The 72,089-nt window shown below is 38.9% G+C and overlaps 2 protein-coding genes and 1 long non-coding RNA gene across 3 annotated transcripts; all 3 read right to left on the bottom strand.

The window, feature by feature from the left end:
• Positions 1-35,022: 35,022 nt before the first annotated feature.
• LOC147369185 (olfactory receptor 5V1-like) lies at positions 35,023-38,169 on the bottom strand. Its single transcript, XM_086413610.1, has one exon. The coding sequence runs from the start codon at positions 38,095-38,097 to the stop codon at positions 37,150-37,152; it is 948 nt and encodes a 315-aa protein (XP_086269736.1). The 5' UTR covers positions 38,098-38,169; the 3' UTR covers positions 35,023-37,149.
• Positions 38,170-39,275: 1,106 nt separating this feature from the next.
• LOC147369184 (uncharacterized) lies at positions 39,276-40,981 on the bottom strand. The gene is made up of 2 exons (XR_015168495.1): positions 40,767-40,981; positions 39,276-39,688 (listed from the first exon to the last, which is right to left on the bottom strand). It is a non-coding gene; the product is annotated as an uncharacterized LOC147369184 (long non-coding RNA).
• A 19,190-nt stretch (positions 40,982-60,171) lies between these two features.
• LOC147369183 (olfactory receptor 5V1-like) lies at positions 60,172-66,911 on the bottom strand. Its single transcript, XM_086413609.1, has one exon. It carries the CDS (start codon positions 61,537-61,539, stop codon positions 60,592-60,594), a length of 948 nt encoding a protein of 315 aa, XP_086269735.1. The 5' UTR covers positions 61,540-66,911; the 3' UTR covers positions 60,172-60,591.
• Positions 66,912-72,089: the final 5,178 nt, after the last annotated feature.

Genomic DNA, 72,089 nt, shown 5'->3' with positions numbered 1-72,089 from the left:
TTTTATTCAGAAATGAAAGAAGAAACATTACAACTGACAACACAGAAATACAAAGGCTCATGGGATTATAATGAATAATTAAATGCTTACAAAATGTACAATCCAGAAAAAATGGACAAATTCCTATAAATGCACAATCTCCCAAGACTGAACAAGGAAGAAATAGAAAATATGGCCAGATCAATTATCAGTAATGAAATTGAATCAGCAATAAAAGAACAGATGGCTTCACAGGTGAATTCCACAAACATTTTTTTTTTTTCATCCACCTCATTAGAACTGATTCAAATGTATTCTTTTTAATGGCTGAGTAATACTCCATTGTGTATATGTACCACTGCTTTCTTATCCATTCATCTGCTGATGGACATCTAGGTTGCTTCCATGTCCTGGCTATTATAAACAGTGCTGTGATGAACATTGGGGTACACGTGTCTCTTTCCCTTCTGGTTTCCTCAGTGTGTATGCCCAGCAGTGGGATTGCTGGATCATAAGGCAGTTCTATTTCCAGTTTTTTAAGGAATCTCCACACTGTTCTCCATAGTGGCTGTACTAGTTTGCATTCCCACCAACAGTGTAAGAGGGTTCCCTTTTCTCCACACCCTCTCCAGCATTTATTATTTGTAGACTTTTGGATCGCAGCCATTCCACAAACATTTAAATAAGAGTTAACATCTATCCCTTTCAAACTATTCAAAAAATTGCAGGAAAAAAAAAACACTTTTAAACTAATTTTACAAGGCCAGCATCATGCTGATACAAAAAACAAAGATACCATACACACACACAAGAGACAATTATAGGACAAAATCACTGATAGGCATAGATGCAAAAATCCTAAACAAATGATTGCTAAACCAAATTCAACAATATATTGAAAGGAGAAAACACTATGAACAAGTAATGTTTATCCCAGGGATGCAAAGGGTTACTTGCTCAGTTGTGTCCAACTCTGTGACTCCATGGACTGTAGACCACCAGGCTCCTCTGTCCATGGAATTTTCCAGGCAAGAATACTGAAGTGAACTGCCATTCCCTTCTTCAGAGTATCTTCCCAACCCAGGTATCAAATCCAGGTCTCCTGCATTACAGGCATTTTATTTATCATCTGAGCCACCAGGGAAGTCCAAGGTTGGCTCAATATTCACATATCAATTAAAGTGATGCAGCACATTAACAAACTGAAGAACAAAAATCATATGATCATTACAAATAGATGCAGAAAAAAAAAATGAAAAAATTCAACATCAGTTTATAATGAAAACTTTTAGCTCACTCTCATTTTTATTCAACATCACATTGGAAGTTCTAACCATAGTCATATAATAAACCATAAGTCATATATAAGTCATATATAATCACAGTCATATAATAAAAAGAAATAAAAGGAATCCAAATTTTTGAAGGAGTAAAACAGTGTCTATGTGGAGATAACATGATACTATATAAAGAAAATCATAAATATATCATCAAAAGGAGAGATAACCAAGACGGCAGAGTAGAAAAATCCTGAGCTCACTTCCCCTCATGGGCACACCAAAATTGCAACAAATTATAGAACAACCATCAATAAAAATACCAAAACCTACTGGGAAAGATCATCTACAACTAAAGATATAAATAAAATCAAGGACTCAAGATCAAGATTCTGGAGTAGTAGGAAGCAGAGTTCAACTCCCTTCACAGAAACATTGAAAACACATCTACAAGTGGGACTATTCACATACATGCATCCGAAGTTGCTTCAGTCATGTCTGACTCTGTGCCATCCTATGGATTGCAGCCTGCCAGGGTCCTCTGTCCATGGGATTCTCCAGGAAAGAATACTGGAGCGGGTTGTCATTTCCTCCTCCAGGGGATCTTCCCAACCCAGGGATCCAAACTGCATCTCTTACATCTATCTGCATTGGCAGGTGGGCTCTTTACCACTAGTGCCACCTGGGAACAATTAACACAGAACAGCTATTTTGCCAACAGATGACCTCAGATGTCTTAAAAAAGAGAAAAAAAGAAAGAAAGAAAGAAAGAAAGAAAACCTCCATGTAACTGGGTAGGAAAAAAGGGAAAAGAAAAAAAAAAGGAATCAGAACAGGGCTTGTGCCCCAGGGAGGGGGCTGTGAAGGAGGAACGTTTCCTTCACCTTGGGAAGGCTCCTTACCAGCAGAGAAATTAGACTGGATGGAGGGGGAGTCTCAGAATCTAAAAAGTGATAGCAGCAACCAGCCTGTGAAAGGTAAAGTAGAAAGTAACCCTCACCAGGTGTTGATACCACCAACCTGCACTCTCCAACCTGAGACACTTTTCAGTCATTAAGGGTGGGAGTGCAGTGCTGAAGCTCACTCTGAAGCCTAGTCCCAGGGAGAGTACCAGGGTTAGCTGTAGAAACAGCCTGAAGGGGTTGGACCATTCCAGCTGAAAGTGTACTAGGAAGAAACCTGGGCCCACCAGACGGATAAGGCACCACTACCGAGAGGTGCACGAGGAGAGGGGTTGGACCAGCATAAGAACTCTTTATGGGTGAGGGCTCCCAGGCAACAGGACATCATCTACAGAAGCTCTGAGGGTGGGCACAACACACCACTGCCATCTTTGGCTCCAGAGGCAGGCACTGGCCACCTCTTCCAGGCCTGAGACAGATGCCAGACCCCACCCTTGTGGACCCAGAAGGGCACAGACAGATCCAGCCACTAGCAATTCTTTCAGTGGGACCCAGGCTCTGCTCTGTTGACCCAGAGAGACATGAATAGATCTAGCTACTGGGAATTATGCCAGGGAGCCCCAGGACCTGCCCATGCTATCCTGGAATGGTGTGGATAGCTTCCGTGACTAGGAACTCCTTCAGAGAATGTTACAATATGCCCTACATTCCTGGGAGAACACACATAGCTCTCACTACTTGGAAACCCACCAGTAGATGATGGGACCCACCCTGCTGTCCCAGAAGGGCACAGAAAGCTTCTGCAGCTGGAAAACCCATCAGTGAGTGCCAGAACCTGCCCTAGTGCCCAGGAGGGTGTGGATAGCTCTCACTACTACAAAACCTGTCACTGGGTGCTAGGACCTGCCCCACTGTTCAGGAGGGCTGGAAAAACTTGTGCAAATAGGAAATCTGCCAGTGGGTACCAGGACCCACCCTACTGTCCTGGGAGAGTACAGATAGCTCCCCCAAGTAGGAATTCAGCCAGAGGAGGGTCTGAAACCACAGATGAGCCCCAGCAGCTATGTGACTAAGAAATAAGAGCTGAAATCATTCCTCACAGCTGCATGAACTGTGGAGTTATACCTCCACTGGTGGCATCCTAAATTCAGCACCTGCAAAATATCCAGAAAGACAAGTGTTCTTGCAGTTGGGGCAGATCTGGTGTTAGCAGCTATGCGCTCTGTGAGCACATTCGCATGGGAGTAGGGCCAGACCAGAGTTTAAGCTGCCTCCATAGTTCCCACAGCAAGTTCAGATGCATGACTACTGCACTACTGGGACCTAACCTCAGTGGGCCTGCACCCGTGGTCAGGGGGAAACAATACTCGAAAGACTGTGACACGACTGTGATGGAGCATGTGCATTGCTGTTCAAAAGCTTGTAACTTAGGTCTCATTTACTTATTTTTGTTTTTATTTCTTTTGCCCTGGGAGACTGACCTAAGAAAATATTACTATCATTTATATCAGGGAATATTTTGCCAAAATACTCTTTTAGAAGCTTTATGGTAGCATGTCTTAAATTTAAACTTTTGAGCTATTTTTAGTTTATTTTTATGTGGTATGAGGGACTGTTTAACTTCATTCATTTACACACAAACTGTCCAGCTTTCCAAATACCACTCTCTGTATAAACTATGTTTTCTCCACTGTAATTTCTTGCATCATTGGATGAAGATTAATTGACTGTAAGTGTGTGGATTTATTTCTGAGCTCTCTATTCCATTCCTTTGATCCATATGCCTGTTTTTGTGCCAATACCACAACGTTTTGATTACTATAGCCTTGTAGTGTTGTCTGAAATCTGGAAGAGGTTTGTTTCCAGCGTTGTTGTTTTTCCCTCAAGATTGCTTTCCCCTCAAGATTTTAATCTGTAGACAGAAATAGCAGCGCTGCTTTAACTATAGTAGTCCTTCCAATTCAAGAGAATGGGATATCTTTTCATTTCCTTGAATCATTTTCAGTCACCTTTACTAATGTTTTATATTTCTCGGTGTATACATGCTTCACCTCCTTAATTAAGTATATTCCTAATTATATTATTTGATGTGATTTTAATTTTTTTGACTTTCTCTTTCTGATACCTCATTGTTAGTGTAAAGAACTAACAATATACAACAGATATCTATATATTAATCTTACATCTACTACATTGCTGAATTCATTTATCAATTCTGATAATCTTTGTGTGGAGTCTAAGGTTTTCTACATATAGACAGTCGGACATGACTTATCAATAAAACAACAACAAATATGTCATACAATAACAATTTTACCTCTTCTTTTCGATTTATAAACCTTTCACTTCTTATTCTTGTCTGATTGATATCTCTAGGACCTCTAGTACTTTGTTGAATAAAAGTTATGAAATACATTGTAAAATCAGATGTCAAAATTGTGAGTAAAGTACAAATGTTGAGTTGTTAAAATGTGTTTGTTTGAAATTAAGAAATAAGCCAGAGAAGAACAAGATGGCGGAGGAGTAGGTGGACATGGGTTACATCTCTCTCCATAGATACATCAGGAATACACCTTCAGACACAGAAGTGCGTGCAGAACACCAGCTGAGAGCGTACAGGAGTACCTGACCAGTGGAAAAGAATATATAGAACCATGCAAAACTTGGTAGAATGAAGGAACTAGGGGGAAAAACAGAAGTGTTAGTAGGCCTAGACCTGCCTTCAGCAGGTGGGGAAACTGAAGCAGGGGTCTGAACCCCACATCAGGGCAACTGAGTCAGAGGAGAAACATTTAAGGCTGAGAGTGAAACAGCTGATCTATGGCAGCCTAAATAGAATGAGAATCAGACAATCTTCGCCGCAGTCATACATATTCTGGACAGGAATGATGGTCCACTGGAAGGCGCAGCAGCTGGGAGCTGGAGTTTAGGGATTGTAGAGCAATCCCATGGCAAGGGCTGCTGTTGACTGCAGAGAGACGGAACAGGGGAGATGAGAGAGGAGATTGTGGTGGGAAATGCCAGTGGAGGAAAGGTAGGCAGCCATGGAAGCAAGATGATACTGCTGAGTCACACATAAGGGGTGGAACCATCACCACAGCCTCTATCTCCACACACGCCAGCATCAGTAGCTGAACAATAGAGAGGCTGGCCCATCAAATGCCTGATGCACTGAACTACAGAGTAGGACCCCAGCCATGGTGCTCCTTTAAGTGACTGATGCACTGAACTACAGAGTAGGACCCCAGCCAAGGGGCCCCTCTAAGTGCTGACATGCCAAACAACAGAGAAGGACCCCAGGCAAGGGAACCCCCTAAGTGCCTAAATGGGTGGAGCTATGGAGAAAGACTGGCCAAAGAAACCTTCTGATTGCCAGCTACAAGAGGCTCAACAAAAGACTCTGATAGGGCCATAACTCCTGCGGTAGAGGCAGTCTGTGTCTCTGCACACTTGGTGCCACCAGAGTGCCAATAGGCCAAGCAGCTGTGTCACCTTCACGCTCAACTCTCACTGGGGCAGAGCTGCCACAGGCAAAAAAAGCCTTGCGTCTATGCGCACAGGGTCTTTTTGGTAGTGTCTGACTCTTTCTGACCCTGTAGACTGTGGCCTGCCAGGCTTCTCTGTCAGGGAGGGGGTTCTCCAGGCAAGAATACTGGAGCGTATTGGTCAGTATTGGTTGCCATACCCTTCTGTTGCTGCTGCTGCTGCTAAGTCGCTTCAGTCATGTCCGACTCTGTGCGACCCCATAGATTGCAGCTCACCAGGCTCCCCCATCCCTGGGATTCTCCAGGAAAGAACACTGGAGTGGGTTGCCATTGCCTTCTCCAGCCATACCCTTCTAGAGCACTGCATTTCTTGTTGCCCTAGCTGCCAACTCCCCTGAGTACCTGGTGCTGCCAGAACCCCTGCAACCCAAGCAGCTGCACAACCTCCACACCTGGCCCTCACAGGGGCAAACTCAAGTCCTCCAGGGCAGCCTCAGGAGCAAACTCCAGTGGACAACCCACATGTAGAGGTAGGAATAAAACCACAATTGAAACCCAGGAGCAGTGTGGCTAAGGAAGAAGACCCAAAACCTTCCACAAGCTATACAAGATGCAGATTAAATCCACACGATCAACTAGGCAGACTCTGTGTCTATGAAATATATAAAAGGTCATTGAGAGTTCCCACAAAAGAAAATGCAGTAGTCCTGATAACTGTGGACACTGGAGGCAAGAACACACAGGAGTAGAACCAGATTAGAATGAGTTGCCCCCACAGCAGCTCCAGGGATCAGCACAGTGTTGGAGGGCATCCTAGGCAGGTAAGGTGAACTGTGACTCCCAGCGAGGGAAAGGATTCTGACAGCAGTGACTCAAGAAAAACATTTATTATTCTTATTTTTTAACTTGTTCTGCAGAATCTTTTGGATTCTTTTTTCTCCCCCCCCGCCTCCCTTTTGTAGTTGTTGATTTTAGGGCATTATGAAATCCAATTAAACTTTTGAGATTTTTTTTCCCTCAGTCACATTTTTAAACTGTGGTTATAAACCTCTGCCTCTGTGTTGGACTTTTGCAGTTCTGGAGAGTTTTCTTTCTTTTTTTTTTTTTTCTTTTCTTTTCTCTCTTTTTTAATTTTAATTTTTAATTTTTTAAACCTATTATTACTTTTCTACATTTATTCCTTTGTTTGTTTTTCCTACTGTTCTTTTCCCCTTGCATTAAACTTTAACATATATATAAATCTTCTTTAGCATATAACATATATAGCATATATAAATCTACATATAACATATATAAATCTCCTTTATCTACCTGTATTTAACTTTGCATATCTATTCTTTCTTTTCTTTCTGTCCTTTCCTTTCTACATATTTGTTAGTTTTATTTTCACTACTTTATTCCCCAATTGGTACCTTGCTTTTGTTTTGTTTTCCAGTTTGTGCTTTAGTTTTATTCTGGTAGATTTAATTTTTGGTTTCCTTTGTTTGCTGGGTCAATCTATTGTACTTTATTTTTGTTGGACTGTTTTGATTTTTCTTATGGGTATATATGCATATCTGTATATTCAGTCACATTTTTTATTGTTGTTATAAATCTCTGCCTCTACACTGGGCTTTTACACTTCTGTGGAGTTTTCCTTTTTTTTTTTTTTCCCTTCTTCCATTTTTTTCTTTTTATAATCTCAATTTTTAAATTTTTTTACCTATTATATTTTTTCTGCATTTATTTCTTTGTTTGCCTTTCGTAATGTTCTTTTCCACTTGAGCTTAGTCTTTAATGTATAAAAATCATCTACCCTCTATTTAACTTTGCATATCTATTCTTTCTTTCCTTTCCTCTCAACATATTTGTTAGTCTTGATTGCTTTATTCCCCACTTGGCACCTTGCTTTAGTTTTGTTTTCTGGTTTGTGCTTTAGTTAGTTTTGTTCTTAACTGGTAAACATAACTTTTTATTTCCTTTGTTCACCAGGTCAAACTACTGCACTTTATTTTTGTTGGACTATTTTCATTTTGCTCATGGGTGTATATTCCATTAATTTAGTTATTATTTGCCTGACTTTGTAACTGCCATTTGTCTAGGGTTCATCTTTGGTTTCCCATTTTTGGATATTTATTTTAATCTCACTTAATGCCATAACAAACCACTTGTGGAATCTTCATTCCTGACCAGAGATCAAGCTCTGAGCCTTTGGAATGGAAGCTCTGACTCCAAGACCCTAGACTACCAGAGAACTAACCCTCAGTTCAGTAGCTCAGTCGTATCCAACTCTTTGTGACCCCATGAATCACAGCATGCCAGGCCTCCCTGTCTAACACCAACTCCCGAAGTTCACTCAAACTCATGTCCACCGAGTCAGTGATGCCATCCAGCCATCTCATCCTCAGTCGTCCCCTTCTCCTCCTGCCCTCAGTCCCTCCCAGCATCAGGGTCTTTTCCAATGAGTCAACTCTTGGCATGAGGAGGCCAAAGTATTGGAGTTTCAGCTTTAGCATCATTCCTTCCAAAGAACACCCAGGACTGATCTCCTTTAGGATGGACCGGTTGGATCTCCTTGCAGACCAAGGGACTCTCAAGAGTCTTCTCCAACACCACAGTTCAAAAGCATCAATTCTTTGGCGTTCAGCTTTGTTCATAGTCCAACTTTCACATCCATACATGACCACTGGAAAAACCATAGCCTTGACTAGACAGACCTTTGTTGGCAAAGTAATGTCTCTGCTTTTGAATATGCTATCTAGGTTGGTCATAAATTTCCTTCCAAGGAGTAAGCGTCTTTTAATTTCATGGCTGCAATCACTATCTGCAGTGATTTTGGAGCCCCAAAAAATAAAGTCTGACACTGTTTCCACTGTTTCCCCATCTATTTCCCATGAAGTGATGGGACCAGATGCCATGATCTTCGTTTTCTGAATGTTGAGCTTTAAGCCAACACATTCACTCTCCTTTTTCACTTTCATCAAGAGGCTCTTTAGTTCCTGTTCACTTTCTGCCATAAGGGTGGTATCATTTGCATATCTGAGGTTACTGATATTTCTCCTGGCAATCTTAATTCCAGCTTGTGCTTCTCACACACTAGTAAAGTAATGCTCAAAATTCTCCAAGCCAGGTTTCAGCAATATGTGAACTGTGAACTTCCAGATGTACAAGCTGGTTTTAGAAAAGGCAGAGGATCCAGAGATCAAATTGCCAACATCTGCTGGATCATTGAAAAAGCAAGAGAATTCCAGAAAAACATCTATTTCTGCTTTATTGATTATGCCAAAGCCTTTGACTGTGTGGATCACAATAAACTGTGGAAAATTCTGAAAGAGATGGGAATACCACACCACCTGACCTGCCTCTTGAGAAACCTATATGCAGGTCAAGAAGCAACAGTTAGAACTGGACATGGAACAACAGACTGGTTCCAAATAGGAAAAGGAGTATGTCAAGGCTGTATATTGTCAGCCTGCTTATTTAACTTCTATGCAGAGTACATCATGAGAAACGCTGGGCTGGAAGAAGCACAAGCTGGAACTAACCCTGGGGAGTATCAAATAGTGAGAACTCACACAAAGGAAACCACTTGAATACAAGACCCAGCATCATCCAAACACCAGTAGCACCCTGTGCATGAGGCCTCATCTAAACAACAACAACAAAATACAAACCCAATCATCAGCAGACAGGATTACCAACTCACTCAGCCTTGCCTATCAGAGGAAAAACAAGCAAACAAAAACTCAGTACAATTGTCACCCTATACGAAGCTTACACAACCAATGGACCAACCTTAGGAGGGTATAAACCAAAAGGAAGAAAGAATTCAACCTTGAAGCCTGGGGAAAGGAGACTTCAAACCCAATCAGTTAAAAAAAATAATAATGAAAAGGCATAGAAGTGGTACACAAATGAAGGAACAAATTAGAAACACAGAAGTCAAAATAAATGAAGAGGAAATAGGCAAACTACCTGGAAAAGAATTCAGAATAATGATAGTACAGATGACGAAAAACCTTGAAAACAAAATGGAGAAAATGCAAGAATCAATTAAGAAACACATAGAAGAATTAAAGAATAAACATACAGAGACAAACAACACAATTACTGAAATTAAAAATACTCTAGAAGGAATCAAGAGCAGAATATCTGAAGCAGAACAAATCAGTAAGTTGGAAGATAAAATGGTGGAAATAACTTCTGAAGAGCAGAATAAAGTAAAAAGAATGAAAAGAACTGAGGATAGTCTCAGAGATCTCTGGGACAATATCAAACACACCAACATTTGAATTTTAGGAGTCCCAGAAGAAGAAGAAGAGGAAAAGGGTATGAGAAAATTTTTGAAGAGATTATAGTTGAAAATTTCTCCAACATGGGAAAGGAAATAGTCAATCAAGTCCAAGAGGCACTAAGAGTCCCATACAGGATAAACCCAAGAAGAAACATGCTGAGACACATACTGATCAAACTAACAAAGACTAAACACAAAGAAAGAATATTAAAAGCAGCAAGGGAGAAGCAACAAGGGAAACCCCATATGCTTAACAGCTGATCTTTCAGCAAAAAACCTTTAGCCAGACTTATCAAGAAAAAAATATAGAAGAATCAAATCAACAAAATTAGAAATGAAAAAGGAGCTGTTACAACAGACAATGCAGAAATACAAAGGATTATAAGAGATTACTATGAACAACTATATGGAAATAAAATAGCCTGAAAGAAATGGACAGGTTCTTAGAAAAGTTCAATCTTCCAAGACTGAACCAGGAAGAAATAGAAATTATGAACAACCCAATTACAAGCACTTAAATTGAAGCTGTGATCAAAAATCTCCCAAAAAAACAAAAGCCCAGGACCAGATGGCTTCACAGGAGAATTCTTTCAAACATTTAGAGAAGACCTAATACCTAAACATCTAAAACTCTTTCAAAAAATTGCAGAGGAAGGAATACTTCCAAACTCATTCTACAAGTCCACTGTCACCCTGATACCAAAACCAGAAAAAGACAACACACAAAAAAGAAAACTACAGGTCAACATCACTGATGAACATGGATGCAAAAATCCTCAACAAAATTTTAGCAAACAGAATTCAGCAACATATCAAAAGCTCATACAACATGATCACATCGGGTTTAGTCCAGGAATGCAAAGATTCTTCAATATACGCAAATTAGTCAATGTGATAAACCATATTAACAAATTAAAAGATAAAAACCATATGATAATTTCAATAGATGCAGAAAAAGCCTTTGACAACATTCAGCACCCATTTGTGATTAAAACTCTTCAAAAAATGGGCAGGGAAGGAACCTACCTCAACGTAGTAAAGGCTATAGATGATAAGCCTACAGCAAACATTATTCTCCATGATGAAAAACTGAAAGCAGTTCCCCTAGGATCAGGAATAAGACAAGGGTGTCCACTTCCACCACTATAACTCAACATAGTTCTGAAAGTCCTAGCTACAGGAATCAGGGAAGAAAAAGAAATAAAATGAATCCAGATCGGAAAAAAAGAAGTAAAGCTCTCACTGTTTGCAGATGACATGAGGCTGTATATCAGATCAGATCAGATCAGTATATAGAAAACCCTAAAGAAAGTATCATAAAATTACTAGAGCTAATCAGTGAATTTAGCAAAGTTTCAGGACGCAAAATAAATATGCAGAAATCCCTTGCATTTCTATATAATAACAATGAAAAATCAGAAAGAGAAATTAAGGAATCAATCTCATTCACCTTGCAACAAAAAGAATTAAATATCTAGGAATAAACCTACCTAAGGAGATAAAAGAACTGTACACAAAAAAACTATAAGACACTAATGAAAGAAATCAAAGACATATGCCTTATGATCCAGTAATCCCACTGCTGGGCATACACACTGAGGAAACAAGAATTGAAAGAGACACGTGTACCCCAATGTTCATCGCAGCACTGTTTATAATAGCCAGGACATGGAAGCAACCTAGATGCCCATCAGCAGATGAATGGATAAGAAAGCTGTGGTACATATACACAATGGAATATTACTCAGCCATTAAAAAGAATACATTTGAATCAGTTCTAATGAGGTGGATGAAACTGGAACCTATTATACAGAGTGAAGTAAGCCAGAAAGAAAAACACCAATACAGTATACTAACGCATATATATGGAATTTAGAAAGATGGTAACAATAACTCTGTGTATGAGACAGCAAAAGAGACACTGATGTATAGAACAGTCTTATGAACTCTGTTGGAGAGGGAGAGGGTGGGAAGATTTGGGAGAATGGCATTGAAACATGTAAAATATCACATATGAAACGAGTCGCCAGTCCAGGTTCAATGCACGATACTGGATGCTTGGGGCTGGTGCACTGGGACGACCCAGAGGGAGGGTATGGGGAGGGAGGAGGGAGGAGGGTTCAGGATGGGGAACACATGTATACCTGTGGCGGATTCATTTTGATATATGGCAAAACCAATACAATATTGTAAAGTTTAAAAATAAAATAAAATAAAAAGAAATTAGCCAGAAGACAAAGTCTGCCATGGCAGAAGATCATCAATCCTCAAACAATCTGTAAACCTTAGATCTGTTCAAAGAAAATCTGACAAACGTTCTTAACAATTATCTCAGAAATTAATGTAGTAAGATTTTGAACCTAAGGAAAACAGCCTAACATAATATTTCATAAAGAAATGCATTCCTCACAGGCAGATTAAATTACTTCATAAGTGCACAGCAGGCATTCTTAGGAGAGCATAAATCATTTTTCAATTAGTGTCCTACTTGTTGTCATTGCCACTATAGTAGTAATGCTAATCCGCAATCTGAGAGCTTAAAGAAACATGCCCACACCTATTTCAAGAAGTTATGTAACTGATCTGATTAATAAGGAAATAGTTACTGGATAAATAGATCAATGGCAGAATTGCAAAAAAAAAAAAAATTTGTCTTACACAATTTACTTTTTAAAAAATTTAAATATATAAAATGTCATCTAAAAATTTACATAACATTATTTTTAGAAGGCGAATGTCCTTGTCTTAATCTTACTTCATCAATTTTATACACAATGAATAAAATCTTAAATTTGAAATGTGAAAGAAAAAAAAAGAAATCAAAGACATAAACAGATGGAGAGATATTCCATGTTCGTGGGTGGGAAGAATCAATATTGTGAAAATGACTATACTACCAAATGCAATCTACAGACTCAATGCAATCCCTATCAGATTACCAATGGCATTTTTTATAGAAATAGAACAAAAAATTTCACAATTCATAGGGAAACACAAAAGACACCTAATGGCTGAAGTAGTCTTGAGAAAGAAGAATGGAGCTGGAGGAATCATCCTTCCTGACTTCAGATTATACTACAAAACTACAGTCATCAAGACAGTACAGTACTGGCACAAAAACAAAAATATAGACCAATGGAACAATATAGAAAGCCCAGAAATAAACCCATGCACCTATGAATACCTTATTTGGGACAAAGGAGGCAAGAATATACAATGGGGCAAAGACAGCCTCTTCAATAAATGGTGCTTGGAAAATTGGACAGCTACATGTAAAAGAATGAAATTAGAACACTTCCTAACATCATAAACAAAGATAAACTCAAAAAGGATTAAAGATCTAAATGTAAGTCCAGAAACTACAAAACTCTCAGAGGAAAACATAAGCAGATCTTTCGATGACATAAATCAAAGCAAGATCCTCTGTGACCTACCTCCTAGACTAATGAAAATTTTAAAAAAAAGTAAACAAGTGGGACCTGATTAAACTTGAAAGCTTTTGCACAGAAAGAAGAGTAAAAGCAAGGTGAAAAGACTACCCTCAGAATGCGAGAAAATAATAGCAAATGAAACAACTGACAAAGGATTAATTTCCAAAATACACAAGCAGCTCATACAACTCAATACCAGAAAAACAAACAACCGAATTAAAAAGTGGGAAAGAGACTAAAGAGACATTTGTCCAAAGAAGACATACAGATGGCTGACAAACACATGAAAAGATGCTCAACATTGTTTATTATTCAGTTCAGTTCAGTTCAGTTGCTCAGTTGTGTTCAGTTGCAACCACATGAATTGCAGCACGCCAAGCCTCCCTGTCCATCACCAACTCCCAGAGTTCACCCAAACTCATGTCCATCGAGTCGGTGATGCCATCCAGCCATTTTATCCTCTGTTGTCCCCTTCTCCTCCTGTCCCCAATCCCTCACAGCATCAGAGTCTTTTCCAATGAGTCAACACTTTGCATGAGGTGGCCAAAGTACTGGAGTTTCAGCTTTAGCATCATTGCTTCTAAAGAACACCCAGGGCTGATCTCCTTTAGAATGGACTGGTTGGATCTCCTTGCAGTCCAAGGGACTCTCAAGAGTCTTCTCCAACACCACACTTCCAAAGCATCAATTCTTCGGCGCTCAGCTTTCTTTGCAGCCCAACTTTCATATCCATACATGATCACTGGAAAAACCATAGCCTTGACTAGACAGACCTTTGTTGGCAAAGTAATGTCTCTGCTTTTCAATATGCTACCGAGGTTGGTCATAACTTTTCTTCCAAGGAGTAAGAGTCTTTTAATTTCATGGCTGAAGTCACCATCTGCAGTGATTTTGGAGCCCCAAAAAATAAAGTCTGACACTGTTTCCACTGTTTCCCCATCTATTTCCCATGAAGTGATGGGACCGGATGCCATGATCTTCGTTTTCTGAATGTTGAGCTTTAAGCCAACTTTTTCACTCTCCACTTTCACTTTCATCAAGAGGCTTTTGAGTTCCTGTTCACTTTCTGCCATAAGGGTGGTGTCATCTGCATATCTGAGGTTATTGATATTTCCCCTGGAAATCTTGATTCCAGCTTGTGCTTCTTCCAGCCCAGCGTTTCTCATGATGTACTCTGCCTATAAGTTAAATAAGCAGGGTGACAATATACAGCCTTGACGTACTCCTTTTCCTATTTGGAACCAGTCTGCTGTTCCATGTCCAGTTCTAGCTGTTGCTTCCTGACCTGCATATAGGTTTCTCAAGAGGCAGGTCAGGTGGTGTGGTATTCCCATCTCTTTCAGAATTTTCCATGGTTTATTGTGATCCACACAGCCAAAGGCTTTGGCATAGTCAATAAAGCAGAAATAGATGTTTTTCTGGAACTCTCTTGCTTTTTCAATGATCCAGCAGATGTTGGCAACTTGATCTCTGGTTCTTCTGCCTTTTCTAAAACCAGCTTGAACATCTGGAAGTTCACGGTTCACGTATTGTTGAAGCCTGGCTTGGAGAATTTTGAGCATTACTTTACTAGCGTGTGAGATGAGTGCAATTGTGCGGTCATTTGAGCATTCTTTGGCATTGCCTTTCATTGGGATTGGAATGAAAACTGACCTTTTCCAGTCCCGTGGACACTGCTGAGTTTTCCAAATTTGCTGGCATATTGAGTGCAGCACTTGCACAGCATCATCTTTCAGGATTTGAAATAGCTCAACTGGAATTCCATCACCTCCACTAGCTTTGTTTGTAGTGATGCTTCCTAAGGCCCAATTGACTTCACATTCCAGGATGTCTGGCTCTAGGTCAGTGATCACACCATTGTAATTATCTGGGTCTGAAGATCTCTTTTGTGCAGTTCTCTGTGTCTTCCTGCCACCTCTTAATATCTTCTGCTTCTGTTAGGTCCAACCGTTTCTGTCCTTTATCGAGCCCATCTTTGCATGACATGTTCCCTTGGTATCTCTAATTTTCTTGAAGAGATATCTAGTCTTTCCCATTCTCTTGTTTTCCTCTATTTCATTGCATTGATTGCTGAGGAAGGCTTTCTTATCTCTTCTTGCTATTCTTTGGAACTCTGCATTCAGATGCTTATATTTTTCCTTTTCTCCCTTGCTTTTAACTTCTCTTCTTTTCACAGCTATTTGTAAGACCTCAGACAGCCATTTTGCTTTTTTGCATTTCTTTTCCATGGCGATGGTCTTGATCCCTGTCTCCTGTACAATGTCACCAACCTCAGTCCATAGTTCATCAGGCACTCTATCTATCAGATCTAGTCCCTTAAATCTATTTCTCACTTCCACTGTATAATCATAAGGGATTTGATTTAGGTCATACCTGTATGGTCTAGTGGTTTTCCCTACTTTCTTCAATTTAAGTCTGAATTCGGCAATAAGGAGTTCATGATGTGAGCCACAGTCAGCTCCTGATCTTGTTTTTGCTGACTGTATAGAGCTTCTCCATCTTTGGCTGCAAAGAATATAATCAATCTGATTTCAGTGTTGACCGTCTGGTGATGTCCATGTATAGAGTCTTCTCTCATGTTGTTGGAAGAGGGCGTTTGCTATGACCAGTGCATTTTCTTGGCAAAACTCTATTAGTCTTTGCCCTGCTTCATTCCGTATTCCAAGGCCAAATTTGCCTGTTACTCCAGGTGTTTCTTGACTTCCTACTTTTGCATTCCAGTCCCCTATAATGAAAAGGACATTTTTTGGGGTGTTAGTTCTAAAAGGTCTTGTAGGTCTTCATAGAACCGTTCACCTTCAGCTTCTTCAGCATTACTGGTTGGGGCATAGACTTGGATTACTGTGATATTGAATGGTTTGCCTTGGAAACGAACAAAGATCTTTCTGTTGTTTTTGAGATTGCATCCAAGTACAGCATTTCAGACTCTTTTGTTGACCATGAAGATTACTCCATTTCTTCTAAGGGATTCCTGCCTGCAGTAGTAGTTATAATGGTCATCTGAGTTAAATTCACCGATTCAAGTCCATTTCAGTTCGCTGATTCCTAGAATGTTGACGTTCACTCTTGCCATCTCCTGTTTGATCACTTCCAATTTGCCTTGATTCATGGACCTGACATTCCAGGTTCCTATGAAATATTGCTTATATTAGAGAAATGCAAATCAAAACCACAATGAGGTATCAACTCACACTGGTCAGAATTGGCATCATCAAAAAGTCTACAAATATTAAGTGCCAGAGAGGGTGTGGAAAAATGGAAACACTCCAGCACTGTTGGTAGGAATGTAAATTTATACAGCCACTATGCAAGACAATATGGATATTCCTTAAAAAACTAGGAATAAAACCACCATATGACCCAGCAATCCCACTCCTAGGCATATATTCTGAGGAAACCAAAACTGAAAAAGACACATGTATCCCAATGTTCATTGCAGCACTATTTACAATAGCCAGAACATGGAAGCAACCTAGATGTCCATAAACAGATGAATGGATACAGAAGTTGGGGTACATACATACAATGGACTATTATTCAGCCTTAAAAAGGAACGCGTTTGAATCAGTTCTGATGAACCTAGAACCTGTTATATACAGTGATGAAAGTCAGAAAGAGAAAGATAAATATCATATTCTGGTGCATATACACAGAATATTTAAAAAATGGTACTGAAGAATTTATTTATAGGGAACAATGGAGAAACAGAAAATAGACTTATAGACATAGTTAAAGGGGGTAAAGGGTGAGATGTATGGAAAGAGTAACATGGAAACTTACATTACCATATGTAAAATAGACACCCAATGGGAATTTGCCGTATGGCTCAGAACAGAGGCTTTGTATCAACCTAGAGGGGTGGGATGGTGAAGGAGATGGGAGGGAGTTTCAAAAGAGAGGGGATATATGTATACCTATGGCTGATTTATGTTGAGGTTTGACAGAAAACAAGAAAATTCTGTAAAGCAATTATCCTTCAATAAAAAATAAAATTTAAAAAATGTAACAAATTTAAAGTACCTAAAAAAATAAAAAGAAGAAGCCACATATACTGTGCTGTGCTTAGTCGCTCAGCCATGTCTGACTCTTTGCAATGCCGTGGACTGTAGCCCGCCAGGCTCCTCTGTCCTTGGGGATTCTTCAGGCAAGAATATTGGAGTCCGTTGCCATGCCCTCTTCCGGGGCATCTTCCCAACCCAGGGATCGAACCTAGGTCTCCTGCATTGCAGGTGGATTCTTTGCCATCTGAGCCTCCAAGGAAGCCCAAGAATACTGGGGTTGGTAGCCTGTCCCTTCTCTAGGGGATCTTGGAGTACTGAGGTCTCCTGCATTGCAGGTGGATTTTTTACCAGCTGAGCTACCAGGGAAGCCCTAAGCAACTAAACAACCATATAAAAATGCCTTTATATATCCTGATACAAAACTCATGATAATCACAACTCAAAGATTGTAATTGTTGTTGTTTTTCACTTGCTAAGTCAAATCTGACTCTTTGCAACCCCATGGACTGCAGGGTGTCAGGCTTCCCTGTCCTTCACTATTTTCTGAAGTTTGCTAAAACTCATGTCCATTGAATCAGTGATGCAATCCAACCATCTCATCCTCTGTCACCTCTTCTCTTGCCTTCAGTCTTTGGAAGCATCATAGTCTTTTCCAACAAGTTTCAGCTCTTCACATCAGGTGGCCAAAGTATTGGAATTTTAGTTTCAGCATCAGTTCTTCCATTGAATACACAGGGTTAATTTCCACTTAGATTAATGGTTTGATCTCTTTGCTGCACAAGGGACTCTCAAGTCTTCTCTGGCCCCACAATACAAAAAATTAATTCTTTGGAAGTCAGTCTTCTTTATGGTCCAACCCTCATATCCATACATGACTAGTGGAAAAATCATAGTTTTGAAAGACCATTGTCAATAAAGTGATGCCTCTGCTTTTTAGTATGATGTCTAGATTTGTCATAGCTTTTCTTCCAAGGAGCAAGCACGAAATTTTAATTTCATGGCTATAGTCACCATTCACAGTGATTTTGGAGCCCAAGTAGTTTTTGCTTTGGAAGCACCTATTTTAAAATTGGAGCCCCCCAAAATAGAGTGTATCACTGTTTTCAGTTTCACTTCTATTTGCCATAAAGTGATGGGACTGGATGCCATGATCTTGGTTTTTTGGTTCACTCTCCTCTTTCACCCTCATCAAGAGGCTCTTTAGTTTCTCTTTGCTTTCTGCCATTATAGTGGTATCATTTGCATATCTGAGGTTGCTGTGTCTCCTGGCAATCTTGATTCCAGCTTGTGATTCATATAGCCCAGCATTTTGCATGATGTACTCTGCATAGAAGTTAAATAAGCTGGTGACAATATACAGCCTCAATGTACTCCTTTCCCAGTTTTGAACCAGCCCATTATTCCATGTCTGGTTGTAGTAGGAAGGCACAAAGAAAATGAATTGAAATATAACACTAAAGATATCTGTCAAATTACAAGAGAAAGGAACAAAAGATGAAGAAAGGAACAAAAAAGAATTACAGACACAACTGCAAAACCGTTAGTAATGGCAATAAGAACACACATATCAATAATTACTTTAAATATAATTGGAATAAATGATCTAATCAAAAAACATAAAGTGGCTGAATGAATACAAAAACAAGACCCATTTCTATTCTGCCTCAGAGACACACTTATAATCCAAAGACACACACAGAGTGAGAGCAAGGGAATGGAAAAAGCTGTGCTATGAAAGTAGAAATCAAAAAAACAGGGGGCCGCAATAGTTGTATCAGACAAATTATGCTTTAAAATAAAGATGATTACAAGTTGAAAAAAGGATATTACACAATTATTAATCAAATAAGAAGATTAAAAAATATAATATTTACACAGCCATAATATAGGAATACCTAAATGCATAATACAAATATTTGTGGACATAAAGGTAGAAATTGAGAGTGACACAAATATAACAAGACATTTTAACACCTCTCATACATCAGTGGACATATCATCCAGACAGAAAATCAATAAGGAAACACTGGTCTTAAATGACACTTAGAAAGACTTTTAAAATATATGTACAACACTCCATCTGGTAGCAGCAGAATACACATTCTTTTGAAGTGCACAGGGTAGGCCACATGCTAAGCCACAAATTAAGTCTCTGTAAATTTAAGAAAATTGAAATAATATTAAGAATCTTTTCTGAAACCAACACTATGATACTAGAAATCAGTTACAAAAAAAAAAAAAAAGCTTCAGAAAACACAAACACATGAAGGCAAACGATATACTGCTAAACAACAAATGGGTCACTGAGGACATCAAAGAAGAAATTAAAAAAAAAAAAAAAAACCTGGAGGGAAATACAGACACAAACACAATGATCTAGAATGTGTGGAACGTAGCAAAAGCAGTTCTAAGAGGGAAATATATAGCAATATATGCTTACTTCAGGAAACAAGAAAAATCTCAAATAACCTAACTTTACACCTAAAGAAACTAGAAAAAAAATTTAGTAGAAGTTTCAGAAGAACTCATAAAGATCAGAGAGAAATAAATGAAATAGAGATGAAAGTACAATAGAAAATAATTGGGGTTTTCCCTGCCATCAGCACCAGGAAGTCCTGGGATGGCAAGTACGGTGAGCTTCCTATGGAAGAAAATATTGATCTGAGTGATGTGGATCTGAACAACCTGGAGAAAAATGAGTTGTGAGAGGCTCTGCACAGACTAGTGTTCTTTTCTTGGGAGTTGACTTTCCTGCAGTGAAGGAACATCCTTTCCAATCCAAGGAATCTACCAGTGGCCTTTTTACCTGAGAAGTAACACTTGATTGGTCATTTGAAAACACTGCAACACATTGCAGCACTATTTACAATAGCCAGGACATGGAAGCAACCTAGATGTCCATAGACAGATGAATGGATAAAGAAGTCATGGTACATTTATACAATGGAATACTACTTAGCCACAAAAAGGAACACATTTGAGTCAGTTCTAATGAGGTGGATGAACCTAGAGCCTATTATACAGAGTGAACTAAGTCACAAAGAAAAAAACAAATATTGTATATTAATGCATCCCTGGTGGTTCATATGGTAAAGAGTCTGCCTGCAATGCTGGAGGTCTGGGTTCAATCCCCGGGTCATGAAGATCCCCTAGAGAAGGAAATGGCAACCCACTCCAGTATTCTTGCCTGGAAAATTCCATGGATGGAGGAGCCTGGTGGGCTACAGTTCATGGGGGTCACAAAGAGTCGGACACAACTGAGCAACTGACTTATTTTATCTTATATGAAATCCAGAAGGATGGTACTGATGAATCTATTCACAGAGAAGCAATGGAGATGCAGACATAGAGAACAGACATGGATAAGGATGCGGGAGAACAGGGAGAGGGTGAAATGAATGAAGACATAGATGCATATACACAAACATATGTAAATAGACAGCCAATGGGAATTTGCTGTATGACTCAAGGAAATCAAACTGGGGCTCTGTAATAACCTAGAGGGGTGGGAAAGGGTGGCAGGTGGGAAGGAGATTCAAGAGGGAGGGGACATAGGTACATTGCAGGTTAATTCATATTGATGTATGACAGAAGTCAAACCAATATTGTAAACCAATCATCAATTAATTAAAAATAAATACAAAAAAAAAAAACACTGTAACGGCGAACTTTTGTGTCTCAAGAAAATTGAAAAATTATATGAACTGTCATAGTCACTGAACTGAATTGTATTCTCTCAAGTAATATTTTGAAGAAAATTGATGGACTATTGAAGCATTTTTCTCTCCCTCTCACTGCTACTTGAATGTCCTTGGATGCCGTTTCTTACATAAGTTTTTAATGTGATCATTTTCATTCGAATATTAATGGCTTTTTTTCATTAAAGAATAAAACAATCTTTTGGATTTAAAAAAAAAAAAGAAAGTAAGAACTACTTCTTTGAAAAGATAAACAAAATTGATAAAACTTTAGCCAGACTCGTCAGGCAAAAAAGAGAAAGGAAAATCAATTAAATTAGAAAAAAGGAGAAATTACAAACAAAACCCCTGATATACAAAAAGTTGTGTGACTAATAAAGACAACTATACACCAATGCAATGGACAATCTATAGCAAATAGACAAAGTCTTAGAAATGTTTAACCTTCCAAAAATGAACCAGGAAGAAATAGAATATATAAACAGGCCAATCACAAGCACAGAAATCAAAATTATTGTCAAAAATCTTCCAATAAACAAAAGCCCTGGGCCAGATGGCTTCATAGGCAAATTCTACTGAAAGTTTAGAGAAGAGCTAACACCTATCCTGCTCAAACTCCTCCAGAAAATTGCACAGAAAAGAAAACTCCCAAACTCATTCTACGAGGCTACTATCACCTTGATACCAGAACCAGACAAAGAAAATTACAGGCCAATATCGCTGATGAACATAGATGCAAAAATCCTCAATAAAGTTCTAGCAAACAGAATCCAACAGCACAGTAAAAGGATTATACAGCATGATCAAGTGGGCTTTATTTCAGGAATGCAAGAATCCTTCAATATACACAATGTTGATATACCATACTAAAAAGCTGAATGACAAAAAATATATGAAAACGTCAGTAGTTACAGAGAAAGTTTTTGACAAAATTCAACACTAATTTATGATTAAAAAAAAAAAACTTTCCAGAAAGTTTGCATAGAAGAAATATACCTCAACATAATAAAGGCCATATACAACAAACCCACAGAAAACATTAACCTCAGTGGTGAAAGACTGAAAGAGTTTCCTCTAAGATCAAGAGCAGGACAAGGGTGCCCATTTTCTCCAATATTATTCACTATAATTTTGGAATCCTAATCACAGCAATCAGAGAAGAAAAAGAAATAAAAAGAATCCAGATTGGAAAAGAATAAGCAAAATTCTTACTATGGACACCATGATACTATACACAGAAAACCTTAAAGATGCCACCAGAAAATTACTAATCAATAAATATAGGAAAATCTCAGTTTATACAATTAATACACAGAAATCTCTTTCACTCTTATACACTAACAATGAAACAACAGAAAGAGAAATTAAGGAAGCAATCCCATTCACCATTGCAAGAATATAATACCCAGGGCTAAACCTGCCTAAAGAGACAAAGATCTATATGCAGAAAACTATAAGGCACTGATGAAAGAAATCAGAGATGACACAAACAGATGGAGAGATAAACCATGTTCTTGGATTGGAAGAATCAATACTGTGAAAATGACTATACTACTCAAAGCAACCTACAGACTCAATGAAACCTTATCAAACTATAAATAGTATTTTTCACAGAACTAGAACAAAAAATTTCACAATTCATATGGAAACACAAAAGACCCTGAATAGCCAAAGCACTCTTAAAAAAGAATGGAGCTGGAGGAATCAAACTTCTTGACTTCAGACTATACTACAAAGCTACAGTCATCAAGACAGTATGGTACAGGCACACACAGCAATAAAAACCAAGGAAACAAGATAGAAAGCCCAGAGATAAACCCACACACCTATGAGCACCTTATCTTTGACAAAGGAGGAAAGAATATGCAATGGAGAAAAGGCAATATCTTCAATAAGTAATGTTGAGGAAAAAATGAATTTTTTTTCAATTTCAGTTCAGTTCAGATCAGTCGCTCAGTCATGTTCAACTCTTTGCGACCCCATGAATTGCAGCTTGCCAGCCCTCCTCATCCAACACAAACTACCGGAGTTCACTCAAACTCATGTCCATCGAGGCAGTGATGCCATCCAGCCATCTCATCTTCTGTCGTCCCCTCTTCTCCTGCCCCCAATCCCTCCCAGCATCAGGGTCTTTTCCAGTGAGTCAACACTTTGCATGATGTGGCCAAAGTATTGGAGTTTCAGCTTCCAAAGAACATCTAGCGGGAGGCAGTCCTAAGATGGTGGAGGAATAGCACGGGGAGATCACTTTCTCCCCCACAAATTCATCAAAAGAACATTTAAATGCTGAGTAAAATCCATTGACATCTCATAACTCATTACAAGACACTTCATTGCACTCCAGAGAGAAGAAATACAGCTCTACCCACCAGAACACTGACACAAGCTTCCCTAACCAAGAAACCTTGACAAGCCACCAATATAACCCCACCCACAGCGAGGAAACTCCATAATAAAGAGAACTCCACAAACTGCCAGAATACAGAAAGGCCACCCCAAACTTAGCAATATAAACAAGATGAAGAGACAGAGGAATACCCAACAGGTAAAGGAACAGGATAAATGCCCACCAAACCAAACAAAAGAGGAAGAGATAGGGAATCTATCTGATAAAGAACTCCGAATAATAATAGTGAAAATGATCCAAAATCTTGAAATAAAAATGGAATCACAGATAAATAGCCTGGAGGCAAGGATTGAGAAAATGCAAGAAAGGTTTAACAAGGACCTAGAATAAATAAAAAAGAGTCAATATATAATGAATAACGCAATAAATGAGATCAAAAACACTCTGGAGGTAACAAATAGTAGACTAACGGAGGCAGAAGATACGTTTAGTGAAATAGAAGATAGAATGGTAGAAATAAATGAATCAGAGAGGAAAAAAGAAAAACGAATTAAAAGAAATGAGGACAATCTCAGAGACCTCCAGGACAATATTAAATGCAACATTCGAATCATAGGAGTCCCAGAAGAAGACAAAAAGAAAGACCATGAGGAAATACTTGAGGAGATAATAGTTGAAAACTTCCCTAAAATGGGGAAGGAAATAATCACCCAAGTCCAATAAGCCCAGAGAGTCCCAAACAGGATAAACCCAAGGCGAAACACCCCAAGACACATAATAATCAAATTAACAAAGATCAAACACAAAGAACAAATATTAAAAGCAGGAAGGGAAAACAACAAATAACACACAAGGGGATTCCCATAAGGATAACAGCTGAACTTTCAATAGAAACTCTTCAGGCCAGGAGGGAATGGCAAGACATACTTAAAGTGATGAAAGAAAATAACCTACAGCCCAGATTACTGTACCCAGCAAGGATCTCATTCAAATATGAAAGAGAAATCAAAAGCTTTACAGACAAGCAAAAGCTGAGAGAATTCAGCACCACCAAACCAGCTCTCCAACAAATGCTAAAGGATATTCTCTAGACAGGAAACACAAAAACGATGTATAAACTCGAACCCCAAACAATAAAGTAAATGGCAACAGGATCATACTTATCAATAATTACCTTAAATGTAAATGGGTTGAATGCCCCAACCAAAAGACAAAGACTGGCTGAATGGATACAAAAACAAGACCTCTATATATGTTGTCTACAAGAGACCCACCTCAAAGCAGGGGACACATACAGACTGAAAGTGAAGGGCTGGAAAAAGATATTCCATGCAGATAGAGATCAAAATAAAGCAGGAGTAGCAATACTCATATCAGATAAAATAGAACTTAAAACAAAGGCTTATAAAGAGACAAAGAAGGACACTACATAATGATCAAAGGATCAATCCAAAAAGAAGAGATAACAAATATATATGCACCCAACATAGAAGCACTGCAATATGTAAGACAAATGCTAACAAGAATGAAGGGGAAATTAACAATAACACAATAATAGTGGGAGACTTTAATACCTCGCTCACACCTATGGATAGATCGACCAAACAGAAAATTAACAAAGAAACACAAACTTTAAATGATACAATAGACCAGTTAGACCTAATTGATATCTATAGGACACTTCACCCCAAAACAATGAATTTCACCTTTTTCTCAAGCACACATGGAATCTTCTTCAGGATAGATCACATCCTGGGCCATAAATCTAGCCTTGGCAAATTCAAAAAAAATTGAAATCATTCCAAGCATCTTTTCTGACCACAATGCAGTAAGATTAGATCTAAATTACAGGAGAGAAAATATTAAAAATTCCAACATATGGAGGCTGAACAACACGCTGCTGAATAACCAACAAATTACAGAAGAAATCAAAAAAGAAATCAAAATATGCATAGAAACGAATGAAAATGAAAACACAACAACCCGAAACCTATGGGACACTGTAAAAGCAGTGCTAAGGACAAAGTTCATAGCAATACAGGCATACCTCAAGAAACAAGAAAAAAGTCAAATAAATAACCTAACCCTACACCTAAAGCAACTAGAAAAGGAAGAAATGATAACCCCAGGGTTAGTAGAAGGAAAGAAATCTTAAAAATTAGGGCAGAAGTAAATGCAAAAGAAACAAAGGAGACCATAGCAAAAATCAACAAATCCAAAAGCTTGTTCTTTGAAAGGATAAATAAAATTGACAAACCATTAGCCAGACTCATCAAGAAACAAAGGGAGAAAAATCAAATCAATAAAATTAAAAATAAAAATGGAGAGATCACAACAGACAACACACAAATACAAAGGATCATAAGAGACTACTATCAGCAATTATATGCCAATAAAATGGACAACGTGGAAGAAATGGACAAATTCTTAGAAACGTATAACTTTCCAAAACTGAACCAGGAAGAAATAGAAAATCTTAACAGACCCATCACAAGCATGGAAATTGAAACTGTAATCAGAAATCTTCCAGCAAATAAAAGCCCAGGTCCAAACGGCTTCACAGCTGAATTCTACCAAAAATTTAGAGAAGAGCTAACACCTATCCTGCTCAAACTCTTCCAGAAAATTGCAGAGGAAGGTAAACTTCCAAACTCATTCTACGAGGCCACCATCACCTTAATACCAAAACCTGACAAAGATGCCACAAAAAAAAGAAAACTACAGGCCAATATCACTGATGAACATAGATGCAAAAATCTTTAATAAAATTCTAGCAATCAGAATCCAACAACACATTTAAAAGATCATACACCATGACCAAGTGGGCTTTATCCCAGGAATGCAAGGATTCTTCAATATCCGCAAATCAATCAATATAATACACCACATTAACAGATTGAAAAATAAAAGCCATATGATAATCTCAATAGATGCAGAGAAAGCCTTTGATAAAATTCAACATCCATTTATGATAAAAAAAAAAAACTCTCCAGAAATCAGGAATAGAAGGAACATACCTCAACATAATAAAAGCTATATATGACAAACCCACAGCAAACATTATCCTCAATGGTGAAAAATTGGAAGCAAGCTTTTCCCCTAAAGTCAGGAACAAGACAAGGGTGCCCACTATCACCACTACTATTCAACATAGTTTTGGAAGTTTTAGCCACAGCAATCAGAGAATAAAAAGAAATAAAGGGAATCCAGATTGGAAAAGAAGAAGTAAAACTCTCACTATTTGCAGATGACATGATCCTCTACATAGAAAACCCTAAAGACTCCACCAGAAAATTACTAGAGCTAATCCATGAATATAGTAAAGTCGAAGGATATAAAATCAACACACAGAAGTCCCTTGCATTCCTATACACTAATAATGAGAAAATAGAAAGAGAAATTAAGGAAACAATTCCGTTCACCATTGCAACGGAAAGAATAAAATACTTAGCAATATATCTACCTAAAGAAACTAAAGACCTATATATAGAAAACTATAAAACACTGATGAAAGAAATCAAAAAGGACACTAATAGATGGAGAAATATACCATGTTCAAGGACTGGAAGAATCAATATAGTGAAAATGAGTATACTACCCAAAGCAATCTATAGATTCAATGCAATCCCTATCAAGCTACCAACGGTATTTTTCACAGAGCTAGAACAAATAATTTCACAATTTGTATGGAAATACAAAAATAAACTCGAATAGCCAAAGCAATCTTGAGAAAGAAGAATGGAACTGGAGGAATCAACATGCCTGACTTCAAGCTCTACTACAAAGCCACAGTCATCAAGATAGTATGGTACTGGCACAAAGACAGAAATATAGATCAATGGAACAAAATAGAAAGCCCAGAGATAAACCCACGCACCATGGACACCTTATCTTTGACAAAGGAGGCAAGAATATATAGTGGATTAAAGAAAAACTCTTTAACAAGTGGTGCTAGGAAAACTGGTCAACCGCTTGTAAAAGAATGAAACTAGAACACTTTCTAACACCATACACAAAAATAAACTCAAAACGGATTAAAGATCTAAACATAAGACCAGAAACTATAAAAATCTTAGAGGAGAACATACACAAAACACTCTCCTACATACATCACAGCAGGATCCTCTATGATCCACCGCCCAGAATATTAGAAATAAAAGCAAAAATAAATAAATGGGATCTAATTAAAATTAAAAGCTTCTGCACAACAAAAGAAACTATAAGCAAGGTGATAAGACAGCCTTCAGAATGGGAGAAAATCATAGCAAATGAAGCAACTGACAAAAAACTAATCTCAAAAATATACAAGCAACTCCTGTAGCTCAATTCCAGAAAAATAAACGACCCAATCAAAAAATGGGCCAAAGAACTAGACACTTCTCCAAAGAAGACATACAGATGACTACCAAACACGTGAAAAAATGGTCAACATCACTCATTATCAGAGAAATGCAACTCAAAACCACAGTGAGGTACCATTTAACGCCAGTCAGAATGGCTGTGATCCAAAAGTCTACAAGCAATAAATGCTGAAGAGAGTGTGGAGAAAAGGGAACCCTCTGACACTGTTGGTGGGAATGCAAACTAGTACAGCCACTATGGAGAACAGTGTGGAGATTCCTTAAAAACCTGGAAATAGAACTGCCATACGATGCAGCAATCTCACTGCTGGGCATACACACTGAGGAAACCAGAATTGAAAGAGACACGTGTACCCCAATGTTCATCACAGCACTGTTTATAATAGCCAGGACATGGAAGCAACCTAGATGTCCATCAGCAGATGAATGGATAAGAAAGCTATGGTACATATACACAATGGAGTATTACTCAGCCATTAAAAAGAATACATTTGAATCAGTTCTAATGAGGTGGATGAAACTGGAGCCTATTATAGAGAGTGAAGTAAGCCAGAAAGAAAAACACCAATGCAGTATACTAACGCATATATATGGAATTTAGAAGGATGGTAATGACAACCCTGTATGCGAGACAACAAAAGAGACACAGATGTATAGAACAGTCTTTTGGACTCGATAATTTGGGAGAATGGCGTTAAAACATGTATAATATCATATAAGAAACAAATCACCAGTCCAGGTTTGATGCAGGATACAGGAAGCTTGGGGCTGGTGCACTGGGATGACCCAGAGGGATGGTATGGAGAGGAAGATGGGAGGGGGGTTCAGGTGGGGAATACATGTACACCCGTGGCAGATGCATATTGATGTATGGCAAAACCAATACAATATTGTAAAGTAAAAAAAAAATTAAAAAAAAAAAGAACACCCAGGATTGATCTCCTTTAGAATGAACTGGTTGGAGCTCCTTGCAGTCCAAGGGACTCTCATTAGTCTTCTCCAACACCACAGTTCAAAAGCATCAATTCTTTGGCACTCAGCTTTCTTCACATTCCAACTTTCACATCCATACATCACCACTTGAAAAACCATGTAAAAAATGAAATTAGAACGCTTCCTAACATCATACACAAAAATAAATTCAAAATGGATTAATGACCTAAATGTAATACTAGAAACTTTTAAACAATTAGATGAAAACATAGGCAGAACACTCTTTGATATAAATCACAGATAGATCCTCTATGGCCCACCTCATAGAGTAATGGATATTTTTTAAAAATAGACTGATGGGACCTAATTAAATTTAAAAGCTTTTGCACAAAGAAGAAAGCTACAAACAAGGTGAAAAGAAAATCCTCAGAATAGGAGAAAAGAATAGCAAATGAAATAACTGACAAAGGATTAATCTCCAAAATATACATGCAGCACATGCATCTTAATACTGGAAAAACAAACAACCAATCAGAAAGTGGTCAGAAGACCTAAACAAACATTTCTCCAAAAAAGACATACAGATGGCTAATAAACACATGAAAAGATGCTCAACATCATTCATTATTCAGTTCAGTTCAGTCACTCAGTCATGTCCAACTCTTTGCAACCCTATAAATTGCAGCACACCAGGCCTCGCTGTCCATCACCAACTCCCAGAGTTCACCCAAACTCATGTCCATCGAGTCGTTGATGCCATCCAGCCATCTCATCCTCGGTCGTCCCCTTATCCTCCTGCCCCCAATCCCTCCCAGCATCAGAGTCTTTTCCAATGGGTCAACTCTTTGCATGAGGTGGCCAAAGTATTGGAGTTTCAGCTTTAGCACAGTCCTTCCAATGAACACCCAGGACAGATCTCCTTTAGGATGGCCTGGTTGGATCTCCTTGCAGTCCAAGGGACTCTCAAGAGTCTTCTCCAACACCACAGTTCAAAAGCATCAATTCTTTGGCACTCAGCCTTCTTCACAGTCCAACTCACATCTGTACATGACCACTGGAAAAACCATAGCCTTGACTAGACGGACCTTTGTTGGCAAAGTAATGTCTCTGCTTTTCAATATGCTATCTAGGTTGGTCATAACTTTCCTTCCAAGGAGTAAGCATCTTTTAATTTCATGGCTGCAATCACCATCTGCAGTGATTTTGGAGCCCCCCAAAATAAAGTCTGACACTGCTTCCACTGTTTCCCCATTTATTTCCCATGAAATGATGTGACCAGATGCCATGATCTTAGTTCTGAATGTTGAGCTTTAAACCAACTTTTTCACTCTTCTTTCACTTTCATCAAGAGGCTTTTGAGTTCCTCTTCACTTTCTGCCATAAGGGTGGTGTCATCTGCATATCTGAGGTTATTGATATTTCTCCCGGCAATCTTGATTCCAGCTTGTGTTTCTTCCAGCCCAGCGTTTCTCACGATGTACTCTGCATAGAAGTTAAATAAGCAGGGTGAAAATATAGAGCCTTAACGTACTCCTTTTCCTATTTGGAACCAGTCTGTTGTTCCATGTCTAGTTCTAACTGTTGCTTCTTGACCTGCATATAGGTTTCTCAAGAGGCAGGTCTGGTGGTCTTGTATTCCCATCACTTTCAGAATTTTCCACAGTTTATTGTGATCCACACAGTCAAAGGCTTTGGCATAGTCAACAAAGCAGAAATAGATGTTTTTCTGGAACTCTCTTGCTTTTTTGATGATCCAGCGGATGTTGGCAATTTGATCTCTGGTTCCTCTGCCTTTTCTAAAACCAGCTTGAACATCTGGAAGTTCACGGTTCCCATATTGCTGAAGCCTGGCTTAGAAAATTTTGAGCATTACTTTACTAGCGTGTGAGATGAGTGCAATTGTGCATAGTTTGAGCTTTATTAGAGAAATGCAAAATAAAACCACAATTAGGTAACACTTCACACTGGTCAAAATGGCCATCATTTAAATGTCTACAAACAATAAATGCTAGAGAGGGTGTGGAGCAAAGGGAACCATATTGCACTGTTGGTAGGAATGCAAATTGCAACAGCCACTATGGAGAACAGTATGGAGATTCTTTTTGAAAAACTAATAATGAAATTACCATATGACCAAGTAATCCACTACTGGGCATATACCCTCAAGAAATCATAATTGAAAAAGATATATGTACCCCAGTGTTCACTGAAGCACTATTTAAAATAGCTAGGACATAGAAACAACCTAGATGTTCATCAGCAGATGAATGGATAAAGAAGTTGTGGTACATATGCAACAATGGAATAATACTCAGCTGTAAAAAGGAAGAGCTTTAAGTCAATTCTAGTGAGGTGTATGAATCTAGAGCCTATTATACAGAGTGAAGTAAATCAGAAAGAGAAAAACAAGTATTATATGTTTGTTAGTTGTTTAGTTGTGTCCAACTCTTTGTGGACCCATGAACCTGCTAGGCTCTTCTGTCCATGGAATTCTCCTGGCAAGAATACTGAGTGGGTTGCCATTCCCTTCTCCAGAAGATCTTCCTGATCCAGGGATCAAACTCAGGTATCTTGCATTGCAGGCAAATTCTTTACCATCTGAATGACCAGGGAAGTCTGGCAAATATTATATATTAATGTACATATATGAAATCTAAAAAGATGATACTGATGATCTTCCCTGCAGGGCAGCAAAGGAGACACAGATGTGAAGAACAGAGTTTTGGTAACAGTGGGGGACAAAGAGGGTGGGATGACTTGAGAGAGTAGTATTGAAACATATACATTACCATATGTAAAATAGATACAACATTAGGAATTTAGTGTATGATATAGGGAACCCAAAGCCCATGCTCTGGGACAACCTAAAGGTATGGGATGGGGAGGGATGTGGGAGGAAAGTTTAAGACAAAGGGAACATACGTGTGCCTGTTGTTGACTCATGTTGGTGTATGATAGAAACCATCACAATATTGAAAAGTAACTATCTTCCAATTAAAAATAAAAGAAAATTTAAAAGAAAATTAATGCCAACAAAACAGTATTGAGAAAACTAGACAGCAACATGCAAAAGAATTAAACTGGGCTCTCGTGCTGCATACAAAAATAAACTCAAAATTTAATAATACATAAATGGAAGGCCTGAAATCATAAAATTTCTAGAAGGAAACATTGGACTTAGTAATTTTTTTTAGATGTATCTCCTGAGGCCAGGGTAACAAAGTTCAAAAAAAATTTTCATATGCTTTCATCAAACTAAACCTGGAGAAGGGAAAGATTACCCACTCCAGTATTCTGACCTGGAGAATTGCATGGACTGTATAGTCCATGGGGTCATGAAGAGTTAGACACAACTGAGTGATTTTCACTTCACATCAAACTAAAAACTTTTTGCATGGTAAAAAGGAAAACCATCAAGAAGCTGGAAAGGACACTTATTGAACTGGAGATGTTAACAATGTATCTGACAAGGACTCAATATTCAAAATATACAAAAATCTCATACAATTCAACATCAAACCAAAAGAAAAAAAAACAAACAATTCAATTAAAATTGAACAAAGGAACCTCATAGATATTTTTATGAATACATATTGGCGGCCAATACACAAATAAAAAGATGCTTACATCTTTAATCATCAGGTAAATGTAAACCAAAAAATGATGAGATATCACCTAACACCTGTTAGATTGTCTATTATCAAAAAGACAACAAATAACAAATAATGATAAGCATGTGGAAAAAAGGAAACCCTGTGAACCATTGAAGGGAATGTAAATTGTACAGTCACTGTTTAAAAGAGTATAGAGGCATCTCACAAAATTAAAAAAAGAACTACCATATGTTGTGTCTCAGTCATGTCTAAATTTTGTGACCATAGTTCACCAGGCTCCTCTATCCATGGGATTTTCCAGGCAACAATATTGGAGTGGGTTGCAATTTCCTATCCAAGGGTATCTTCCCCATCCTCCTGGCTTCCCAGGAGGTGCTAGTGAATATGCCTACCAATGCAGGAGATGCAAGAGATGAGAATTTGATCCCTGGGTCAAGAAGATCCCGTGGAGGAGGGCATGGCAGCCCACTCCAGTATTCTTGCCTGGAAAATACCATGGACAGAGGACCCTGCAGGGCTACAGTCCATGGAGTTGCAAAGAACTGGACACGATTGAGCACACACACATACAATTTGAAAATATATATAAACCCCATTTGCAGCATTTTTTACTATAGACAAGCTATAGAAGCAACTTAAGTACCTGTTGATAAACATCTGGATAAAGAAGATCTATATGGTGGAGTGTTATTCAACTGCAAAAAAGAAAAAAACTTTGTCATCTGTGAAAATATGGTTGGACCTAGAGGGTGTTACTCCAGGTGAAATAAATCAGACAAAAAAAAGGAAAATATACAATTTCACTTATATGTGGACTCTAAAGAACATAAATGAACAAGTGTAACAGAAACAAAGTCATAGATATAAAAAATAAATAGCTGATTGTCAGAGAGGAGGAGGTGGGATACATCTGTAAACAGATGAAGTAGATTAAGAGGTACAAACCTTCAGTTACAAAATAAGTGAGTTACATGTATAAGCTGTGAGTAATATAGTCAATAATGAAATTATATCTTTATATGGTGACAAATGATAATTAGAATTACTGTGGTGGTCATTTTGAAATGTGTAGTAATACTGTATCACTATGTGTGCACCATGAAGTAACATAGATCTTCAAAAACAAGCAAGTAGACTCATAGAAAAAGATGCCAAAAGCAGGAAATGGAGAGAGGGTAAATTGAATGAAGATAGTCAAAAGTTACAATGCTCAGTAATAAGATAAATAAATACCAGAGCTGTAATGTACAGTGTGATAAATATAATTAATTACCACTGCTCTATGTTATGTATGAAAGTTGTTGAGAGTAAATCTTAAGTTCTCATCACAAATAACAAGATTCTTTTATTTATTTAATTTTGCATCTATATGGCATGATAGATATTTACTGAAAGTATTGTTGTAACCATTTAATGATACATGAGAGTCAAATCATTATGCTGTACACCTTAAATTTGTGCAGAACAGTGTCTCAATTAATCTGAAAATATTTGAGGAAAAAAAGAAGACTCTGTCATTGGCCTGAGAGTAGATTTATAGGTCAATGAAATAGAATTGCAACTGATATAAACCTGTAAATATATGTTCAACTGATTTTCTACAAAGATGGTAAGACAATTTAAATAAGCATGGGAGATATTTTTGGAGTAATAAAAGAAACCAAAAAGAAACAATCTACAAAATGAAAAATCAACCTACAGAATGAGAGAAAATATTTGCAAATTATATATTTGATAAAGGGTTAATATCCAAAATAAATAAAGAAAACATATAGTTTGATAGCCATAAGACCAATCTAATATTTTTAAAGGGCAGAATAACTAAATACCCTTTTTTTTCAAAGATGTTATATTAATGACAACAGGTACCTGAAAAGGTGATCAACATCACTGAACATCAAATATTTAATAAATGCAAAACATAAACACATTCAATATGAACTTGATAGAATGATTCCCTGAAAAGACAAGCATAACAGTAATTGGCAAAGACATGGAGAAAAAGAAAGCTGAGCACTGAAGAATTGATGCTTTTGAACTGTGGTGTTGGAGAAGACTCTTGAGAGTCCCTTGGACTGCAAGGAGATCCAACCAGTCCATCTTAAAGGAGATCTGTCCTGGGTGTTCATTGGAAGGACTGATGTTGAAGCTGAAGCACCAATACTTTGGCCATCTGATGCGAATAGCTGACTCATTTGAAATGACCCTGATGCTGGGAAAGATTGAGGGCAGGAGGAGAAGGGGACGACAGAGGATGAGATGATTGGATGGCATCACCGACTCAATGGACATGAGTTTGGGTGAACTCTGGGAGTTGGTGGTGGACAGGGAAGCCTGGTGTGCTGTGACTCATGGGGTCGCAAAGAGTCGGACACTGTGCACTGTTGGTGAGAATGCAAATTGGTTAGAGATAGTGGAAAAATGAATGAAAGTTCCTTAAAAGTTACAAATAGAACTACCATATGATTCAGCCATTCCACTTTGGGGATATATCTAAAGGAAATGAAAACAGAATCTTGTAGAATATCTGCACCCCCAAGTTCATTTTTCATTGTAGTTCAGTTCAGTTCATTCCCTCAGTCATTGTCCAACTCTTATATGGTGTTACATTAACATATCCCATGTATTCTGTCTTTATATGATGAAGACTTGATTCTTTCATACCACATGCAAACTTTGGAAAAAATGGAATAAAAACAACAAATCTCAAGTCTGTAATAGTAATGCTATTATTTCATTTTATTCTTCAGGTATGCATAAGTTTTCCCACTCTTTTGAAAATTAAGTGACATATAAATGACTCATCACAATTATGAATAGCCCTGTATGTTGTGGAAGATGTATATTAGGCCTTTTCTGAATTTTGTAAAATGCAATTAATACAAAAACATCATGTCTCAATACATTTTTACTCTAGCTCATGTAACAAAAAGTACATATGATCAGCCTATAATTTGATAGCCTGAAATATAATTTAAAGGATAATTTTGAAAATTACTAAGAGACCAATGACAATCCAGAGGAAGTATTGATAGATGTTTTGAGTAATATAAGACTACCTCACATAGTGATAATGGAAAGGTAGACTACAGATAAGAGAAAGAGAGAAGATACTGAATGTCAGTGAATGGAGAATCAGAAATGCAGAGAATGGGGATATACTAATTGTGATCACCAGACTGAAGATTATATTTTTAGCTATTGAGATGTCCAGGATAGGGATAATTTTTTTATGTATTTTATTTATTTATATTAGCTGTGCTGGGTATTCATTGCTACTGCAGGCTTTCCCTAGTTGCAGTGTGAGGGCTTCTCATTGAGGTGATATCTCTTGCTGCAGAGCACAAGCTCTAGGGCACTTGGTTTTCAGTAGTTGTGGCACATCTCTGTAGCTGTGACTCCTGGGCTCCAGAGCACAGGCTCAGTAGTAGAGGTGCATGGGCTTAGTTGCTCCACAGCATGTAGGATCTTCCTAGACCAGTGATTGAACCAATGTCCCCTGCATTTCAAGAATCTGCATTTCAAGGCAGATTCTTAGCCACTGGACCATTGGGGAAGCCCAGAAGATTATTAAGAAAAATTATGCATGACTTAACTTTGAAGTATTAAGACATAGAGAAAATAATTTTACCTCTACATGTGACAAGGAGAGGGAATGGAGTGGTGTCCCATCCACAGTCAGAGACTATCACTCTCTAGGCAAACTGAATGGAAGTGCTGCACTTTAAGGCAAAGCAGAGTCTAGTTTCATGAATTTTAGTTTGAGGAGTGAGGGAAAACTGATAATAAAAATATGAGGTAGACGATAAGAAGATGTGTTTGTGTGTGCATGTGTGTATTAAATGATGTTTCTTTCAGTTTTGACCATGTTGAGGCTATGATGATAGTAATATAGTGAGCTGAAATAGAGATCTAAATCTGTTCAGTTCAGTCACTCAGTCATGTCTGACACAGAACTAAATGCACTCATGTGACCAAGGACAAGCAGAACTGAGAATGGATAAGGTTATCAGAAAAGGGAGAAACAGAAATATAGAGTAAGTAGAAGAAAAAGTTGAAGAATGAACTGAAAACAAAAGGGAGTAAGAGCATAAGCAGTCAATCAAATAAAGGAAAGAAGTGTAAGGATGATCTATAGATGATATCATTTACAAACATGCAAACATACAGATAATATAAGTATGTGGATATGGATAAGACCATATATCCAAGTTAATTTAAGACTGCTTCAATTTATATCCCTTATACTAGTGAAATTACTAACAGTTCTCTGCTTCCTTTCAAAAATGTCAAATTTTGGAAGATGAACTTAAAGATCCTGTGAATAAAGGAAGAGATATCCATATATAGAGAAGCATAGTGGTGGTAGGTTAAGTCACTGACTTTTGGGACCCCATGGACTCTAGCCCATCAGGCTCCTCTGTCTATGGGATTTCCCAAGCAAGAATATTGGAGTGGGTTGCCATTTCCTTCTGCAGAGGATCTTCCCAACCCAGGGATCAAACCAAGGTCTCTTGCATTGCAGGCGGATTCTTTACCAACTGAGCCACCAGAGAAGCCCCATGCTACTGCTGCTAAGTCACTTCAGTCGTGTCCGACTCTGTGCAACCCTATAGATGGAAGCCAACCAAGCTCCCCCATCCCTGGGATTCTCCAGGCAAGAACACTGGAGTGGGCTGCCATTTCCTTCTCCAGAGAAGCCGCATAGAGAAGTATAATTAAGATTATATGCATTTGCACCTGTGTGAAATTTTCTAACTGTATGTAAGTATGCATTTCATATGTAACAATTAAAAATTATTCTATGTATTCATTCTAAAGTAAACATTGAATCATTCCCTTTTAACATTAGACTTGCTGTAAACATGCTTTCTGATATAAGAGCCTTCTGATTGCTCCTTTCACCTCTGTGTTTCTCATGCTATAAATCATGGGGTTTAACATTGGTGTAATAATTCCATATAACATGGAGATGAGTCTATCTCTTGCTGGGGAGTGTTGACTGGAAAAGGGACGTACATAGGTAAATATTGTCGTGCCACCAAATAAACAGACCACCAGGAGGTGGGAAGCACATGTGGAAAAGGCTTTACGCTTCCCTTCTGCTGACTGGATCTTTAGGATGGTAGATATGATGTAGAAATAAGAGATAAAGATGACCAGGAAGGCACTGCTCCCCAGGATACCTGCTTCCACCAAAATAAGCATTTCTGCCACATAGGTGGATGAGCATGAGAGAGCGACCACTGGTGGGATGTCACAGTAGTACTGGTTAACTTGGTTGGACTTGCAGAAAGAAAGGCGGAATGTGGACACTGTATGAAGGAGGGAATTGAGAAACCCTGCTACCCAAGTCCCAGCCGTCAGCTGAACACAACGAACCTTGGTAATGATGAGGGTGTAACGAAGAGGGAAACAGATGGCCACATACCTGTCATAAGCCATGACAGAGAGAAGGAAGACTTCAGTCCCCACAAGTGCCACCAGAAAATAAAGCTGCAAAGCACACCCAATGTAGGAAATGCTGTGCTTCTCAGTCAAGAGGTTCTCCAGCATCTTGGGGACAGTAACTGATGGGCATAAGATGTCTAAGAGGGACAGATTTGCCAAAAAGTAATACATGGGTGTGTGCAGTTTTTTCTCAGTTCCAATGGCCAAGAGAATAATTCCATTTCCCACCAAGGTGACCTGATAGATGATGGTAAAGACCACAAAGAGAGGGTAGCGCACCTCGGGGCGATCAGAAAGCCCTATGAGGATAAATTGAGTCACCGTGGTTTGATTGCAGATGCCCATCTCTTCAATTCACATCAGTCTTTCTGGAAGTAATGTAACAAACAAAGATGAATTACAGCAAAAAGCCAAAGAGCCAATGAGAAATTCTTGCAGAACAGATGGTGTGTGGTTGATCATGAATTATGTAAAATAATATTTTATTAGAGATTTTCATTATTATAACTACTGTTAAATACATCTCCTGTGTTCATAATTCTTGAAAGATTTATCCACAGTGGATCCTTGTCAAGAGGAATCCCTCTGAGAAAGTAAGAATGCTCTTAAAAATTTGCCTTCAGTAATACCATTGTAGATTCTTCAGGAATGCTTGAGATTTCACAATTCAGTGACACTAACATTCCGTTTCTCACATCTGCTTGGACATTTACCTTATTTTGCCTTGTATTATCTCAATGTGTATTATTTTATACACTATCTCAATACAAACAGTTTGAAGGTAGAAGCTATATATTATTCCTTGGTACTTTAATATCTGCTACCAACCTCAAATATATCATATAAAAATGTTTATCTAAATGATTTGGTGAAAAAAGAATAAATGTTTTACTTGTATAGAATTTTTATTTAAATGATTCTTAAATAAAAGAATGAGTGAGGTTTTACCTGCTCTGACAAAATGTTTATATTAGTAAGAAATAAATATGGAAACACTTTTTTAACTTCAAAGTCATAGTTGTTTAAATATCAGCGACTATGTATTTTCCAGAAACAGTATAACCTATTATGATTAAGTTAGCCTATAAAATATAAATATGACTTGGTTGACAGTGTCTGAATGTCACCCAAAAAAGAAACAAATGTATTCATTATATTCAATTTCTTTTCCTTTTAAAGTTTAAATATTTTACCATGTGTCTGAGTATTTAAAGAATTATGAAATTGAAAAGTTAAATAAGCTTGAACATACCGCTAATACTGAGTCTCCTGCATTGCAGGCAGATTCTTTACCGTCTGAGCCACAGGGAAGCCCATTGGTCGTACCAACTCTTATTTAATTTTCTAATTTCATTTCTATGTATCTTAATAGTCCACATAATCATCCAGTTTATGATATTTACAAAAATTGTTTTAATTGAAAATCTATAATATCTCTGTGGATTTTGTCACTTTGCAAACTTTTTAAATATCACATGCATATATTATAGAAAAATGTGAATAGAAAATAAAATAAAAAGCCATTTTCAATGCCCCCCTTCACATTTATTGTGCCAACTGAAAACTGTTAATTGATTTCTGAAATAAAATATATTAATATAAATAGCACTATTATACACAATGATTTATTTATATGCATTAAATGAAATTAATGGATATTATTTTGGATTTCAGCCAACTTTTCCCCATGCAACATTTAAACAAAAATCTTTGAGACACTTTGGGAAATGTTTTTACTCTTTCTACAAGCAGCGCCTGAGCGACTTCACTTTCACGCAATGGAGAAGGAAATAGCAACCCACTCCAGTGTTCTTGCCTGGAGAATCCCAGGGACGGCAGAGCCTGATGGGCTGCTGTCTATGGGGTCGCACAGAGTCAGACACGACTGAAGTGACTTAGCAGCAGCAGCAGCACAAGCAGCACCAGAACTATAATGCTTGGGGAAAAAAAAAAAAAAACTTTTATCAATAATTCTCAAATCATGACATTTAGGAAATAATATTACTGTGATAATCACAAAGTATAATTTTCAATCTATAGAAGGCATTTAATGAATGAGTTAAAATGTCAAAACAAAAACATCTAATGTGTCACTTCTCAAATTCTCAAATTTTCAAGTCTATTGTGCTGTTCAATTTCAGTCTACAGTTAATATTTTAAAAATAATATAATCACTTAAATAAGTTTTTGAAGGCACTTTATAAGAAAATATTTTGAGATAGTAAATATTAATTTCTATACTAAGTACTCATTTTTCTTTATACCCACACTTACTAATTTGTTTCATTTTTTGCAAGGATTATGAAAAATAAGTCAAAATCGTCCTGACAAACACATAAGGTAGCTCTACATAAGGATACATAATCAACATACGTCTTTTAAAACATAATGAAGTGAAATGAAGTGAAGTCGCTCAGTCGTGTCTGACTCTTTGCGACTCCATGGACTGTAGCCTACCAGGCTCCTCCATCCATGAGATTTTCCAGCAAGAGTACTGGAGTGGGTTGTCATTTCTTTCTCCATTAAAACATAATTGATTTTTGCTGAACTTTGCACTTTATCATTTAAGTATGTTAAGTTAAGCTTAGGGTCTTGGCATATAGAATGTAGAATTTGTTCATTTGGGAAGGAAACTTATTCATTTTAACAATACACTCCTTTTAAATCAAACATATTTAAAGTTTAGGTGTTTGATATCTAAATAGAAAAATAAGTGAGTTTTTTAGTTTAAATAATATATTGCTGAGGATGAAGTTCTGTAATATTTTTTTATTAATCTAGGAGATTGGGTTAAAAAAGAAATTCTCATGAAGTGTGATCTGTCACCTGGTTTGTAAAGTTAATTGGTGTAAATATGTGCATATGAGTATATGAAGAGAATACAGGTTGAAATTACTTTTTTATCATAAGCAGCCAAACATAATGAGAACAGGAACTAAGATGTATGTCATAAGATTAGCCTTCTTTGGAAATTTCCCAGAAAACAAACTTTCTTATTATTGTATATGGCTTACCCTTTTGCATATGGTGAAACCAGCTGTATCATATATGAAGCTCTTTTCTTTAGCAAGTAATCACTTCAAGGTTCAACTAAACAGAGAAAAAAAATTAGTTAATTATTCACTGGAAAATGCTAGCTCTTAAGAAAATTCGAAATTTATAAATTATTTAGCACATCAATTACAAAGAAAATATATTTATTAAAGCTATATTGCTAAATAATAAGTTCTATAGCTCATTTTTAATGCATGAAGTAATAGCCAAAATAATAAAGAAAAAAATATTCTTGTTATATATATCTCCACATGCTTTATGACATCTTTGTTCCTTATGGTTTTATGGACCCAGTTCTAGAGAATGTGCTTCCAGGTCTATGGGTCAGAAACACTGATTAGATACAGCAGCATTTCACATATAGACAATTTGGATGCACACTTCTGTGGGTATGCACAACTTTTATGACTTCAGGTATTTATAGAGACATTCATTCTATTATATTTGAAATTTTACTCTTAATCTTACTCATATGGTATTCAGTTTTAACTAATTTCTTAAATGTATACATTTTCTCAACATCCAATTATTAACCTTAGCTTTAAAAGTCTAGGATTTAATGTAGAATTCAGAGGGCTCATTACAAACCCAAACATTCACTAAAAAGAAAGTAAAATGAACTAGCTGAAAAAAAGCTCAGTAAATATAAGCAAAGTACTCACTCCTACATAGGTGCATACTGCAATTTCCTTTATTAGTTTATATGATGCCCACTTTTTCCTTAGGGAGAAAAAACAATAATAAGGACTATAGAGAGTATATACTTCTCTTACTCATAATCTGAATTACCACAACCTAACAATGGACACCTGGAGGACACAAACAAAACCTTGGAGACCCAGGAGAAAGGAGTAGTGACCCCACAAGAGACTGAGCCAAACTTGCTTGTGAGTGTTTGGGAGTCTCTGGCAGAGGCATGGGTTGATAGTGGCATGGGGTTGATAGTGGTGGGGGCACTGACAGTAGTGGTCCTGGGAGGTGTGGCATGCTGGCATAAGTCCTTTTGAATGAGGTTACCATTACTCCTACTATAGTTAGCCCTTAGGCCAAACTATAGGGATAGAACACAGTCCCACCTGTCAAAAAAAAAAAAAAAAAAAAGATTTATTGGATTAAAGATTTACTGGGCACAATTTACTTGCCCACCAGAGCAAGAACCAGTTTTCCCCAGTCAGTCCCTCTCATCAGGTAGCTTGCACAAGCCTCTTATCCTCATCCATCAGAGGGCAGACAGAATGAAAACCATAATCTCAGAAAACTAACCAAAATGATTACATGGATCACAACATTGTATAAGTTAATGAAATTATGGCCCATGCCATGTATGGCCACCCATATGGAGATGGAGAGTATTGTCAAAACGTGATCTGCTGGAGAAGGGAATGGCAAACCACATTCTTGCTTTGAGAACTCCATAAACAGCATGAAAAGGTAAAAAGATATGACACTGAAAGATGAACTCCACAGGTCAGGAGGTGTCCAATATACCACTGGAGAAGAACAGAGAAATAGCTCCTGAAGGAATGAACAAGCTGAGCCAAAGCAGAAACGACTCCCAGTTCTGGAGGAGTCTGGTGGTGAAAGTAAGGTATGATGCTATAAAAAACAATATTCCATAGGAACCTGGAATGCTAGGTCCATGAACCAAGGGAAACTGGCAATGGTCAAATAGGACATGGCAAGAGTGAACACTGACATTTTAGGAATCAATAAACTAAAATGGATGGCAATGAGTTAATTTAATTCAGACGGGCATTATATCTACTACTGTGGGCAAGAATACCTTAGAAGAAATGAAGTAACCCTCATAATCAACAAGAGTCTGTAATGCAGTACTTGGGTTCAATCTCAAAAAAGACAGAACGATCTCTGTTCATTTCCAAGGCAAACCATTAAATATCATAGTAATCCAAGTCTATGCCCCAGCCACTAAAGTCGAAGAAGCTGAAGTTGAATGGTTCTATTAGAACTTACAAGACCTTCTAGAATTAAACCCCCAAAAGACGTCCTTTACATTATAAGGGACTGGAAGGCAAGAGTAGGAAGTCAAGAAATACCTTGAGTAATAGGCAAGTATGGCCTTGGGGTACAAAATGAAGCAGGGCAAACGCTAACAGAGTTTTGCCAAGAGAACACAATGGTCATTGCAAACACCCTCTTCCAAAACCACAAGAGATGACATCACCAGATGGTCAATACCAAAATCAGATGGATTATACTCTTTGTAGCCAAAGATGGAGAAGCTCTATACAGTCAGCAAAGAAAAGACTGGGAGCTGACTGTGGTTCAGATCATGAACTCATTGTTGAAAAATTAAGACTTAAATTGAAGAAAGTAGAGGAAACCACTAGACTGTTCAGTTCAGCTCAGTTCACTTGCTCAGTCGTGTCCAACTCTTTGTGACCCCATGGACTGCAGTATACCAGGCCTCCTGGTCCATCACCAACTCCTGGAGTTTACCCAAACTCGTGTCCATTGATGGAGAAGGCGATGGCACCCCACTCCAGTAATCTTGGCTGGAAAATCCCAAGGACAGAGGAGCCTGGTAGGCTGCAATCCATGGGGTCGCAAAGAGTCAGACACGATTGAGCGACTTCACTTTCACTTTTCATTTTCATGCATTGGACAAGGAAATGGCAACACACTCCAGTGTTCTTACCTGGAGAATCCCAGGAATGGGGGAGCCTGGTGGGCTGCCGTCTATGGGTTGAACAGAGTAGGACACGATTGAAGCGACTTAGCAGCAGCATGTCCATTGAGTCGGTGATGCCATCCAACCATCTCATCCTCTATCATCCCCTTCTCCTCCTGCCCTCAACCTTTCTCAGAATCAGGGTCTTTTCAAATCAGTCAGCTCTTTGCATCAGGTGGCCAAAGTATTGGAGTTTCAGCTTCATCATCAGTCCTACCAATGAATATTTAGGACCGATTTCCTTTAGGATGGACTGGTTGGATTTCCATGTAGTCCAAGAGAATCTCAAGAGTCTTTCCAACATCACAGTTCAAAACCATCAATTCTTCGCACTCAGCTTTCTTCACATTCCAACCCTCACATACATACATGACCACTGGAAAAACCATAGCCTTGACTAGACGGACCTTTGTTGGCAAAGTAATGTCTCTGATTTTGAATATCCTATCTAGGTTGGTCATAAATTTCCTTCCAAGGAGTAAGTGTCTTTTAATTTCATGGCTGAAATCAGCATCTGCAGTGATTTTGGAGGCCCAAAAAAATAAAGTCTGACATTGTTTCCACTGTTTCTACATCTATTTTCCATGAAGTGATGGGACCGGATGTCATAGTCTTTGTTTTCTGAATGTTGAGTTTTAAGCCAACTTTTTCACTCTCCTCTTTCACTTTCATCAAGAGGCTTTTTAGTTCTCCTTCACTTTCTGCCATAAGCATATCTGAGGTTATTGATATTTCTCTCGGCAATCTTGATTTCAGCTTGTGCTTGTTCCAGCCCCGCATTCCTCATGACGTACTCTGCGTATAAGTTAAATAAGCAGGGAGACATATACACCCTTGATGTACTCCTTTTCCCATTTGGAACCAGTCTGTTGTTCCATGTCCAGTACTAACTGTTGCTTCCTGACCTGCATACAGCTTTCTCAAGAGGCAAGTCAGGTGGTCTGGTATTCCCATCTCTTGAAGAATTTTCCACAGTTTATTGTGATCCACACAGTCAAAGGCTTTGGCATAGTCAATAAAGCAGAAATAGATGTTTTTCTGGAACTCTCTTGCTTTTTCCATGATCCAGCAGAAGTTGGTGATTTGATCTCTTGTTCTGCCTTTTCTTTTTTTTTTTTTAATTTTTTAAATTAATTTTATTTTATTTTTAAACTTTACATAATTGTATTAGTTTTGCCAAATATCAAAATGAATCCACCACAGGTATACATGTTCTGCCTTTTCTAACACCAGCTTGAACATCTAGAAGTTCACAGTTCATGTATTGCTGAAACCTGGCTTGGAGAAATTTTGAGCATTACTTTACTAGTGTGTGAGATGAGTGCAATTGTGCAGTAGTTTGAGCATTCTTTGGCATTGCCTTTCTTTGGGATTCAAATGAAAACTGACCTTTTCCAGTCCTGTGGCCACTGCTGAGATTTCCAAAATGCTGGCATATTGAGTGCAGCACTTTCACAGCATCATCTTTCAGGATTTGAAATAGCTTAACTGGAATTCAATTACCTCCACTAGCTTTGTTCATAGTGATGCTTTCTAAGGCCCACTTGACTTCACATTCCAGGATGTCTGGCTCTAGGTGAGTGATCACATCATTGTGATTATCTGGGTCCTGAAGATCTTTTCTGTACAGTTCTTCTGTGTATTCTTGCCATCTCTTCTTAATATCTTCTGCTTCTGTTAGGTTCCTACCATTTCTGTCCTTTAATGTGCCCATCTTCACATGAAATTTCCCCTTGGTATCTCTAGTTTTCTTGAAGAGATCTCTAGTCTTTCCCATTCTATTGTTTTCCTCTATTTCTTTGCATTGATCACTGAGGAAAGCTTTCTTTTTTTATTTTATTTTATTTTATTTTATTTAACTTTACAATATTGTATTGGTTTTGCCATATAATTCTTATCTCTCCTTGCTATTCTTTGGAACTCTGTATCAAAGGTATATATTTTCCTTTTTTCCTTTGCTTTTTGCTTTTCTTCTTTTCACAGCTATTTGTAAGACCTCCTCGGACAGCCATTTTGCTTTTTTGCATTTCTTTTTCTTGGGGATGGTCTTGATCCCTGCCTCCTGTACAATGTCATGAATTTCCATCCATAGTTCATCACTCTATCAGGTATAGTCCCTCAAATCTATTTCTCACTTTCACTGTATAATCGTTAGGGATTTGATTTAGGTCATAGCTGAATGGTGTAGTGGTTTTCCCTACTTTCTTCAATTTAAGTCTGAATTTGCCAATAAGGAGTTCATGATCTGAGCCACAGTCAACTCCCAGTCTTGTTTTTGCTGACTGTATAGAGTTTCTCCTTCTTTGGCTGCAAAGAATATAATCAATCTGATTTCAATATTGACCATCTGGTGATGTCCATGTGTAGAGTCTTCTCTTGTGTTGTTGGAAGAGGATGTCTGCTATGACCAGTGCAGTCTCTGGTGGCCTGCTGCAGGGTTGGGGGCACTGAATGTAGCAGTACATGCATGGGATCTTTTGAGGGAGGTCACCATTATCTTCATTACCTCCACCTTGGTTGGCCCCAGGTAAATAGCAGGGAGGGAACACAGCTCCACTCAACAGAAAATTGGATTAAAGATTTACTGAGCATGGCCCTGGCCATCAGATCAAGACCCAGTTTCCCCCCTCAGTCAGTCTATCCCATCAGGAAGCTTCCATAATCCTCTTTATCCTTCTCCATCAGATGGGCAGATAGTCTGAAAACCACAATCACAGGAAACTAACCTATCTAAATCACATGAACCACAGCCTTGTCTAACTCAATGAAACTATGAGCCATGTCATGTAGGGCCACCCAAGATGGACAGGTCATGGTGGAGAGTTCTGACAAAATGTGGTCCACTGGAGAAGGGAATGGCAAACCACTTCAGTATTTCTGCCTTGAGAACCCCATGAACAGTATGAAAAAACAAAAAGATAGGACACTGAAAGATGAACTCCCCAGGTAGGTAGGTGCCCAATATGCTACTGGAAATCAGTGGAGAAACAACTCCAGAAAGGATGAAGACCACTCAGGTATGACCTAAATCAAATCCTTTATGATTATACAGTGGAAGTAAAAAATATATTCAAGAGATTAGGTCTGGTAGAATTCCTGAAGAACTATGGAGGAAGTTCATAATATTGTACAGGATGCGGTGATCAAAACCATCCCCAAGAAAAGAAATGCAATAAGGCAAAATGGTTGAGAAAAGAAGAGAAGCGAAAGGCAAAGGAGAAAAGGAAAGATATACCCATCTGAATGCAGAATTCCAGAGAATAGCAAGGAGAGATAAGAAAGCCTTCTTAAGTGAACAATGTGAAGAAATAGAGGAAAACAATAGAATGGCAAAGACTAGAGATCTCTACAAGGAAATTCACGGTTCCAAAGGAACATTTCATGCAAAGATGGGAACAATATAGGACAGAAACGTTATGGACCTAACAGAAGCAGAAGATATTAAGAAGAGGTAGCAAGAATACACAGAAGAACTGTACCAAAAAGTTCTTAATGACCTGGAAAACCACAGTCTAGAGACAAACATGGTGGTGTGTGAAGTTAAGTGGACCTTAGGAAGCATTACCATAAACAAAGCTAGTGGAGGTGATGGAATTACAGCTGAGCCAAAAGATGGAATTTTAGCATCCTAAAAGAATTTGCTGTTAAAGTACCACACTCAATATGCCATCAAATTTGGAAAACACAGTGGTGGACACAGGACACAGGACACAGGAAAAGGTCAGTTTTACATTCCAATCCCAACGAAGGGCAATGCCAAAGAATGTTCAAACAATTGCACAGTTACACTTATTTCACATGCTAGCAAGATAATATTCAAAATACTTCAAATTAGGCTTCAATATTATGAGAACTTACAGATGTACAAGCTGGATTTAGAAAAGACAGAGGAACAAGAAATCAAATTGCCTATATCCATTGGATCATTGAAAATGTAAGAGAATTCCAGAAAAACATCTACTTCTATTTCATTGACCTCGCTAAGGCCTTTGACTGTGTGGATCACAATAAAGTGTGGAAAATTCTTAGATGGGAATATTAGACCACCTTACCTGCCTTCTGAGAAACGTGTATGCAGGTCAAAAAACAACCATTAGAATGAGTCATGGAACAACAAACTGGTTCAAAATTGGGAAAAGAGTATGTCAAGGCTGTATATTGTCAACCTACTTATTTAACTTATATGCAGAGTATATCATGCGAAATGCTTGGCTGGATGAGGCACAAGCTGAAATCAAGCTTGTCAGGAGAAATATCAATAATCTCATATATGCAGATGACACCACTCTAATGTAGAAAGTGCACAGGAACTAAAGAGCTTCTTGATGAAGGTGAAAGACGAGAGTGAAAAAGCTGGTTTGAAACTCAACATTCAAAAAATGAAGACCATGGCATCCAGTCCCATGACTTCATGGCAAATAGATGGGGAAACAATTGAAACCGTGACAGACTTTATTTTCTTGGGCCCCAAAATCACTGTGAATGGCAACTGCAGCCATAAAACTATAAGATCCTTGCTTTTTGGAATGAAAGCTATGACAAATCTAGACAACATATTAAAAAGCATAGACATCATTTTGCTAACAAAGATCCATATAGAAAAAGTCATGGTTTTTCCAAGAGTCATGTATGGATGTGAGAATTGGACTATAAAGAAGGCTGAGCACTTCCGAATTGATGCCTTCAAACTGTGGTGCTGGAGAAGACTCTTGAGAGTCCCTTGGACTGCAAGGAAATCAGACCAGTCAATCTTAAAGGAAATCAACCTTGAATATTCATTGGAAGGACTGACACTGAAGCTGAAGCTCCAATACTTTGGCCACATGATGTGAAAGATCAATTGATTGGAAATGATCCTGATGCCTGAAAAGATTGAGAGCAGGAGGAAAAGAGGGCAACAGAGGATGAGATGTTTGAATGGCATGATTGACTCAATGGACATGGGTTTGAGCAAACTCCAGGAGATGATAAAGGACAGGGAAGCCTAGCAAGATGAGCATGTAGGATCCTTCTGTGTTGTGGCTATTATAAATAGCGCTGCTGTGAATATCGAGGTGCCTTGGTCTTTTAGAACTATGTTTTACTATGGATATATGCCCAGAATTGCTGAATCATATGGTGGACTGATTTTTTTTTTTTTTTTTTTTAGGGAACGTCCCTACTGTTCCCCATAGTGACTGAACCAATTTACATTCTTACCAAGAGTGTAGGAGGGTTCTTTTTTCTCCGCACTCTATGCAACATTTATCATTTGTATACTTTTGATGTTGGCCATTCTTATCACTATGAGGTGATACTTCATGTAGTTTTGATCTGAGTTTCTCTCAGTAGTTAGGGGTTGAGCATTTTTTTCATGTGCATTTGGCCATCTGTATGTCTTTTTGAAGAAATGCCTTTTTAGACTTTCTGACCATTTTTTGCTTGGTGTGTTTTCATATGTATGTATGAAATAACTGCATGAGATATTTGTATCTTCTGGAGATTAATTTATTGAGAGTCTCATCATTTGCAAACTTTTTCTCTCCTTCTAAAGGACATTTTGTTGTTGTTGTTGTTTGCTTATGGCTTCCTTTGCTGTGAAAAAGCTTTCAAGTTCAGTTACATCTTATTTGTTTACTGTTATTCTTATTTCTATTACTCCAGGAGATGAAGCCATAAAAATTTTGCCACAGATCAGATCTCAGTTCAAGATGGTGGAGCAGAAGTGCATGTACTCATCTCTTCTGCAAGAGCTCCAAAATTTCAACTAGCTGTTGAATAACCATTGACAGGAGAATGCTGCAACTCACTAAAAAAAAAAAAAAAAAAAAAGATAATCCATGTTCAAAGACAAAGAATAAACTGCAATGGGAATGTAGGAGGGGCACAAACATGATAAAATCAAATCCTGTATACACTGGGTGAGCAATGAACAAACTGGAGAACAATAATACCAAAGAAGTTTTCCCACTGTTGTGAAGATTCTGAGCCCCATATCAGCGTTCCCAGGTTGGGGATCTGGAAAAGAGACTAGGAATTCCCAGAGAATATGACTTTGAAGGTCAATGGAATTTGATTATAGGATTTCCACAGGACTGGGGGAAAGAGACTCCACTCTAGGAGAGCACAAACAAAATCTTGCATGCATCAGGACCCAAAAGAAAAGAGCAGTAACCCCAAGGAGACTAAACCAGACATACACGCTAGTGTTGGAGGGTCTCCTGTGGAGGTATGGGTCAAGAATGGCCTGCCACAGGCATGGGGGCACTGGTAGCAGCAGTCCTGGAAGCAGCCCCTTGGTATAAATCCTCTTGGTGGTCACCACTAACCCTACCATAGATCCCATAGACCCCGGAGCTGGGTAGCATCAGGTTAAACAAGCTCAACCCCACCTACCACCAGACAATTGGATTAAAGTTTTACTGAGTGTGGCCCTTACCACTGGGGCCTAAGGAAGACCTAGTTTTTCCTGCCACAGATCCCTTCCATCAGGAAGCTTGCACAAGCCCCTTAGCTTCATCCACCCGAGGGCAGACAGAAGAAGTAAAAAGAACCACAATCCCACAGCTGCTAGAATGAAAACCACTACACAGAATGTTAGTCAAAACGAAAATGTAGAAGGTCATGTTCCAGATGAAGAGACAGGATAAACCCCCAAAAAAACAACTAAATGAAGAGGAGATAGGCAATTTTCCAGAAAAAGATTTCAGAATAATGATAGAGAAGATGATCCAAGATCTCAGAAAAGAAATAGAGAAGATGCAGGAAATGCTTACCGAAGCTCTGGAAGAACAAAGGAACAAATAAATAGAGATGAACAATACACTAGAAAAAATCAATAGCAGAATAATTGATGCAGAAGAATGGACAAGTGACCTGAAAGTCAGAATGGTGAAAATTACTGCCAATAAATAGAATAGAGGGAAAAAAGAATGAAAAAAATTCTGGCTTGGATGAAGCACAAACTGGAATCAAGATTGCTGGGAGAAATATCAACAACCTCAGTTATGCAGATGACACCCCTTATGGCAGAAAGTGAAGAGGAACCAAACAGCCTCTTGATGTAGGTGAAAGAGGAGAGTGAAAAAAACTGGCTTAAAACTCAACATTCAAAAAATGAAGATCATGGCATCTGGTCCCATCACTTCATGGCAAATAGATGGGGAAACAGTGGGAAACAGTGACAGACTTTATTTTCTTGGGCTCCAAAATCACTGCAGGTGGTGACTGCAGCCATGTACTCAAAAGATGCTTGCTCCAAGATCATAGCTTGTAGGAAAAGCTATGATCAACCTAGAAAGAAAAGAAAGAAAGAAAAATCACTCAATCATGTCCGACTCTTTGCAACCCCATGGACTATAGCCTACCAGGCTCCTCCCTCCATGGGATTTTCCAGGAAAGAGTATTGGAGTGGGTTGCCATTTCCTTCTCCAACAGCATATTAAAAAGCAGAGACGTTACTTTGCCAACAAAGGTCTGTCTAGTCAAAGCTATGGTTTTTCCAGTAGTCATGTATGAATGTGAGAGTTGGGCCATAAAGAAGGCTGAGTGCTCGAAGAACTGATGCTTTCAAACTGTGCTGTTGGAGAAGACTCTTAAGACTGAGTCCCTTGGACTGCAAGATCAAACAAGTCAATACTAAAGGAAATCAGTCCTGAATATTCATTAAAAGGACCGATGCTGAGGTTGAGGCTCCAGTACTTTGGCTGCTTGATGTGAAGAGCCAACTCACTGGAAAAGACCCTGATGTTGGGAAAGACTGAAGGAAGGAGGTGAAAGGGATGATAAGAGGACGAGATGGTTGGATGTCATTACTTATTCAATGGACATGAGTTTTAGCAAGCTCCAGGAGATGGTGAAGGTCAGGGAAACCTGGCGTGCTGCAGTCCATGGGGTTGCAAAGAGTAGGACACGACTGACTGACTAAACAACAACAAAAACGTATATCATGTCATCTGTAAATAGTGACAGTTTTACTTCTTCTTTACCAATTTGTCCTGTTTTTTTTTTTTTTTTCTCTCTCTAATTACCATGGCTAGGATTTCCAAAACTATGTTGAATAAAAGTAAGAGTGGACCTCCTTGCTTTATTCGTTATCTGAGATTATATGCTTTCAGCCTTTCACCATTGAGTATTAAGTTAGCTGTGAGGTGCTGTCATGTTCCTGCATGCATGTTAAGTCACTTCAGTCATGTCTGACTCTGTGCAACCCTATGGACTGTAACCTGCCAGGCTCCTCTGTCTATGAGATTCTCAAGGCAAGAATTCTGGAGTGAATTGCTATGCCTTCTTTCAGGGGATCTTCCAGATCCAGGGATTGAACCCACTTCTCCTATGTCTCCTGCACTGGCAGGCAGTTTCTTTCCTGCTAGTACCACCTGGGAAGCCTGTACCCACTTTATTATGTTGAAGTATGTTCCCTCTGTGCTTCTCAAGTGGTGCAGTGGTAAAGGTGGTAAAGTTCTTGCCAATGCAAGAACTGCAGAAGACAATCACTGGCTCAGGAAGATCCTTTGGAGTAGGAAATGGAAACCCACTCCAATATTTTTGTCTGGAAAATTCTATGGAAAACGAAGCCTGGCAGACTGCAGTCCATAGGGTGCACAGAGTCAGGCACGACTGAGCAGTTGATTGTGAGCATGTTCCCTCTACACTCACTTTTTGGAGGGTTTTTATCATAAATGAATGTTGAATTTTACAAAAGCTTATTTTGCATCAGTTGAGATGATTTTTTTTATTCTTTAGTGTGTTAACATGGTGTGTCACACTTAATGATTTGTGCATTTGATTATGGTGATCTTTTTATGAATTTAGTTTGCTAGTACTTTTTGAGTAGTTTTACATCTATATTCATTATGAGATTGGCCTGATTTTTTGTGTGTGTGTCTTTATCTGATTTTGGCATCAGGGTGATGGTGGCCTCACAGTATGAAGTTGGGAATGTTGCTTCTGCAATTTTTCAGGAGAGTTTCAGAATTATGGGTGTTAACTCTTTTCTAAACTTTTATTAGAATTCACCTGTGAAAACATCGGTCCTAGACTTGTTTGTTGAAAGTTTTAAAATCAGTTTCAGTACTTGTAATTTGTCAGTTCATATTTTCTCTTTCTTCCTGGTTCAGTCTTAAAAGTTTCTACCTTTCTAAGAATTTCTTGGTTTTTTGTTTTTTTTTTTTTTAGGTTATCCATTTTATTGGCATGTGGCTGTTTGCAGTAGTCTCTTGTGGTCTTTTGTATTTCTGCTGTGTCAGTTGTAACTTTTCCTTCTTCATTTTTAATTTTATTTGAGTCCTTTCCCATTTTTTCTTGATCAATTTGGCTGTAGGTTTGTCAATTTTGTTTATCTTTTCAAAGAACCAGATTTTAGTTTTAGTGATCTTTTCCATCTCTATTTCATTTATTCCTGCTCTGATCTTAATGATCTCTTTACTTCTACTACCTTTGGATTTTGTTTGTTCTTTCTTTGTTTGCTTTAGGTGTAACATTTGATTGCTTATTTGGTATTTTTCTTGTATTGCTATAAACTTCCCTCTTAGAACACATTTGATGTATCCCATAAGTTTTGGTTCATCATGTTTTCGTTTTGTCTCTAGATATTTTTTGACTTCCTCTTTGACTATATCGGTAATCCATTGGTTGTTTAATAGTATATTGCTTAGCTTTTGTGGTTTTGTGGAGTTGTTTGGTTTCTTTTTTCTTTTTGCATTTTTTTCTTATAGTTGATTTATAATCTCAATGGTTTTTGGTCAGAAAAGATGCTTGATACAATTTCAATTTTTTAAATTTACTTTTAGAGAGTAGAGGGAATAAAAAAAGATATATCCATCCCTTACTTTTATTCAAGGACTGTGATATATGTTCAAGAGAAAAGATATGCCTTCATCAAAGTATTGCCAGCCATAAATTTAAACAGTCCAATACTTCCAAGCAGGGGAGAGCATGTCATCCAGTAACTTCATCCAGTTTCAATATTTTTAAAATTCATTTATTCTTTATGGAAGGATAATTGCTTTACAGAATTTTGTTGTTTTCTGTCGAACCTCAACATGAATCAGCCATAGATATAGATATATCTCCTCCCTTTTGAAACTCCCTCCCATCTCCCTCCCCATCCCACCCCTCTAGGTTGATACAGAGGCCCTGTTTGAGTTTACTGAGCCATACAGCAAATTCCCGTTGGCCATCTATTTCACATATGGTAATGTAAGTTTCCACATTTCTGTTTCCATACATCTCACCCTCCCCTCCCCTCTCCCCATGTCCATAAGTCTATTCTCTATGTCTGTTTCTCCATTGTTGCCCTATAAATAAATTCTTCAATACCATTTTTCTAGATTCTGTATATATGTGTTAGAATATGGTATTTATCTTTCTCTTTCTGACTCACTTCACTCTGTATAATAGGTTCTACGTTCATCCACCTCATTAGAACTGACTCAAATGCATTCCTTTTTATGGCTGAGTAATATTCCATTGTGTATATGTACCACAACTTCTGTATCCATTCATCTGTTGATGGACATTTAGGTTGCTTCCATGTTCTAGCTACCGTAAACAGTGCTGCAGTGAATGATGGGATACATGCGTCACTTTCAACTTTGGTTTCCTTTGGATATATGCCTAGGAGTAGGATTGCTGGGTCATATGGTGCTTTTATTCCTAGTTTTTTAAGGAATCTCCATACCGTCTTCCATAATGGCTGTATCAATTTACATTCCCACTGACAGTGCAAGAGTGTTCCCTTTTCTCCACACCCTCTCCAGCATTTATTGTTTGTAGACTTTTTGATGAGGCCCATTCTGACTGGTATGAGGTGATATCTCATTGTAGTTTTGCATTTCTCTAATAATGAGCGATGTTGTGCATCTTTTCAAGTGTTTGTTACCCATCTGTATGTCTTCTTTGGAGAAATGTCTGTTTAGGTCTTTCCCCCACATTTTGATTGGGTTGTTTTTCTGGTATTGAGTTATATAAGCTGCCTTTATATTTTGGAAATTAATCCTTTGTCAGTTATTTCATTTGCTATTGTTTTCTCCCATTCTGAGGGTTTTCTTTACACCTTGCTTATCAATTTCAATATTTTGCAATTTTAAGATCTTGGGTATTATACAATTCATCCATTACAAAGGAATATAAAGACAAACTCTAGGGTTTTACTTCTATTCTAAGAACATTTTTTATTCACTTAATAAGAAGAAACTCAAATTACAATTTTTTAAGTTAAATAAGCATAGAAAATTCCGGAATATTTTTTTCACTTTCTTAAAAATTTTCAACAACTGTTTCCACTATTGGTCAAAGTCTGATTCATGGCAAATTGATGAGAGACCCATTTTCTTCAACAGGATAGAAATTGTTTCCAGATTTACTAACAGAGATATAACCCCAGTATCTTTGAAGAATATTGTGCTCAAGTAAGTGGTAAAATATAAATATTTGGTTATCTGATTGTAAAATGAACAATTTGTTGAATTCTTAACGTTTTATTCAATTTTAAATGATTATCTTAACAAATTCTATGCATTTTGTTGCTATATGATGAAAACTTTGTTATTTCATACCACATGTAAACTTGGAGATATAGAATAAAATGAGGAATAAGAAACAAAACAAGCCTCAAATTTATAATGGTTAAGTAGTTTATTACTTCATTTCTTATTTCAAGTATGCATGGATTATCTCACTTCTTCTAAAATTAAGTAACATATAGTTGACCCACCACAAATATTAACAGCCTTGTATGTTGTGGAATATGTATATCAGGTCATTGCTGAATTTTAGAAAATGTAATTAATTCCAAACAATGTTATCTCAATGTGTTTTACTCTGTTTCATGTGTTCAGTTCAGCTCAGTCACTCAGCCGTGTCTGACACTTTGCAACCCCAAGAATTGCAGCACCCCAGGCCTCTCTGTCCATCACTCCATCACCAACCCATGGAGTTTACCCAAACTCATGTCCATCGAGTCGGTGATGCCATCCAGCCATCTCATCCTCTGTGGTCCCTCTTCTTCTCTTGCCCCCAATCCCTCCCAGTGTGAGGGTCTTTTCCAATGAGTCAACTCTTTGCATTAGGTGGCCAAAGTATTGGAGTTTCAGCTTCAGCATCAGTCCTTCCAATGAACACCCAGAACTGACCTCCTTTAGGATGGACTGGTTGGATCTCCTTGCAGCCCAAGGGACTCTCAAGAATCTTCTCCAACACCACAGTTAAAAAGCATCAATTCTTCGGCGCTCAGCTTTCTTCACAGTCCAACTCTCACATCCATACATGACCACTGGAAAAACCATAGCCTTGACTAGATGGACCTTTGTTGGCAAAGTAATGTTTCTGCTTTTTAATATGCTACCCAGGTTGGTCATAATTTTCTTCTAAGGAGTAAGTGAAGAAAGTAGGGAAAATCACTAGACCATTCAGGTATGACCTAAATCAAATCCCTTATGATTATACAGTGGAAGTGAGAAAGAGATTTAAGGGACTAGATCTGATAGAGTGCCTGATGAACTGTGGACGGAGGTTCGTGACACTGTACAGGAGACAGGGGTCAAACCATCTCCATGGAAAAGAAATGCAAAAGGGCAAAATGGCTGTCCTAGGACGCCTTAAAAATAGCTGTGAAAAGAAGCGAAAAGCAAAGGAGAAAAGGAAAGATATAACCATCTGAATGAAAAATTCCAGAGAATAGCAAGGAGAGATAAGAAAGCCTTCCTCAGCAATCAATGCAAAGAAATAGAGGAAAACACAGGATGGGAAAAACTAGAGATCTCTTCAAAAAAATAGACCTAACAAAGGACCATTTCATGCAAAGATGGGCTCATTAAAGGACAGAAATGGTATGGACCTAACAGAAGCAGAAGATATTAAGAAGAGGTGGCAAGAATACACAGAAGAACTGTACAAAAAACATCTTCAGGACTCAGATAATCACGATGGTGTGATCACTCACCTAGAGCCAGACATCCTGGAATGTGAAGTCAAGTGGGCCTTAGGAAGCAGCACTATGAACAAAGATAGTGGAGGTGATGTAATTCCAGTGGAACTATTTCAAATCCTGAAAGATGATGCTGTGAAAATGCTGCACTCAATATGCCAGCAAATGTGGAAAATTCGGCAGTGGCCACAGGACTGGAAAAGATCAGTTTTCATTCCAATCCCAAAGAAAGGCAATGGCAAAGAATGCTCAAACTACTGCACAATTGCACTCATTTCACACGCTAGTAAAGTAATGCTCAAAATTCTCCAAGCCAGGCTTCAGCAATATGTGAAGTGAAGAGTTCCACCTCATGCGAAGACTTGACTCATTGGAAAAGACTGATGCTGGGAGGGATTGGGGGCAGGAGGAGAAGGGGACGGCAGAGGATGAGATGGCTGGATGGCATCACTGACTCAATGGACGTGAATCTGAGTGAACTCTGGGAGTTGGTGTTGGACAGGTAGGCCTGGCGTGCTGCGATTCATGGGGTCGCAAAGAGTCGGACACGACTGAGCGACTGAACTGAGTAGAGAACAGACTTGTGGACAGATAAGGAAGGAGAAGATAGGACGAATTGAGAGAGTAGCACTGAAGCATAAGCATTGCCATATGTAAAATAGATCACCAGTGGGAATATGCTGTATGATGCAGGGAGCTCAACCTGGATCTCTGTGACTATCTAGAATGGGATGGGGTGGGAGGTGGGAGGGAGGTTCAAGAGAGGGAACATATGTATACCTGTGACCGATACATGTTGTTGCATGGCAGAAACCAACACAACATTGTAAAGCAATTATCCTCCAATTTAAAATAAATAAATTAAAATAAGAGAGAAAAAAAAAAAGAATGCTCAAACTACTACACAATTGCACTCATCTTACATGCTAGTAAAGTAATGCTCAAAATTCTCCAAGCCAGGCTTCAGCAATACGTGAACAGTGAACTTCCAAATGTTCAAGCTGGTTATAGAAAAGACAAAGGAACCAGAGATCAAATCACCAACATCCGCTGGATCATGGAAAAAGGAAGAGAGTTCCAGAAAAACATCTATTTCTGATTTATTGACTATGCCAAAGCCTTTGACTGTGTGGATCACAATAAACGGTGGAAAATTCTGAAAGAGATGGGAATACCAGACCACTCGACCTGCCTCTTGAGAAACCTGGACATGGAACAACAGACTGGTTCTAAATAGGAAAAGGAGTACGTTAAGGCTCTATATTGTCACCCTGCTTATTTAACTTATATGCAGAGTACATCATGAGAAACGCTGGGCTGGAAGAAACACAAGCTGGAATCAAGATTGCCGGGAGAAATATCAATAACCTCAGATATGCAGATGACACCACCCTTATGGAAGAAAGTGAAGAGGAACTCAAAAACCTCTTGATGAAAGTGAAAGAAGAGTGAAAAAGTTGGCTTAAAGCTCAACATTCAGAAAACGAAGATCATGGCATCTGGTCCCATCACTTCATGGGAAATAGATGGGGAAACAGTGGAAACAATGTCAGACTTTATTTTTGGGTGGTTCCAAACCATTTTTGGGGGGCTCCAACATCACTGCAGATGGTGATTGCAGCCATGAAATTAAAAGATGCTCTTTCATGTGGCATAAATACAAATAATCATGCTATATTTGGCATAATTTTGAAAATGACTAAGAAATCAATGACAATCCAGAGGAGGAAGTGATATATGCTTTTTGAGTTATGTAAGACTACCTTATTAGTGATGTTATTACATCAGTTCAGTTCAGTTCAGTTGCTCAGCCATGTCCGACTCTTTGCGACCCCATGAATCACAGCACGCCAGGCCTCCCTGTCTATCACCAACTCCCGGAGTTTACTCAAACTCACATCCATTGAGTCGTTGATGCCATATCATCCTCTGTCATCCCCTTCTTTTCCTGTCCTCAATCCCTCCCACCACCAGGGTCTTTTCCAATGAGTCAACTCTTCCCATGAGGTGGCCAAAGTATTGGAGTTTCAGCTTCAGCATCAGTCCTTCCAATGAACACCCAGGTCTTATCTCCTTTAGGATGGACTGGTTGGATCTCCTTGCAGTCCTAAGGACTCTCAAGAGTCTTCTCCAACACCACAGTTCAGAAGCATCAATTCCTCAGCGCTCAGCTTTTTTCATTGTCCAACTCTCACATCCATACATGACCACTGGAAAAACCATAGCCTTGACTAGATGGACCTTAGTTGGCAAAGTAATATCTCTGCTTTTCAATATGTTGTCTAGGTTGGTCATAAATTTCCTTCCAAGGAGTAAGCGTCTTTTAATTTCATGGCTGCAATCACTATCTGCAGTGATTTTGGAGCCCAGAAAAATAAGGTCTGACACTGTTTCCACTGTTTCCCCATCCATTTCCCATGAAGTGATGGGACCAGATGCCATGATCTTTGTTTTCTGAATGTTGAGCTTTAAGCCAACTTTTTCACTCTCCTCTTTCACTTTCATCAAGAGGCTTTTTAGTTCTTCACTTTCTGCCATAAGGGTGGTGTTGTCGACATATCTGAGGTTATTGATATTTCTCCCGGCAATCTTGATTCCAGCTTGTGCTTCTTCCAGCCCAGCGTTTCTCATGATGTACTCTGCCTATAAGTTAAATAAGCAGGGTGACAATATACAGCCTTGACGTACTCCTTTTCCTATTTGGAACCAGTCTGTTGTTCCATGTCCAGTTCTAACTGTTGCTTCCTGACCTGCATACAGGTTTCTCAAGAGACAGGTCAGGTGTTCTGGTATTCCCATTTCTTTCAGAATTTTCCACAGTTTATGGCTTTGGAATAGTCAGCAAAGCAGAAATAGATGTTTTTCTGGACCTCTCTTGCTTTTCTGATGACCCAGCAGATGTTGGCAATTTGATCTCTGGTTCCTCTGCCTTTTCTAAAACCAGCTTGAACATCTGGAAGTTCATGATTCATGTACTGCTGAAGCCTGGCTTAGAGAATTTTGATCATTACTTTACTACGGTGTGAGATGAGTGCAATTGTGTGGTAGTTTGAGCATTCTTTGGCATTGCCTTTCTTTGGGATTGGAATGAAAACTGACCTTTTCCTCACTTAGTGGTTAATAGACAGAATCCAGATAAGAGAAAGCCAGAAGGCACTTATGTGACAGAGTGAAAAAGAGAATCAGAAATGCAGAGATTTGGTGACATACTAATTGTGATCACCAGACTGGGCACTAAATTTTGAAAGCTATCAGGTTATCCAGGATGGGGAAAATTATTAAGAAAATTATACATGACTTCTGACCTTAAAGCAGTAGGAGATAAAGAAAATGTTCCTATCTCTACATGTGACAAGAAAAGGGAATGCACTGAAAATGATGGGCTATCTACAGTCAGAAACTATAGCTGTCTAGGCAAACGGAACAAAACTACTGGACTTTAAGGCAAAGCAAAGTTTAGTTTTATGAGTTTCAGTCTAAGTAGCAGAGTAAAATTTATAATAAAATACAAGGTAGCTAATAGATGTGCTTGTGTGTGTGTGTTTGTGTCTATGTAAATGACCATGTTGATGCTAAGATGAGAATAATACAGTGAGCTGAATTAAATATCTAAATCAGAGACAGAAAAAACTAAATGCACTCCTAGAGGGCACAGGCAGAACTGAGAATGGAAAGGCTCATAGGAAAATACAGAGAAACTGAGAAATACAGAATAAGTGGAAGCTAAAATTGAAGAGGAAGAAGAATGAAATGAAAACACTAAGGATAAATGTCATAACATAAGGATACTTTATTTGTAGTCTATTAAATAAAGGAAAGAAATATAGATACCATTTATACATAAATATAGATTCAAAAAAGATAAAAATACAGATATATAGATATGAATATGATAATAGATCTAAGTTAACTTAGGTTCCATTTATACCTGTTACATTGTGTAATTATTAACAGTTCTATGCTTCCTTTCAGAAAATATCAACTTTTGGATGATAAAATTAATGTTTCTAGTTCAGGAAGATAGTGATATATAGATTAGACATAACTAATGTTATACATGTGTATAAAAATTTCTATGTGTAGACAAGTTTGCATTCCATACACACTTACCTTAATTGAAAATTATTCTATGAATTATTTCTATGAAATCATCATATATTGAGCTTTGAGTCATTTGCTTTTAATATTATACTTGCAGTGAATATACTCTATGACATAAGACTCTTCTGAGTGCTCCTTTCACTTCTGTATTTCTCAAGCTGTAGATCATGGGGTTTAACATTGGAGTAATAATTCCATATAACATGGAAATGAGTCTATCTCTTGCTGGGAAGTGTTGACTGGAATAGGGGCGTACATAGGTAAATACTGTCGTGCCACCAAATAAACAAACCACCAGAAGGTGGGAAGCACATGTGGAAAAGGCTTTATGCTTCCCACCTGTGGACTGAATCTTTAGGATGGCAGATACAATGTAGAAATATGAGATAAAAGTAACCAAAAAGGAGCTGATCCCCAAGATACCTCCTTCCACTAAAATAAGCATTTCTGCCACATAAGTGGATGAGCATGAGAGGACCAGCACTGGTGGGATGTCACAGTAGTACTGGTTAACTTGGTTAGACTTGCAGAAAGAAAGGTGGAACATAGATACTGTATGAAGGAGGGAATTGAGAAATCCTGCTGTCCAGGTCCCAGCAGTCAGCTTGACACAGCGAACCTTGGTAATGATGAGGGTGTAACGAAGAGGGAAACAGATGGCCACATACCTGTCATAAGCCATGACAGAGAGAAGGAAGACTTCAGTCCCCACAAGGGCCACCAGAAAATAAAGTTGCAAAGCACATCCAGTGAAGGAAATACTGTGCTTCTCAGTCAAGAGGTTCTCCAGCATCTTGGGGACAGTAACTGATGGGCAGAAGATGTCTAAGAGGGACAAACTTGCCAAAAAGTAATACATGGGTGTGTGCAGTTTTTTTTCAGTTCCAATGGCCAAGAGAATGGCCCCATTTCCCCCCACCGTGACCTGATAGATGATGGTAAAGACCACAAAGAGAGGGTAGCGCACCTCTGGGCGATCAGAAAGCCCTATGAGGATAAAATGAGTCACTGTGGTTTGATTGTAGGCATCCATCTCCTCTGTCTACAGTGGTCTTTCTGGAGGAAGTGTAACAAACAAAAACAGATTAGAGCAAAAAGCCCAAGAGGCAAGCAATGAGAAATTCTTACATGATAGCTGGTGAGCAGTTGTTGGTAAAGTATGTTAAAATTATATTTTAATTAGAGATTTTGATTATTATGTGTGTGCATTCAGGCAAGTCCAACTCTTTGAGATGCTATAGACTGAAGCCCCTCAGGCTCCTCTATCCACGGGATTCTCCAGGCAAGAACACTGGAGTGAGTTGCCATGCCCTCCTCCAGGGGATCTTCCAGATCCAGGGATCAAACCCACATCTCTCATGGCTCCTGCATTGCAGGTGGATTCTTTACCCCTGAGCCACTGGGGAAGTCCTTTGATTATTATAACTACTATTTTAAAATCTCCTGTTTTCATAATCTTGAAAATTCATTCTCTGTTCCTTTTCAAAAGCAAGCCCTCTGAGAAACTAACAACAACAACAACAAAGAATCAAAATTTGCCTTCCATTAAACCACTGTGGACCTGTTTGGGATTTCACAGTTCAGTGAAACTAAGACGTGCTTCCCACACCTCCTTGGGCATTTACCTTATTTTTCCTATATTATCTGAGTGTGTACAATTTTATGCACAATCTCAGTATAAACTACCTTGGAGTTAGAAGCAGTGTATTATTCCTTGGTATATAAATTTTAATAAATGCTAGAAACTTGAAAACATATTGTATACAAACATTCATCCAAATAACTGTTGAGTAAAGGAATGAACAAAGGTATCCTACATTGTGGGCGTATTTTTTATCGCCTGAGCCATCAGGGAAGCCCAAAGGAATGAATGTCTGACAAAGTGTTTCTATAAGTAAAAAATAAATATGGAGATGTTTTCATAACTTCAAAATCATAATAATTTAAATATCAACATTAATATGTATTCTCCACAGAAATTATAGTGAAAGTTGCTCAATCGTGTCCAACTCTTTGCGATTCCATGGACTATAGAGTCCATGGAATTATCTAGGCCAAAATACTGGAGTGGGTAGCCTTTCCCTTCTCCAGGGGATCTTCCCAACTCAAGGATCGAACCCAGGTCTCCCGCATTGCAGGTGGATTCTTTACCAGCTGAGCCACAAGGGAAGCCCACAGAAAGTATACTTCAATAAAATTAAATTTGCCTACAAAATATAAATTAAACCTGGTCTGATAAGGTCTGAGCTTCCCAGGTAGGGCCAGTGGTAAAGAACTCGCCTCTCAATGTTGAAGACATAAGAAACGCAGGTTTGATCCCTGGGTGGGGAAGATCTGCTGGAGGAGGGCATGACAACCCACTCCAGAATTCTTGCTGGAGAATCCCCATGAACAGAGGAGCCTGGAGGGTTACAGACCCTAGAGAGTAGGACACGACTGAAGCAACTTAGCATGCACACATGCTCAGAGGGTCTGAATGTGAGCCTAACATGAACCAAACATATTCATTAATAATAATTTTTCTTTTTAAAATTTAAATAAATCATTATGTGTATATGAATATTTAAAGAAATGGGGTTCCAGATTTATATATTCTTGAACATATTGGCAGTACTAATTATTCTTTAATTCTCTAATTTTAATTGCATGGATATTAACAGTCCACATAATCATAGTGTTTATGATATTTACAAAAAATGATTTTAGTTGAAGATTTACAAATCAATACCTCTGTGGATTTTTTTGTCACTTTGAAATTAACTTTTTTTTATATATGTGTAACAGAAAAACTTGATTAGAAAATAAAATGCAAAAGTCATTTTCAGTGGTTCCCCCTTCCTCAACATTTGTTTTGCCTACTGGACATTCTTAATGATTTCTTTACTGAGATAATATATATTAGTAGAAATGATACAATTTATGCAATGATTTATTTATACATGTGAAATGTACACACATTTATTTATACATGTGAAATGAAATTATTTTCTGCCATTTTTTTCCCATGCAATATTTAAATAAAAATCTTTGAGACACTTTGGGAGATGTTTTTTCTCTTTCTACAAGCAGCACCAGATCTGTACCATGCTTGAGAGGAAAAAAAAGAGGGAGAGAAACTATCAATAATTCTCAAACCATGAAATTTAGGAAAGAAAATTCTGATAATAACTACAAAGTGTCTGGATACTGTTATTCAATCAATAGAAGATGTTTAATAAGAAAAATATCAAAACAACAGCGTCTACCATGTCAGTTCTCAAATTCTCAAATTTTCAATATTTTACTGCACTGTTCAATTTCAGTCTACACCTTAATAAGGTTAATAGTTTTAAAATAATATTCAATTTATGAAACTTTTGAAGACACTTTATAAGAAAATCAATATCTTGAGATATTAACTTCTATGCTAAGTACTCATTTTTCTTTATACCCACACTTACTAATTTGACTAATTCTTTTAGTGAGGATTATGAAAAATAAGTCAAAAACATTCTGACAGACACATAAGGTAGTTCTACATCAGGATATATAATCAACATGCATCTTTTAAAATATAAGGTTTTCCCTAAATTTTGTACTTTATCATTTAAGTTTGTTAAATCAAGCTTAGGTTCTTGGCACATAGAATGCAGAATTTGTTAATGTGTGGAAGAAACTTTTGCTCATGTGAACAATACATGTCTTAAACCAAACATAATTAAAGCTTAGGTATTTCTCATCTAATTAGAAAATAAAAGTGTTTTTTTTTTAATAATACATTGCTGAGGAAGAGGTTCTATAACATTTCTTATTAACCCAAGAGACTGGTAGCAGTATATTAGAAAATGAAAGAAATTCTTAGAAAATAGTCTCACTTGCTATCTGAAATTAATTGGTATAAATATAAGCAAATGAGTTTTTTTAAGAATCCAGGTTAAAATGAGTTTTTTATCATAAACAGCCAAATAATGAGAACTGGAAGTAGAAATGAGTGGCTTAAACTTAGCCTTTTCTGGGAAATTGTCCAGAAATCAACCTTTCTTATTATATTTGCATATGATGTAATCAAGTGTACAAGCTTTTTTCTTTAGCAGTTATTTGATGATTCCAATATATAGAAAAAAAGAAAATTAGTTAATTAAGCAGGAATAATCACTTTAAAATATTACATCTTAAGATAATTGAAAATTTATAATTATAATCAAGTTATATATCAATATCAAAGAAAAATTACATTTAAACAGAATTTTTTGTTAAAGATATATTGCTAGGGAAGTTCTATAACCATTTTTAACTCATGAAGTGACAGCTAATAAACTAAAGAAATAAAAAATATATATCCTTCACCAAGTTTTATCTGCTTTGTGACATCTTTGTTGCCTGTAGAGCTCATGGACCTAGCTTTCTAGAGAACATACATTCATGTCTATGTGTCAGAAACATTGATTAGATAGAGCAGCATTTCCCATAGAGAGGTTTTGGTTACACACTTGTGTCGGAATGCACAACTTTCAGGAATGAAATTAAACAATTTAAAACCTTAATAAAAATACTCATTTTATAATATTTGAAATTTATCACTTTATCTTACCCATCTAGCATTTAGTTTTAACTAATTTTTAACATGTGTGCATATTCTCACCATATTAACATTTTTACAAACATCCTATTTTATCTTAGCTTTAAAAGTCTAGAATTTTACAACTTTCTAGCCTTTTCAGCAGACTCATTACACATATGTACATTCACTAAGAAGAAAGTAAAATGACCTAACACGCCTCCCCACCAACCCACCCACCACCAAAGCTCAGTAAATTAAAGCAAACTACCCAGGTCTATGGACTTCCCTAGTAGCTCAGAGAGTAAAGAATCTGTCTGCAATGCAGGAAACCCAGGTTTGATCCCTGGGTTGGGAAGATCTCCTGGAAAAGGGAATGGCAAACTACTCTAGTATTCTTGCCCAGAAAATTCCACAGACAGAGGAGTCTGGCAGGCTACAGTCCATTGGGTTGCAATGGACTCACTAGTGAGTGACTAACACTTTTACCCACATCTATATAATATGCATTCTGCAATTTATTCTATGATTTATATTGTGCCCTCCTCTTCCTTAGGGAGGATAAAACAATAATAAGGACTATGGAGAATGTATACTTTTCTTCTTCATAATCTCATTTATTACCTACCTAAAAATGGACACCTGTTAAAAATAATGGACACTTATTAATAGTAATAGGCTTTTACTGTATAATTAGCCAATTTAATCTAAGTTGAAAAAGAAGTTACAATATATAAGAGTGAAAATTTTGTTTCTTGTAACTGTCTAGAATACAATTAAATAAAATATTTTCCAGGAATTAAACTGCCAGATAAAAGTGAGGAAGTTAGTGTTACTGAATTTTTTCTGCAATCAGAGTAATCATTTCAGCAAAATATGAGTATATAATCTACTTGCTATAATTTGCATTTTCAAGATAGATAAAGTTTTACACTACATGCATGCATTAAACATATTTTTTATGTTGCTAAGACTGCCCAGCTGAAAAGTTGTTTCTTATAACCATTTGGCTTAAGGCTCAGTATTCAGAAAACTAAGATCATGGCATCTGGTCCCACCATTTTATGGCAAATAGATGGGGAGACAATGGAAACTGCGACAGACTTTATTTTGGGTGCTCCAAAATCACTGCAGCCATGAAATTAAAAGACGCTTGCTCCTTGGAAGAAAAGCTATGACCAACCTGGAAAGCATATTAAAAAGCAGAGACATTATTCTGCCAACAAAGGTCCATCTAGTCAAACCTATGGTTTTTCCAGTAGTCATGTATGGATGTGAGAGTTGGACTATAAAGAAAGCTGAGCGCTGAAGAATTGATGCTTTTGAATGGTGGTGTTGGAGAAGACTCTTGAGAGTCCCTTGGACTGCAAGGAAATCCAAAAAGTCCATCCTAAAGGAAATCAGTCCTGAATATTCATTGGAAGGACTGATGCTGAAGCTGAAACTCCAGTACTTTGGCCACCTGACTGACTCCTTAGAGAAGACTCTGATGCTGGGATAGATTGAAGGCAGGAGGAGAAGGGGACACAGAGGATGAGATGGCTGGATGGCATCACCGACTCAATGGACTTGAGTTTGGGCATACTACGGGAGTTGGCGATGGACAGGGAGGCCTGGCATGCTGCAGTCCATGGGATCGCAGAGTTGGACACGACTGAGCAACTGAACTGAACTGAGACTCAAATTGCATGGAATTTCAAACTTATTTCAACCTATAAGTACAAACTCAATTTTCTAGAATAATGGTTTTAATTTTAAAAATTCAGATATATACATTTCAAAAACATTTGTGGATATTATGTGTGTTTGGGGCTTCTCTGGTGGCTCAAATGGTAAAGAATCTGCCTGCAATGCTGGAGACCTGGGTTAGATCCTTGGGTGGGGAAGATTCTCTGGAGAAGGAAATGGCTATCCACTCCAGTATTCTTCCCTGGAGAATTCCATGGACTGAAGGGTTACAGTCCATGGGGTCACTAGTCGAACATAACTGAGCAACTCATACTTTCATTTTCAATGTGTGTTTAGTGAATACAGGTGAGGGGTATACAGATGTTCATCATACAAAATTCATCATAAATGTACATTCATCATACAAAATTTCAATTTTTGTATAACTTTGTAACTTTTCAAAACAAAATGTTGGGGGAAAATCAAGCACAAACATAAAACATGACACAGGATAAAATCAGTTTTGCCATCTAACCTGATATTCACATGCCTACTCAACCATTCTGTTATTGTGAAATAGCAACTACTTTTAGCTCTATGCTGCTTTCTTTTGGAGATAGACTTTTCCCATTTACTCAGAGTAATTTGGTTACATGGACTTCTCTGTTTGCTTTTTCCTTTTTTTCTTTAGTTTGTTTACTGAGGATTTGGAAGGTCTGTAATCTCTTTTTAGACCTTTGCATGGTTTCTGTTGTACTTTACAAAATAAATTTTAACCTAAGTTGATTTATATGTTACCCTCATCTTTTAGACTTTGAATAACAGAGATGGATAGTCTGTTAAGAAATAATATGGAAACGCCTATTCAGTCAGTCAGTTGAGTCACTCAGTTGTGTCTGACTCTTTGTGACCCCCAAGGACAGCAGCAGCCAGGCTTCCCTGTCCATCACCAACTCCAGGACCTTGCTCAAACTCATGTCGATGGAGTTGGTGATGCCTTCCAACCATCTCATCCTCTCTCCCCTTCTCCTCCTGCCTTCAATCTTTCCCAGCATCAGGGTCTTCTATAATGGGTCAGCTCTTTGCATCAGGTGGCCAAAATATTGGAGCTTCAGCTTCATCATCAGTCCTTCCAATGAATAGTCAGGACTGATTTCCATTAGGATTGACTGCTTTGATCTTCTTGCAGTCCAAGGGACTCTCAAGAGTCTTCTCCAACACCACAGTTCAAAAGCATTAATTCTTCCGGTGCTCAGCTTTCTTTATGGTCCAACTGTCACATCCATACATGCTGCTGCTGCTAGTCGCTTCAGTTGTGTCTGACTCTGTGCGACCCCATAGATGGCAGCCGACCAGGCTCCCCCGTCCCTGGGATTCTCCAGGCAACAACACTGGGGTGGGTTGCCATTTCCTTCTCCAATGCATGAAAGTGATGTCACTCAGTCATGTCCGACTCTTCGCGACCCCATGGACTGCAGCCTACCAGGCTCTTCCGTCCATGAAATTTTCCAGGCAAGAGTACTGAGTGGGATGCCATTGCCTTCTCCTCATTCATACATGACTACTGGAAAAAGCACAGTTTTGACTAGATGGACCTCTGTCAGCAAAGTAATGTTTCCATGTTTTAATAGACTGGTCATAGTTTTTCTTCCAAGGAGCAGGCATCTTTTAGCTTTATGGCTGCAGTCGCCATCTGCAGTGATTTTGGAGCCCAAGAAAATAAAGTCTGTCACTGTTTCCATTTTTTCCCCATTTATTTGCCATGAGTTCACTTCAGTTCAGTCACTCAGTCGTGTCCGACTCTTTGCAACCCCATGAATCACAGCACGCCAGGCCTCCCTGTCCATCACCAACTCCCAGAATCTACTCAAACTCATGTCCATCGAGTCGATAATGCCATCCAGCCATCTCATCCTCTGTCTTCCCCTTCTCCTCCTGCCCCCAATTCCTCACAGCATCAGAGTCTTTCCCAATGAGTCAACTCTTCGCATGAGGTGGCCAAAGTATTGGAGTTTCAGCTTTAGCAATGAACACCCAGGACTGATCTCCTTTAGGATGGACTGGTTGGATCTCCTTGCAGTCCAAGGGACTCTCAAGAGTCTTCTCCAATACCACAGTTCAAAAGCATCAATTCTTCAGCGCTCAGCTTTCTGCACAGTCCAACTCTCACATCCATACATGACCACTGGAAAAACCATAGCCTTGACTAGACGGACCTTTGTTGGCAAAGTAATGTCTCTGCTTTTGAATATGCTATCTAGGTTGGTCATAACTTTCCTTCCAAGGAGTAAGCGTCTTTTAATTTCGTGGTGGCAGTCACCATCTGCTGGAGAAGGCAATGGCAACCCACTCCAGTACTCTTGCCTGGAAAATCCCATGGATGGAGGGGCCTGGTGGGCTGCAGTCCATGGGGTCGCTAGGAGTCGGACACGACTGAGCGACTTCACTTTCACGTTTCACTTACATGCATTGGAGAAGGAAATGGCAACCCACTCCAGTGTTCTTGCCTAGAGAATCCCAGGGACGGGGGAGCCTGGTGGGCTGCCATCTATGGGGTCGCACAGAGTCAGACACGACTGAAGCGACTTAGCAGTAGCAGCAGTCACCATCTGCAGTGATTTTGGAGCCCCAAAAAATAAAGTCTGACACTGTTTCCTCTGTTTCCCCATCTATTTCCCATGAAGTGATGGAACCAAATGCCATATTTTCGTTTTCTGAATGTTGAGTTTTAAGCCAGCTTTTTCACTCTCCTCTTTCACTTTCATCAAAAGGCTTTTTAGTTCCTCTTCACTTTCTGCCATAAGGGTGGTGTCATCTGCATATCTGAGGTTATTGATATTTCTCCCGGCAATCTTGATTCCAGCTTGTGCTTCTTCCAGCCCAGCGTTTCTCATGATGTACTCTGCCTATAAGTTAAATAAGCAGGATGACAATATACAGCCTTGACGTACTCCTTTTCCTATTTGGAACCAGTCTGTTGTTCCATGTCCAATTCTAACTGTTGCTTCCTGACCTGCATATAAGTTTCTCAAGAGGCAGATCAGGTCGTCTGGTATTCCCGTCTCTTTCAGAATTTTCCAGTTTATTGTGATCCACACAGTCAAAGGCTTTGGTATAGTCAATAAATTTGCCATGAAGTGATTCCTAAATTAAGAGACCTGTCAACAATATTCGGGGCCGCGCCTCCCCACTCCCAGTTAGGAGAGGGTCCCGCTGGGTTCACGGGGCGTCTGGCAAGTGAGACAGCGCGTGCGCCGTCTGCGGTAAGCAAACCCCATGGTGAACCCAGGACGGGGACGCCGGGTCCTTGCTCCCCAGTCGCGCGGCGGTTAGGAGCCCTTCAAGCCTGCCTTCGCCAGAAGCCACAGCCGCTGCTGGTGTGCGGGCACGGGCTGGGCCGCCTCGCTGGAGAACTGGTCCCTAGGACGTGAGTCTTGAGTCGGACTAGATGAAGACGGATCTGCCGAGGACGGACGGATGATTTGCGTGGACGGGGCCCCTAGGCAGCACGCGGTAGGGCCGCAGGTAAGACGGCCCCGGCGGCGGAGTCGGTCGCGGGAAGCTCCGCGGTGGCGGAGGCCAGCCTGCGTACCAGACTTCACGGAAGCGCCCTTGTGTGTGTGGCAGTGGGACCTCGCCCTAGTTTTCCTGGTGGTCCGGCCGTGTCTCGGTCTTTCTGTTCCCTGGACAGGGCCTGTGCCCCTGAGCCACGGCCCTGGCTGTGAGTGTCTGCCGCCCCTCCCTGTCTCTGCTGGCCCTTGCTCTGTCCGCACGGGTAACGGCCCGTGCCCCCTTCCCTGTCTGGGACCGAACCGGCCACGCCTCACCTGGATGTCGTCCCCCGGCCTCCGTCGCCTGTGGCGCCCCGGGGGAACGCTGGGCACGCCGGGTTGCGCGTGAGGGGCGTAGGGGCGCAGGTACGCGTACGGAGAGCATTCTCCTGCGCCGGCTGCGACTTTGGATGTTGGCGGTGGTGGTCGAGAGACCCGCAAGGGCTCCCCTGGTGGCCAGGGAGGCCAGTCGGCGTCCTGGGTGCCGTGGGACCGCCCCTCTGTCGGAGGCCTGTGGCGGTGAGACCCCGTGGCGTGCCCGGGCGGCCGACTCGCGGTGGCGACTCGTTTTGAACGTCCCAGGGCCCCTCGCGATGGCGCACGACAGCCCCACCCAACAGCCGCTTCTATGCCGCCGCCGCCACGTCTTCTCGACGCCGGCATACCTGGCTGCACCCCGTGGGTCCCTTTCTCCGTCAGTCCGTCCACCGACCCCCAGGGCCACGCCCGCACGCCGACGTCTGTCCGCCGACGTCGTTTACTGCTGGGCGAGGGGGAGCGCCATGCCCCGCAGCTCCCCGCTCTGGCAGCTCGCCCGAGCGCGAGTTGGGCCCCTGCCAGCCGTAGTGGACCGGCCGCGTGCACGCGCCGCCCGCCCCCGTGCGGGAGAAAGGGAGAGCGCATCGGTCGGTCCCGACGTGACAGGCGGGTGTCCCCCAACCCGCTCCCGGGCCGCCAGGGCGGGGTACCTGCGACGGGGGACGCCCCCTTGTTCCTCCATGCCGCCGCGGCGATGCTCTGCGCCTCGAGTTGAACCAAGCGTGGGTAGTGGGCCCTCCTTGCCGCCGGTGAGGCGGGTCAGTCGGCCCCCAGTGATCGCCTCCCCCCTTCTTCTCTTCGTGGGTTGCTGCCGCCCTGTCGCCCGCGACCTGCGCCCAGCACACCCAGCTCCCTGTGCTCGGTTGGCCAGCTTCCCTGGTGGCTCAGATGGTAAAGAGTCTGCCTGTAATTCTTGAGACCTAGGTTCGATTCCTGGGTCTGGAAGATCCCCTGTAGAAGGCAAGGGCAACCCACTCCAGTATTCTTGCCTGCGGAATCCCGTAGACAGATGACCTGGCAGGCTACAATCCTCGGAGTCCCCAAAGAGTGGGATATAACTGAGCGGCTAACACAACTATCAACAGTATAGCTGAGCCATAATTTGTTTAAACTTCTGTGAATGAGCATATAAAGTCTTTCCAGTTCTCATTATTTCAACAAAATACTTTAGTAAACACCTTTGATTATGGTTAAGTGCATGTTTGAGTCATTAGGGTAAAATTATAGATTTAGCTTAAAGATTTCACAAAATTTTCATTTAGACAGCTTCTGCCAATTTAGGTCAAATCTTTAAACCTATCTTACTTTTGATAGCAAGTATTATTTGATATATTTGTACAAGCAGAAGCTGGACCAACCTCTATAACCATGTGCCAAAGGAATATTTCATGCAAAGATGGGCTCAATAAAGGACAGAAATGGTATGGACCCAACAGAAGCAGACGATATTAAGACAGGTGGCAAGAATACACAGAATAACTGTACAAAAAAGATCTTCACCACCCAGAT

Source organism: Bos grunniens, chromosome 7 (genome assembly GCF_055505025.1).
Source record: "Bos grunniens cultivar Pamir isolate PY7600 chromosome 7, Bosgru_T2T1.0, whole genome shotgun sequence".
Classification (NCBI taxonomy): domain Eukaryota; kingdom Metazoa; phylum Chordata; class Mammalia; order Artiodactyla; family Bovidae; genus Bos; species Bos grunniens.
Note: the sequence above shows the minus strand (reverse complement) of the source record. Positions and strands in the feature narration are given on the sequence as shown.

What these genes read in the sequence shown, in the direction of transcription:
- LOC147369185 (XM_086413610.1), bottom strand. Translation starts at nt 38,097, where the DNA reads ATGGGCATCTGCAATCAAACCACGGTGACTCAATTTATCCTCATAGGG.
- LOC147369183 (XM_086413609.1), bottom strand. Translation starts at nt 61,539, where the DNA reads ATGGATGCCTACAATCAAACCACAGTGACTCATTTTATCCTCATAGGG.